Below are 72089 nucleotides of genomic sequence, written 5' to 3'. Positions count from 1 at the left end.
CAGCCCTGACCGGCTGTGATGAGGACACCGCACGCTTGAACAGTTGGATTTGGGGTACTGTTCACGCACTAACCCCCATTAAAAAGAAATCTCAATTTAGGTTATACCCGTCTGCTCCATGGTTCAATGATGAGCTTAGAGCATGCAAGAAAAACTGTAAACAGCTCAAAAGGGTATGGAGACGCAAGTTCCATCCAGAATATAAAGCTAAATATAAGATTGCACAGAGGAATTATCACGGGAAGCTGTCCCTAGCTAAAAAGACATTCTATGATATTAGGATCGAATAAGCTGATATTAAAGCAGAGGAAATCTTTAAAATTTGTTAACTCTTTTCTACGCTCTGTTGTCACTTCTAAACTATGAATATCACATTGTGCTACCAAACTAGCTTGGTTGCATCCCCTTGGGCACTCCTATGTTCCTATAAGTAGGATCCAATATACTCCACAACACTCAATTCCTTTAAAAAACAATGTTGTTCATTTATTCAAGTTACTAGTTCAATGCAATTATTTGTGTTTCAATTCATTCAGAAAGGCTTTTATATTTCTTCATATATCATTTCGCCTTTATCGCTCGTATGCATTTCGGGCTTCTCGCCCTTCTTCCGGGAGCATCACTACAAAAAGATCATGGCACATATAATTTTAAACTGATATCAACAAATATGAATACGTATCGACAAGTATGTCTTTACCTCTACCATTCATGTATTAATACAACAGCAGTGCATAATCATAAAGTGTTACACCAACAGTGTACTAACCATACAAAATCAGCATGCCTCTCACAACTTGTGTTTCAAATGAATGCTCTCTTCCTTCGTCCTATAGTCATAAAGCACCCGTGAATTTGGTGATTTTGTGCATTTATCATGTAACGTGATGTCAATTTAAGGTCATTGTCGGTGGTGTTAGAACGCTTTGTTCTGTTGTTGGTTGTGAGAGGCATTCTGCCTTTATATGGTTAGTACAGTGTTGGTCTAACACTTTATGATTATGCACTGCTGGTGTATTACTATATGAATGATAGAGGTAAAGACATACTTGTTGATATGTATTCACATTTATTGATATCAGTTTAAAATCATGTGTGCCATGATCTTTTTGTAGTGATGCTCCTGGAAGAAGGGGGAGTAGCCCGAAATGCATAGGAGCGATAAAGGCGAAATGATATATGAAGAAATATAAAAGCCTTTTTGAATGAATTGAAACGTGAATAATTGCATTGAACTAATAACTTGAATAAATGAACCAAATTTTTTTTTAAAGGAATTGAGTGTTGTCGAGTATATTGGAGTCCTACTTATAGGAACATAGGAGTGCCCAAGGGGATGCAACCAAGCTAGATTGGTAGCACGACGTGATATTTATGACATAGACGTCTCCAGGATGAAGATGCCACCCGAGGAGCACCCAGAAATTGGCGAAATAATTATAAAAATATTACAAAAGATTTTTCAGAATTGAAGAGGTAGTGCACTTACCACTGTTGTTTAACTTCTAGAGTATGCACACCAACGGCTGAGTGTTGTGATGAGCTAGACACTTTTTTCTATGAAAAAATCAAGACCATTTAGAACAGTTCCCAGAAAAGTGCTCAAATGTCCCAAATACAGGCCTGAAGCTAAAGGAAGGTGTTTCTCCTCTCACATCCCCTTCCCTAGACAAATTCACTCCCCTTTCTTAAGTTCAGTCACTCTCAGCATTAAAGGGCCTGAAATCCGGCTCTCCCCTCAACCCCTGCCCAACTACCAGGCTAACGACGGCGGCACAATCTATCAACTCCAAAGTGAACAACGTATGGAACACCTCGCTGGCAATGGGTGTGGTTCCACTGGCCTGGAAAAAGAGGAAAGTGCTCCAACTGCTGAAAAAACCAGCAGCTGATCCCAAGTAACTGGTAAATTATAGGCCCTTCTCCCTGCCTTCTGGAAGATTTTGGAAAAGGTAGTCAATTAGCAACTTTCCCACTACTTGGAAGACAATAAAATACTACACCCTAGCCAATCTGGCTTTCAACCCCATTTCAGCACGGAGACCGCGATTCTTGAAGTGGTCAAATGCGTAAAGAACACTCTAGACATGGGGGCAAAGCCATTCTGATACTCCTGGACCTTACGGCGGCTTTTGATACCGTGCCCCACTCCAAGCTGCTTGAGCGCCTTCAAGAGATAGGGATCAGACATTTGGCCTTAAATTGGCTATCATCATTTCTGGATAAACTTACTCAGGAAGTATGACTGCCTCCTCACACCTCACAAGCCAGATACCTGACTGGGCATACCGCAGGGCTCGGTTCTCAGTTCCACCATGTTTAATATATATCTGACGCCCTTGGCTGCACTTGCTGAGCGCCTGGGTGCAAAAGTAACCTCTTACGCAGATGACACGCAGCTTCTTTTTGCTTGCGAGAAGGAAAGTGACTTGGATGGGAAGCTTATCTCTCGGTGATTCACGGGGGTGTTTCATTGGCTGGACTTGCACCTTGTAAGGTGCAATCCGGATAAAACTGAGATCGCAACATTCAGAGATATCCCTCACAATTTAGTGGAAACCTGCTGGCCGAGTGATATGTCGCACCCTGGCTCACCCCAAAACTGTGTGAAGAACTTAGGGATTAAAATTGACAGTTCTCTCTCCCTTCAACTGCAGATTCAAGCCCTTGTGGGCTCCTGTTTCAGCATGGTCTGCATGCTAAAAAGAATTCAACCTCTTTTATCTGAGTCTGCAGTTAGCAAGGTGGTGCAGGCCCTGATTACGATGAGACTTGACTACGGGAATGCTCTTTAACTCGGCCTACCTGACTATCTTCTCGATAGACTGCAGGTGGTGCAGAACTCGGCAATGGTACTGCTCCTCTGACGCACACCCAGGTCTCACCTGTCCCCTCATTTGAGGTCCCTCCACTGGTTCTCTATAAAAAAAGGGTTGTCTTTAAGGCTATTGTTCTAATGCATAAGGCCATGCATGATACGGGTGCGGTCTATCTCGGAGAGAGGATCAGCAAAGACATAACAGCACACACCTTGCGCTCTTCCACTGCGCGCCTTGCAAGATTGCCCCGCATCAACCACCTTAGAATAGGCGGGAGATCCTTTCCCTGTTTGGGTCCACTCAACTGGAACAAACATCCATCCGACCTTCATTTAATATACAGACTGGACATCTTCAAGAGGAAACTAAAGAACTGGCTCTTTAAACAGTCAATCTAGGTGCTCTGCAATCTTCAAGAGGAAACTAAAGATCTGGTTTTTTAAACAGTCAATCTAGGTGCCATGCTTCAGTTGCCCATTGCCTGAGCACTGCAATACTCTGTTGTGTATCTGCGCTTAACATAACAGATTAACCTAACACAGGAACTGGTTATGATCTCGTAAGGAAACCCTTCCGACTGAATCAGTTTCGGAATCGTTTCTAAACTAATCAGGTTCTGTGAGTACGACCGACCGATTACAATGCATCTGTCTGCTTCCCGATACGATTGAGGCAGACTTGCATTGACTTCAATGGAAGCCTGTGTTGCAAATGAGAGCACAGGCTCCTATTGCAAAATTGAGTTGCTGGGGAAAATCATACACCAAGTGGTGGGTACCCATGGCTATTTGGAAGGCCTCGGGTGAAAGGGGGCATGCTAAGGGCCCTAAAAGACAGATTCCGACAGCCGTTTCAATTAGGTAAACTGAATCGGAACGGCTGTCTGAAATGATCATCGTAATCATTCACTCTGGAACCGTGTCCATAGAGTTGTACGATTGGGATCCGAAGGACTCAACCTGTCCAAATGCCTTTCGGAACTGAATCGGATAGCCTGAATGGTTTTCAGGTATCGTAATCGGTCGTTGGGAACTGTGTACCATTCGGTCGGAAACAAGGGTTCGGATTTGAATTCAGTAAATCAGAATCCGATTCAGAGCCCTTCAGAACAGCATTGTAATCGACCTCAAATTGTTATAGTTTCTATCACAATTGTGCAGTAGATGGTACCACATGAATCTGCACCACTAAACCTTAGCAAACAAATAACACCACAATTTCAACTATCAACTTACTTATTTATCCCAGTACTTTTAGTCTGATAACAACTTCAGCTGCTCAACATCTAAGCATAATTACAACTATTTTATCACTTTACCATAGCACAAAAACACAACTTTCACACAAAGACAGACTCTTAATCAGGCAATTGCGAGGCAAAGCCCTATTGATAGTCCCACCTCTACCACTGCAACTGCCTACGAAACCGCAAACGCCTTCAGTCTTCAAGTTCAGGCTTTGAACTTAAGAGACATAGGCAATTCTAAACTGGGTCAAATTATTTCACCTCCTTTCTCCTGTGACATAAACCGTCTTCTCACTATCGCTTGAGGGAACAGGGTTTTCTATATCTCAGTCTTCAGGTGTAATGATTAAATAAACCCCACCACTGGTCGTATGGCGCTTAGTTCATCAACAAGGAGAAGTAAGGTGCAATCATCTACATAGCAATAAATCATTAAAGATCTTTACTTCAGTCAATAAAAAGAATAAGTGTGAATTAAAGGGTTTTATTTTCAATTCTTTTAGTCTTTCATCTTTTTATTCATTTAGATAGTAATGTTTGGATTTCAGCATTAAACTTTAATATAATTCATCAATCTGTATTTGAATTGAAAATAGAACAAAATGCTTGTTACAATAAAAGTTAATATAATGATATTATGACAAGTGTGTCTCATAACTGAAAATTCCCCACTATTCTAAGTTAAGTTGGAATAATGGGAGAAAAAGGTGTTAGCTCAGAAACCCATTGAAGAGTTTTGAATGAGAGAATCAATGCCAAGTATAAAGACTTTTCCTAATGTGCTGGAAAATATTCTCAGCTCAAAGATACCAGCAAACAAGTCAGTAAAATCTAGGTGGTAATCTTTCATGAAGAAACAACATCAGAAACTCAAAGGCAAGTCTACCGTCAGAGAGTCGAGGAAAAAAAAATGTGAATCTATCTTCTACTCTAGGGGCACTAATATAAACACACAATGTTCTATGTTGCAACATTATTTCATTTGTCTTCTTCATCCCTTAATAGAATTTCAGTAAACACATGGGAATAGACAAACTTCCCATTTTCTCAAAGGTTCCCAATAGGCTTTCAGACATTGATCCTTGAAAAGTTTCATCCGTGATGTTTCTGTGGTCCAGATAGGTCTTCCCATAAATCATCCTTTCGGTCGCCTCCTCTCCTCCTGGTGAGAACTCACTATTAGTTACAAAACAAGTGTTACTTACTAGTTAGCAGAAGTCTTCTGGAAAAAATATGTTTTAGACACAGAAGCAAGCACTGTGTGCAAACAACTAATCAATATGAAAAATAGGCCTTTCAGTGTTAATTCATAATTTTTCAGTTAACATGACATCGACAGTTAGACTATCTTAAATCAGCACTTTTATTTATTTGCAGGTCTAGAACATTTTGGTATGATTACCTACTACACATTTGCATTTAGCATATTTGTTACTTTAACTTGAGCTTTGTACATTATTATTAATAGCATTTTCATTAGCAAATAAAATGTATGTCAACAATGATAAAGTTGTTTGGTTTGTCTATTGTTTGTTGATGGTTCTTTTCTAACAGTTGATGTGTTTACCTTTGAATTTGAAAAACAAATTGAGAAAGTCTTGTAAACATATGTACTTATTTAAAGGTTTTTTTCGGCTCTATTCTATTGCGACATTGAAAATGCTGACTGTTTTATGCGCATGTTTAAAAAATATATTTTTAAAATGTTTAATGTTGCTGAAAGGAAACCATAGTAGGTTAACTCCCTGTTAGGTTTTAAAAATAGGGTTATTGCATTGTTGCCTTGGATTTGTGTTAGTTACCTTTCAGATGAGACTTTTGCAGTTTGGAATCTTATGCTTTTTTGGCTTCGATTCATGATTAGGATTTGTTTACATGTGGTAGACAGTCAAAAACCCTAGACGATTACAGTAAGATATTGATAGTAATTTAATTTTTTATATTCATTATCTCTGTATTTGCTTATAATATGAGATAAATGTATTTTAACTTTTAATATTCCATGCACACTAACATTGCCCTACTCCTTCCCCATGTTAGTTCTGACTGGAGTAAGAAATATTAATTCTGCCCCCTTTAGTGACCACCATGTTCCCAAGTTGGCCCTGACTGGTGTTAGGAATAGTAAATTGTCTCTCTTTGGTGTCCAATATCTTCCCCGAGTTGACCTTGACTGAATAGTAAAACTGCCCCCTTTCAGTGCCCAGCAAACATATGATGGGCGGAATGCTGACAATGAAAACATTCTCCCCCAGTCAAAAGATCTGGATTAAATCTATTGTTCTTTTGCCCACTACGCCACCCCAGCTTGGACCTAGCCATTTGCAAATCAGTCTTGACCCTGTGCCCCATGGAAACAGTTCAGACCGAACTGCCAGGCCAGATCCTCCCTGGACCGGAAACAAGCATCCTGGACCGGTTTCAGGGTATGTCACCCTTCTTCAGTCGGGCTAGCTTGAATCCAGTGGCACAGTGAGCAAGGGACCCATGTCTGGGCATACCCATCCCACATAGGGCGAAACGTGTTACAGCAAACAAATGATGGACGAACTTCTGACAATGCAAACATTCTCCCCCAGTCAAAAGATCTGGGTTAAATCCATCGTTCTTCTGCCCACTATGCCATCCCAGTTTGGACCAAGCCATATGCAAATCAGTCTTGACCCTGTGCCCCATGGGAACAGTCCAGACCGAACTGCCAGGCCAGGTCCTCCACTTGGGAGGAGGGCGTACTGTCAGGATTTGACTACCAATGCGCCTTACTTATTATTAGAACGACTGGCAGAGAACTACATCTCCCAGAAGGCCATCCTGCTGGGAAGGATTTTACTTATTTAATTCACGTACTACGCATGGAGCGTTGTACGTGATTCTGTGCTAGCGTTGAATTCCTGGTGGCAGAGTGACAGCTCTGTTTCCCCCGGTTTCGTACCCTTGGTTCGCGCTCTCCGTCCGAGACGTGGAGGGAGATTTCTTTGTTTTTGATCATGGGCTCACTCGGAGTCGGAAGGTGCATTCCGCTTGGCTGAGCGTGAACGCCATTGATTTTCTGGATTTCCCTGCTCACGGCTGCGGAGAGAGTGCCTCTCTATGGTGCCTGCTTCTTCAGCCTGGGATCGTTCCTGTCTGAATTGTTATTCGCGGCTGCGGTTAGGAATCGGAACCACTGCAAGGTTGGAGTTTTTGGCGGGTGTCTTTATTTACCGAAGGGACTTCCTGGACTGTGGTTGTTCCCCCAGTGGTACAGGAGCGCAGGACCGGTAGAGGAGGCTCTTCTTTGTTCTATTTGTTTTTTGGGCTATTCTAACATTGGATATAAACTAACTATGTTCATGACCTCTGGATTACTTTTTTGAGTTTCTTACCGGTTGAAGTATTATCTAGACTATGCTAGGATTGGTGTTTTCCTGACATTGCCGTGTTTTTCTGGCAGAACTACATTTTTGTTCCCTAGTATCAAGATACTTTCCTGGTTCTGGAGTTGTTTTTTCTTTTATTTGGATACAAGGGTGTGTGGTAGTGGGTATGTATGTGGATTAGTCACTGCCATATATATAAGTATGGTCATGTTGTTTTTGCACTAATGGAATGCGTTTGACTCCTAGGTTGTTTTACTTTGCCTTCAGTGAGAGAGGTATCTTGCTAGACCGAGAGGAAGGTTCACACCAGGGAAGAACCTATCAAGGTATTGCTATGGCTCTAGTGAGAATTTAAGTAGTTAGACTTATGTACCATATTAATTGTATGCTTATTTTGTTTCAGGTTTCCCTTTTCCAACGCTGCACCTACCCTATCCCTATCCCTCGCTTGATCGGAGTTTGGTTGTCGTAACACAAACAAGGTGGCCCCCGATTACTCAGGAAACGCCATTTCGGGTGGTCCCTTAGGGAGACAGTTATCTAGAGCTACTGGGGAGGCTGAACAGAATGGAACACCTCAAAGCAAGAACCTTAAGGAGGACCATCATGATAATTCTAAAGTTTAGCAACAATATATTTCCTCCTGTCATGACAAATAGATAGTTTAGTATAGGAGAAAATGCAAACGAATACCCAGTAGAAACTGCACACAGAGACCTCCCCAAAGGTAGAAAAGCAACAAAAAACACTCTAAGGGAGAAGAAGAAACTACGGAATCAATAAAAAGGAACAAAAGAAATGAAAACAATATAGTCAGCATAGGAAACACAAGACCTCCCACAACTGAGAACCACCCAGCGACCTTAAATGCTGAAAATGAGAGCCAAGACAAAAAATGGACAAAACTGAATTGTACCACTTTTTCTCCCCGAAGGCAGTGGACAAGGCTAAGAGCAAAAGGAAAAATTCAGATGCAATCCCGATTTAGAACAAAGACCCATGGAAATCACTAGAAATCAGCACAGGGGAAGAGAAGGGGTGCATCTGTGGCAGAACCGCTAGTACAAACCACCAGTTAAAGGCCATGGATGTAGCTCCAACTACGGCAATAACAACGGAATCTGCACAGGATTTCCTGTTGGTGATCGAGCAACCGACACCAACTGAAAGGCAGCATCTCAGGAGCAACTAATGTCCCCCAAGATGAGCTACCACCATGGGGAAATCATTCAAATTGGCGCAGGTGCACCTACCAGCTACCGAACAGCAGGGGACCTAATTGGAAGACGGCAAGCCATGTAAACATTAGCGTTTCTCATGCCAAATCCAAGGCGGAACATATGGCCCATGAGGCTACGGTATACAACCTTTACAACGAAACTTTTACAACGCACTACCATTACAACGCAGTCATTACAACGCAAACCATTACAACGCATTGCGCTGGGGGGCGCTCTAGGATAGGGAATACGTTTAATTTACTATCCAACACCTTCCCTAGTGTCCACGGGGACTGGAGTTGGAATAGTAAATTAAACTTTTCACTATCCAGCACCCCAAAGCGCTATGCGTTGTAAAGGCATGCGTTGTACAAACCGCGTTGTTAAAGCATGCGTGGTAAAAGTATGCGTTGTAACGTCATACATCCGAGGCTACGCATGAAGATGTCCATCGAAACATCAGCCCCCACATTGTCCATTGAATAGGACACTTTTGTTCATCTCCCATAACAGGAACCTTAATATTTATTAACAAATATATCTCGCAGAGGGACGATGGCATATTGAACAGAACAAATATTCTACTCACATTGGAACAACTAATAACAGTGCAATTTAAAACATGCTCCTTGATCAGCCCTAGCAAATCAACAGAAACAGATTGGAGGGACATTGGTGACATAAAAAAATTATTAAAGGAAAGCAAGAACTTTGAGGCATGAGGTGTACTTATTAAAGAGCCAGTTTTAGAAAAGTACCCTCACGTGCTATCACAGACATCAAACGACAAGCCATAGTCTAGTAGAGGAAGAGGCATCCTGTGATGCACTAAACAGCCACTTATCCCCTCATTGGAGAGAAAAATGACAGTCCTCTTGGCAAATGAACTGGGAAACAACACTTCTGCCAATTGTGCAAAAGAGAACCTTCTATCGGATGAGCAATCTAACTGAGGATGGCTATCAGACACCTCAAAATCAAAGGATTTGGAAATGCCCCTATAACAAAAAAATTAAATAAAAATAGAGTCAGTAATAGTATTAGGGTGATCAGTTGGTATGTCACAGGACTACGAGCCTCCTAGAGCAAAAAGATGCTCTCAACTTTCTGAGCACAAGTGATGTTTTATGCTTACAGGAAACCTGGACCATAGTGGGCACTTCAATCCCAGGCTATTATGCATTCCATAAAACCGCCCAGAAGAAAAATCTCTTTGGAAGGCCTGCTTGTGGGGTTATCTACATTCATAAAACTTAATGTTCAACTTGAAGTTAAAGAGATAAGCTCCCCCAGTCACGATTTGAAAGCACTCAAACTCCATGGCTTAGATTTAGGGGGCCAATCTATTAACACAATAGTACTCAACATATATCTTAACCCCAAATGAAAGTTAAAAAAAAGATCATCATGGAAGTTTGTGGTCTAATACTGCTCAACACCCAGACCATGAGATCATCCTTGCAGGTGATATTAACACAGGAAAGCTAGGTCAATCAGAAGGTGACCAGATGTAAGTAAATCGTCACCTCCCAGAGGTTTGCATGAGGAACTTGACCTACACACAAGTGATCAACAGGACATCTCTAACAGCAAACAACAACCTAAGTATAGAAACACCTCATCCCTGCATTACATCTTTCAGAGTCGCTATCTGCAATGAGATGCGTCAAATACAAGATTGCGGTAAGAACAGAAAGTGATCACCACCCAGTGACAACAATGTCAATTGGTATGCGTGTCACCACTTACAACCTTTTCAAGTCTGCCTGCTTCCTGCTAAGACACGAGCTCAACCGTCTACAGAAAAGGATTAAGTGAAGACCAGTGAATAAACTCTTACACCAGACATGGAAGGCACAATATAATCTCCTCATATTTACTCAAAACGTATCCCAGGTGGAAAAAGCCTAGGGAGCCTGATTAGGGGCCTTAATGCCTCCTTAGCCACTGATAGCATAAGAATAAAAAACCGCCATCAGCAAGATCTACTCTGGCGGCAGGAAACAGCATCAAATGCAGCCACACAACGCAGCCCCCATGGCCTAACCACCGCTGCGTACAATTTGCCATCAACAAACCCAAGGCACCCAAACCAGCCTCACGCCCACCACGAAGGAACTGGAGCAAGGTTCCCGGCGAGCAACTCACCCAAGACAACCACACCTGGGCACCTGAAGCAAACGAAGCAGCCAGAGAACTCCACACCTGGATTTCCAACTGCGCAGACGAGCTCGCCTGTGACGCAACCCCGACAGACAAAGCCCCAGAAAAGCCGCCTGGTTCACCACTGCCCTCCAAGAAGCCATATGCACCTGCTGATGCCTGGAGAAGAACTGGAGAAACACCAAGACATCCGAAAATCACACCACCAAGAGGAACTTCATCCACAACAAAATCCTGGCCAAATCCACCAACTCCAAGGAACTTTTCAGTGTCATTCAAGAATTCACCAACTCCCGCTGCAAAGCCACAGACATTACCCCATCCCAAGACCTCTGCGAAATTCTTAAAACCTATTTCCACCTCATGATCAAAAACATCTACGACAACTTCATCGACCATCCACCAGGTGCCACAGACGGTCCCCGCCCAACAGAAACACCAGCCAGCCCACCATCTCCATCTGGACACCGATCACAGCCGAAGACACTGCCTCGATCATGAAAGACATCCAATCGGGGACCCCCACTGACCCCTTCCCCCCTCACATCTACCACAGAGCCACAGCCACCATCGCACCCGAACCACAACGCACCATCAACACCACCTTCAAAACAGGCACCTTCCCAGATAAATGGAAGCGTGCAGTAGTCATACCCCTGCTCAAGAAGCCCACAGCTGACCCCACAGATCTCAAGAACTATCGGCCCATCTCGCTCCTGCCCTTCGGAGCCAAAGTTGCAGAGCAAACAGTCAACAGGAAGCTGACACGATTCATTGAAGAGAACGCCATCCTCGACCTGTCCCAATCCGGATTCTAGAGCAACCACAGCACAGAAACCGCCCTACTCGCTGCCACAGATGACATCCGCATCCTCCTGGACCAAGGCCACTCTGCAGCCCTCTTCCTACTCAACCTATTAGCGCCCTTTGACACCGTTTCCCACCGCACACTAGTCACCAGGCTACACAATGCAGGCATACAAGGAACAGCCCTGGACTGGATCCCATCATTCCTCACCAGAAGAAGCCAAAGGATCAGACTCCCTCCCTTTGTCTCCGACCTCACGAAAATCATCTGAGGAGTCCCACAGGGTTCATCACTGAGCTCCACCTTCTTCAACATCTACATGGCTCCCCTCGCAGCCATTGTCTAACAACACGTCCTCAACATCGTATCCTATGCCGACGACATCCATCTCATCCTCTCCCTCACCAAAGACCCCACCACTGCCAAACTCAACTTTCAGAAAGGAATGCAAGACGTTGCGGTCTGGATGACCAACAGCTGCCTAAAGCTCAATGCCAAGAAGACAGAAGTCCTTGTCCTCGGTACCACCCCTTCTGAATGGGACAGCACCTGGTGGCCGACCACCCTCAGAAGCCCACCTACCCCCTCAGACCACGCCAAGAACCTCAGCTTCGTACTCGACTCATCACTCACCAGGAACCTACAGGTAAACTCTGTCACCTCCAGCTGCTTCAACACCCTCCGCATCCTCCGCAAGACCTTCAAGTGGATTCCCCTTGAGTCAAGGAAGACAGCCACCCACGCACTCATCACCAGCAGGCTGAACTATGGAAATGCACTCTACACCAGCATCAACAAGACCCTACTCCGCAAACTCCAGACAATACAGAACACCGCCGCAAGACTCGTTCTCGGCATCCCCTGACACGAACACTCAGCCAACACCTACAAAGTCTCCACTGGCTCCCCATGGAGAAAAGAGTCACTTTCAAAATCCTCACTCTTGCCTACAAATGCCTATACAACTTCAGATCCAAATAGCTCAACAACAGAATCAACTTCCACATACCCAAAAGAAACCTCCGATCTTCCAACCTCGCACTGGCTGAAACCCCATGCACCCACAGAGCGAGAGCAGGTGGAAGATCCTTCTCTCACATTGCAGCCAAGACCTGGAACGAGCTACCAGCAGACATCAGATGCGCCCCCTCCCTGAACACCTTCAGGAAGACACTTAAGACCTGGCTCTTCGGCTTAACAGACCTGCAGACACCCCCGCCCCAGCATCTTGAGAACCTCAAGGGTGAGTAACGAGCTTACAAATCCCTGATTGATTGATTGAAGGGCATTGAACTTAAACATAGTAAAAGACTATGTCAACTTTCTGAAAGAAAGTGCAAACACAAGAAAGGCGCAGTGGCACTAAGACAACTAAAATGTCCAAGGAGCATAAACAGAAAAATACCATGGGCCCCAAAACAAAAGAGTTTGGAGGAAGAGTGGCTTCATTTGTTCAATCTTCTCAAACTAGGCAAACACGCCAATTCTGGACCCACGTAAATGGCCTGCTAAATAAAGACATGTGAAAAGACAGTGCTGTTTCTGCAGAGAACTGGATAGCCCAGGCACCCCGTCTATTTGTTGACACCAAGATACCAGCAGGGTCCCTGCGTGAATCCCTTGATGGCCTGAGTGAGGCCCCTACAGATGATCAAATAGAGGTAACAGAGGTGGAAACTGCTAAAATTCTTAACACCATAAGCAGGGATGGGGCTCCTGGGCCAAATGGCCTGCCTGGCAGTGTGTGTAGTTAAGATGCAGAATATTGGGCACCCTGTATGCATATTCTTTTCAATACTTGACTGATGACATCCGAAATTACAGATTCATGGAGGGTTTCCATCCTATATTACATCCATAAAAAGGGCGAAAATAGCGCACCCAATAACTACAGCCTAATCGCCTTGTTGGACGTAGATGGGAAAGCATTTGCCAAACTGCTTCTGCTTGCATTAGATGTCTGGGTCACCCCCAACAATATAATACCATATTACTAAATGGACTTCGGCCCAAAGACTTCTATGACCGACAATGTTATCGCCCTTTCATATCTGATGAATCAAGCAATTAAAAAAGCATCAAGCCCGCTATATGTGTGCTTTATAGACTGTAGCATGGCTTTTGGCACTATTGATCGAAGAACATTATGGGCTGAACTTGCTGCATGGGGGATCCCTAAGCTGCTATTGGGCACAAGAATGGACCTATACTCAGACACCTGGGTTCAAGTTAAACTAACTCAATCCCATGCCACTACAAAGATCTAAACTGACAAGAGTTTGAAGAAGGGGTGCGTTATTGCACCCATGTTATTCAATCTGTACACTGTTGACTTGGGTCGGGCACTAATGAGGGGGAATATGTATCCCCCCAGGCTTGGATCACTCAAGCTTCCCATCATACATTATGCCGATGACTTGGTAATTCTAGACCACACTCATGTCAGATTGAGGAGGGCATTGCACATCCTCCATAATTAGAACACCACAAACTCATTAATGATCAAAGCTACAAAACCCAAAGTTTTTAGATTTGGCCAACACACTAAAAAACTGCAGCTGACATGGAACATGGCCACATGAATATGGCCACGATGAATAAATATTACTACCTAGGGATTTGGTGGTCAGCCTCAGGTAAAGCCTCGCTTCATGCAAAGGCAATAGAGGTCAAGTCGGCCCAAACCACTTTCTCCCTAGCTATAGTATGTGAAACATTTCAATGTCCAACAGTGGATGGGATTTGTACAGTAATTCAAGCCAAAGTCTTGCCCACAATGAGCTACAGCCACCTCGCTCATCCTGAAAAACTTGCAGACATTCTGGAACACTGTCATTTAGCAGCCTTCAGGAACCTCATTGGGCTTCCAAAACCTACAAGGCACACATTGTTACAGCTAGAATTCAGCCTGACAAACAAATATACGAATGTAAAAAAGACATTATAAAGTACTATCATCAAGTAATCAGGGCTGATGCTGGATCAGTAAAAGACGCACTTAACATTATTTTTAATGGCGGATGCAGTCCCTGGGCTCATTACTTCTACAGTGCTGTAACACCATTAATTCTTGTTGTGGAAAGCACAACTCTCAAAAATTATAGTGCTTGCGCACAACCTTGGTTGAATAAAGTTTTCCAATTTTAATTCATCAAACTAATGTTGTTTTGGTGTGCTCCTGGGGTAACGTTCTCCGGTTTAGGAACGTGAGGTAATCATTTGATAGTTGCGTACCCTTGTGTGGGGTGCATCCCCCTGGGCACTATCTATCCCCTTATTGTAAATGTAAATATATAGGCATTTATATAGCGCACTACTTACCCGTAGGGTCCCAAGGCGCTTCGACCGCTGCGAAACCCTGAGAGATGGTCCCTTAATGGGTATCTCCAGGGTGAGACCAGGCATCCCCGGCGGTCTGGTGGGGCCGTTAGTGAAGATGAGGCAAGCTAATGCCCAGAGTTGCCGAGTGTGATCGCTGATCAGAGTGGGCACCGAGGCGAGAGAATTATCGAGTCCGCTGACCCTGGTCCAGAAACCTGCCGCGCCGGGAATCGAACCCTGGTCCCGGGCCGTCCTCTGCTCTCGGGTCTGCCGCCTCTAACCAGTGAGCCACACTACTTCACATTTGGGGTTATTACGTTGAGCAATGTTTGTAAAACGAATTATTAATACACAATTTGTATCAATTAATTGAGTGTAATGTGTTGTCCACAATCCATGAATTTCCATTCTTCAATCCATGATGTTTCAATGTGTATTCACACACAATTATGCATTTTACGTTCCAAAACAAGTTTTTGGTTCAATGTAAGTTCCAATGCCTTTTGGGTGGATTGCCCTTCATCAGTGAACAACTCTGTAACGTAAAACAGGGTGTAAAATACAATGAGGAAACCTTTCCAAAGTTCAATATATGAGATGCTGTTAGTCTTATTTAAAGAAAAATAAAAAAATGCGGTGCCATTATTTTGGTGTTCATCATGAACCAGAACGAGCAGGTTTGTTTGTGACTGTTATGACTATGAATGTCACTGGGTTGGACTGCGACATAAGTGATATTAGCCTTGCTGATCTCTAATGATAATGATTCTTTATGATGAAGAACCCGTTCAGGAATAAATTTGAGGAGGATCACATTTTATCAAACTGCATTTGGAAAACACACAGCAAAATTTTTTTAAGGTACATAGATGAGATCTTCATCTTATGGAACGGCTCTCACTCAGATTTGACCTAAGCATTATTGGACCCCAATAACATCAATGAAAGAATACAATCCACCTTTGGGGTATCACATGATCGTATCACCTTTTTAGATGTAGAAGTCATCAAAACTGAACATGGCTTTGAAACCGACGTCTATAAAAAAACAGAGTCAAAAGACTAGTGTCTAATCTCGAAATCGCAATAACATGGATTGAAGAGATGGAACAAAGGTCCGCACAATGAGGTTACTTCAAGTTCATCTTGGAACAAGCCAAACTCCGATGTCACAGGGAATTACTCATGAAAACAACTAAAAAAGAAAATAACCGTACGGTTATGGTATCAAAATTTTCTGACAAGAGCAGAGCCTTCAAAAGAATGATCAAACAACACTGGTCAATACAAACACTAGAACCTAACTTCAAACAGTTGTTCACAGAAGCGCCAATATTTGCTTACCAAAGAGGCAAAAATATGGGAGAAATTCCATTACACCACTACGAAAGTACGAATAACAGACAAGGGAACTACACCATGTTATAATTGCAACAACTGCAATAACATCATAAAGGGCTCTAGTATCACACATTCACGCATAGGCAGCAACATCAAGCTTAACGTGACAGCCACATGTGATACTATGACTGTCCTCTACATGTTAAAATGTTGGTGTGGAAAAATATATGTGGGCAAGACTGAGCGAAAAATAAAAACGAGAATAGATGAACACAAAAGCAACATACGTGCCAAGAACTTAAAATCCGTTGTAACAAGCCATTTCATCGAACACAGCCATAATATAAGTCAACTAAAATTCTTGGTACTGGATGTCATAATCAAGATCGAGGGAAGAGACAATAACAAGCATTTACTGAAAAGAGAAAACGTCTGGATAAAACACCTCGAGGCCTTGAAACCACACGGGATGAATGATCGTGTGGAATTCTCACGCTAGATATAATCGCTCCTTGATTGGATATTCTAAAACTTAGATGTCTGTACTCTCAACCTTTTTGTTCACTGAATTCCTTTAGTTAAGTTACATAATGGTATGTTTAAATTTGTGCACACTTAGGGGGTCATTTGCATAGTGGGCGGATCGCCATCGTATGGTGGTGGCAATCCACCCGCTGAAAACCTCCGCCCGCTAAGGATTTCCCCCCGCCACATTACCATGGCAGGGGGACCCCGGCGGATGGAAAGACCGGCCGCCGGTTTTCCGCCCGGTCGCAGAGTCGACCGGGCGGAAAAGCTGCTAACATGTTGACGGTGTCTGGGTGACAATAAGGGGATAGATAGTGCCCAGGTGGATGCACCCCACACCAGGGTACGCAACTGTCGAAAGCACAACTCTGCAAGTCCTTTCCCTGCCAATTTTAAAGAGTATATTAAAGAAGCAAAGAATGGTTCTTTCGAAGAAGCAAGACCTTTCTGTGACTTTGCAGATCCTGGGGCACCTTGGGACCCGGATAGGGCCTGCCAGCCATACTTGATAGCGGCCCTGGGGAGGCAAGCCCTTAGGAGCATTTTGAATACCACGGTCCTGACCTTGCCAATTTGTGAATTTGGACCACAATGGAAAATGCGTTTTCTAGGCCCACAGCAGTGCAGACTGTGTACCAAGGCCATGGAGTCAACGATCCATCTACTGTGTTGTTGCCCTGAATTATTGCCACAGTGTCGCCTCCTATTATGGCCAATATTTCTGCATTAAGGAATTTGCTCATATAAGGAGGCTGTGTACTATATGTCTATACATGCATGATTCCTATAGACATAGCAATAATCTCCAAGTTCGACCCCATAATAAGAAAGAAACTTAGGCCTCACTGTATATAATCTCTAATAAATCCATCCAAGAAGACAGGCAAAAGAGGATGCAGTCAAGAATGCCTGTAGCACGATTTAGGACAATAAGCTAGACGTACTAAAAACCCTCACTAACAAGATCAGACACACTATTTTTATTCCTCTGAACACTTTATAGCCTGCATGATCCCATGAGCTAAATAATGTTAAATTGTACCTGTGATGTTAGGCCTAAGATGATGCTGCTAAAATTTGTCAATATTACAATTGCATATATAGCCTTTACTTTCTTGAACGCACTTTAGCCTTTAAGGCTTCAATGAGTCGAATAATGTTCAACTATAACTGTGACACCAGGCTTAAGACAATCAAGCTAAACCCGGCTCTATTACGATTGCACATAAAGCCTTTCTCTCTTCAAATGCACTTTAGTTTTTAAGGATTTAATGAGTAGTAATTATGCCAAATCGCATTTGCATGTTTGTTCCTGGCAGGATTGCAACCATAGCCCAAATCCCCATGAATGCATTTCCATTTGAATACTTCCTTTATTAAGTCTTACTGCATTGAGATACCCAGTGAGCTCAGTCCATGGATGATATAGCTAAGATCCTCTGTAGCATGAGGGTAGACAAAAAGACGATGTTGTCACAAGCTTTCATCATCATGTTCCCACACACTTGTTTCAAATATATTTTGAAGATTTTAAATAATCAGAAAATAAACTTTAAACTTAGATTAGTTGCCACTAATGCAACACTGTGTGAACTGTCTAGTCCAATTGTCAAAGGATAGGATTCAAAGGTCTGTGGAAATATGGAGTGCAAGAAGTATTGGTAAGTACTATATGAGCTGCCCTTACTGCAAGGCTTGGTGGATCCAAATTAATCTCACTTGAGGCGGTTCGAAATTTATTGGATAATTTGGCTCGTCAAGGTCATCTGGGAATCAGTAAAACCAAGGAGAGACTGAGAATGTACTTCTGGTGGCCTGGACTGGATAGTCAGTTGGAGAGGTTAGTCTGAGATTGCTTAGCGTGTGTTCAATGTCATAAGACATACAAAACAAGAGCTCAACCTATGGTAGTTAGATGATTGCTAACTAAAGCATAAGAAGATATAGCTTTTGATATAGTACAGCAGTATGTGATAGTTCTCTTGGGTATGTTTTCCTGCTGGCCTGAACAGCATTTCTGAAAGAAGTTTTTGGCAGGGAGGTTTTCCGGACTACACATTAAACAATAATGGCACCCAAATGGTGTCCTCTGGGATGGAAAAATGTTTGTCTCAAAGTTGGATTAGACGCAAATCTCTATCACATAGAAAGTAACGCTAAGGTGGAGAGATTCACCAAGTTTTCAAAGAAGCTATCAACATTGCCAGACTGCGCGGCAGGGATTGGAGGAAGGAATTCATTTTGATGGTAGAAGTATATACATTGACTCCTCCCTCAGGTTAAGGAAGAGTCCCTTTTGAATTGTTCAGAGGAGGAAACCCCAATTCATTAATCAGTCCAGCATGGATGAACAATTAGAAAACAACTGCATCAGGAACAAAGGAAGTGTTGTGATTTTTTAACCCAAAGTGGAGACTGAGTTAAGAAATCATGATGGAATCGTGTTCAATAAAAATTATGTCAGTAATGATACTCAGGAAAAAAGCAGTAGATGTATGAAGTTGCTCAAACATCTAAGTGATAATATAAATGTGATCTCTAATGACTAATGAGTAACATATGTATTCATGCATATGCACAAGTGTTCTGCTGTGTGTATTTAGACTACAAGATTTTTTGTAAGTGTTATTGTTGCTGCTTATCTTAATCTTTTTTGTAATAGGAAGGAGTTGTGCAGTATTCTTAATGTTGTATGTAGTGATGCAGTGCCAGGAATGTTAGTGTGGTCATGTAGGACCATTCAGTGAGTAGTTGTGCTGGGAGAAGCAGAGTGCTTGCTGGTGGCTGAGGCATTGCACTCTTCGAACCTTCAATAAAGATATTAAGTAGAGGTGGGCAATAAACTCTGTTCTGCTGGCGGAGTTCGCAATATTTTGCCCACTCCCCATTACACTTGCAACACAGAGTCCTGGCAAAACTCTACCAACCAATGGATGGCAGAGGTTTTTCTCGCTCGCAGCTCGCCAAAGTTAAGTTGGTGACTGCGAGCGAGAATTTGCATCCCCTAGCCTGGTTTATGGGAACTAGAATGCCACCCGATTAAATTCTTTCAAAGCAGCCATTCATCACAGGTCGCAACCGCTTGCGTTGAGAAAGCTGCTGCTCGAGTGGAAAATCTACTCGAGCGGCAGAAAGAAGCAGCACCCTCTGGAATGCTGCATGGTTTTGTTTGAGCCGATTTTACTGCATGGAATAAGCTCCCAGGGCTATAAATCAGCAAGAACAGTACAGTGTGATGAATTTCGCCCGCTCGTGGAACTCTGCAGAATCTCGTGTAGTTTTCATGTAACTCCGCGGAATTCCATGGAGTGAAACTCTGCGAGTTCTGCCCACAGGGGCGGATTGGCAATGCGGGCATTCGGGCATCGGCCGAAGGGCCGGTATCTCCGTGCCCTCTGTGGGCCGTTTTTTTTCTCCCCTTTCCCAGCCGCACAGTGAAGCTGCATTAATTTCTCTGTCTCTGTCTCCGTGATCTCTGCGGACTAGGAAAGGGGAGAAAAAAAACGGGCCACAGAGGGCATGGAGACAGAGACAGAGAAATGAATGCAGCTTCACTGTGCAGTGATTATCCGCTGTGGCCTCTCCTTCACCCCCTGCCCAGCAAAGCAATCAGGCTGAGGGTGGCTGGGGAGGGGGTGATTGTTTGCAAAAATCGGCCTCCCTAGGGGCCAGGTGTTGCTCAGGCCTTTGGGCCATTTTCACCTCGGCCCCCCTGGGGCCCACGCAGCACATAAACAGTGTTAGTTTTTTTTTTGTTTTTAATTTAATGCGATTTTATATAGAGCGAACTTTACCAGAAGGTCTCAGTGCGCTTTACATAAGAATCAGTTGCGAAACATAAGGACTTAGGATTACATGTGTTACATAAAAGATACAAGCAGAAAAAATTGCAAATGTACAAGATGTAAAGTCACACAAGGAAGAGATACAAACAGAAAGAAAAATTGCAAATGTACAAGTGGTAAAGTCACTCAAGGAAGAGAAACAAATGGATATATTCTAAGAGTCACATAGGAATGGTAGAGAGTACAAAGGTCTACTGCATATACTAGTGATTAGAGTTATCTCTAAATATCTAAGGAAGGGATACGAATGGATATACTCTAATAGTCACATAGGAATGGTAGATAGTACAAAGGTCTACTTCATATACTAGTGATTAGAGTTCTCTATATACATATATATACACACATAGTAGATTTTCTCAGGCAGAGTTCCATTAAGTGGGGTAGGAGGGGGGATGCAGTTACAGCACCAAGGGATGGTGGGAGGGATACAATGGTGTGGAGGAAAGGCAAAACAGAAAAGGGAAGAAACATTTGAGGATCGTCAAGGGGGAAACGAGGGAGAAGGGTACAAGACAAGGGAATGGACAAGATGGCGGGTCGGGGTCCAGAGAAAAACGGCCGAGAGAATAGTGGGCGAGGAAGAATGGGTCTCGCTGTGGGGGCCAGGTGATCTTTGCAACTTGCTACATCTTCACCTCAGCCTCCCCCTGGCTACCATGGATGACCCAGCAGGTGTGTTTTGTGCTCCCCTGCCAGGACATTGCCCTGAGGCCTGGAGGGCTGGGGAGGGCTGATTAATTTACTAATTGCAGGGGCCTCACTGCTGTTCATGTGCTCTTGAGCTGAAGGTCTAAGGAGGGCTGAGTAGGTTAGTAATAGCAGGGGCTTCGCTGCTTATTAGGTGCTCCTTCCCTGAAGGGCTCAAATAATTTTGTGACAGAAAGGGGCCTTGCTGTTTTTTTAGTTGCTCAGCATGGCGCCATTGTCACCTTTCCCCCGTGTCTCCTGTGCAAGAACAGTATCCTCTCACTTTAATTCATTTCTGTGCCAAACATCTTAAGGATTTTGGGAGTCCTGGGCTAAACATATTTTTGGGCCCCTGTTCTGAACAGATTTGAATTTATAATCCAATTTCTGATCTTTGATGCCCTCTTTCAGCTGGTCACTGGACAGTGCACTACCATACTTGTCCAAATTCCTAATGTATTTACATCTAATATTCAAGGACATTGACGTGTGTAACCAAATGGTGTTTCATGAAAGGGCACGCCCCTTGAATGTGGGCCATGCCCCTCGAATGTGGGCCACGCCCCTTAATTGTGGGCCACGCCCCTTGAATGTGGGCCACTTTTTTCATCAGTGCCCGGGCCAAATTGTGTTCCCAATCTGACCCTGTCTGCCCACCTCTAATATTAAGAAGACATCTTTCAACTGTCATGTCTGTCTACCTGCCTGAAAAGAGGTTTACTGCAAAGCTCTTAATACACTACTTAACATTGAACAAAACAATACAACACAATGCATTTCTTAAAGCGCATAGCTAGCTCGAAGAGGTGTCCTAAGCGCTAACAGAAAGATCACCCACAACTTCGTAAGAAAGAACCCAGGGATAGGATATATGTATACAGGAATCAAAAAAAGTGTTTTAAAAAAAATTCTAAATACAATTTCAGAGGGGCTACTTTTCAGTGAAATCGTATTTCACAGCTTGAGTGACAGGTAGGAGAAGTATTTCCCTCCTCTTCCTATAGTTGCGCGGAATCTGAAACACTTTAAGTTTGTTCGACCGCAATGAATGCCCATGAGAGGAGAGCTTAAAACAGTGCCCAAGGTGGAGAGGGTTCTTTTAATTAGACATTCTAAAGGCAAGGGTAAGGGCCTTAAACTGGATCCTACTATTAAGAGGAAGTCAGTGGAGCCGGCATAAATAGCTTCACACCGAGACCCAGGGAGGGTTTTTAAAAATCAGTTGAGCAGTGGCGTTTTCAATGGTCTGGAGACATTGGATGAGAAACCCTGGAAGCCCTAAGTACAAACTACTAGAGTAGTCCACTTTAGAAGTAATTATGGCATACACTATTGATTTACGATATTCCACCGGACTGAGGTTCTCCTTAAAGACCTCAGGTCAGGTGTAAAATGTAAATGTATTGCGATTTATATACCGCACGTATCACCCGAAGGCATCAAGGCGCTTGCTTAGGGAACCCGTCCTGGTATTCCCTTGTGAGATACCCCGGCAGGGTATCCGCAAGGTGAAAGCCAGGCATCCCGCCGCGAGGGGCCGTTGTGGAGATTAAGCAAGCTATTGCCCAGAGTTGCAGAGTGTGAACCCGTGAATCGAGTAGGCACCGGAGCGAGAATTGTCGAGTCCATGGACATTTAAGGACTCAAGACCCCGCCGAGCCGGGAATTGAACCCTGGTCCAGGTCTGCCTCCTCTAACCAGTGAGCCACACTTCTCCACAGGTGGTGCGTTAAGAACTTAATATGGATTGCAAAATCAGTCTCCGTGTTCTTCCTTTCTCTTATCTTATCCATATTCTGCTGCTCAGGTTTGATCTGCTTTCTATAGTTCTCTTCAAACCATGTAGCCATGTCCTGGAATGACTTATGTAGAAGTGAACATCACTTTGGTTGCCTAGGCAACCAGTTCTGTCTGATCGCTGTCGGTTAAAAAATCACCTTCGAATTGCCAGTAAAGGTAGCAACAATACATCAAGTACCAGTTATTAATGTAACCAACCGTGCCCTCAGTTGTCCAAACGTGCCAATCTTCCCTGAACTCTGAGCTAGTCGCGTTATCTCCAATTAAAAAAAAGAGTGCTCTGCTCGTCCGTCAGGAGGTCGGCGTTGTGCAGTCAGCAAATCTGCCCTTTGCATTTATTAGCCTAATCAGGACTTTTGTTGGGCATCTCCTTACCGTTCTCAGACCCGTAATTAAACACTCACTTCGCAGCAGCGTACCTACTGGGTCCTATATGCATGCCGTTCATTTTACAGGCAAAACCCTGCCTGACTCGACAATAACTGTAAAAAAAAACCCTGAAATAATTCTTGTCTGTAGCGCAGCCCCTGTTAATGTCTCACACTTTGCATTGCGTCTGCCTTTTTCCCAGATGTTGTTTTCTGTTGTGTTTTTCATGCTGCATAGGACCCTTTTATAGTGCATACTAAGTAACTGAGTAGTCTCAAGGTGTTTGGTTGAGTTCAAGTTGTGGTTAGTGTTCATGATAGGGCATGATTGACGGCTATGCTGTTTTTTTCCCAGTGCCTGTCAGTCAGTCATAAAGAGGTTCGAGCTACATGCTCTCCCAATTGTATTCTATTGCATTTTATCATTTATATAGGGGATACCACTCCTATGTGGGGCACTGAAGCGCTTGTCTACAAGAGTAGCAAGCTACACCGTGCAGCATGTTTGGTTGGAAATGTGCTGTCTTTGTTTTGATCCTGTGTAGGAAGTTTTTCGATATTGTTCATGAGGACCACCGAGGTGTGGTTATGGGACGCTGTGCTTAGCAGTGTGATAGGTGAAGAAGTGTGAGAGAGAAGCGCGCAGTGCACGGGTTTCAATAGGCTGGCAGCTTTGAGCAGCTCTGCGGGCCATTTTCTGGTATTTCTTATGTTCATAGTCCACTTAACTGGTTACTGTACTGGGTTGTCCATTCTGGTATATTTTGTTTAAACTTTGTGACCCTGAGCATGCATAGTTTAGAGGGAGAAGTGGTGGAGAGATCTGCTGGGATGGACTTTGTTAATACTGTCCCAAATCTGATTGTCACTGTGAGATGCCAAGAAGTGGCCATGGACTGTTGCCCCCTTGGACCTGCAGGGTTGGACTAAATTAGATTTCTCCGTTAGCCAGCGGTATGTGTCCGATCTCTTCGGTTAGTCAGTGCCCGTTCAATTGGTGATGGGTGGTTTATTTCTGTGTACTGGTTTAGTCATGGTTGGTGGATTGGACCCTAAGCAGTTTTGTCATATGTGGGGGTAGGAGCATCAAGCAGTAAAAGAGAATTATTAAGCTGCCTATATTAACTAGAATCACCTGTTACTCTCTGACTCCTGAGTGCTATTGCTTTTAGTTTTACTGTGGGTTATATATTGTATTGAAATTGCATTAAGGAGCACTTACTACCCATGACAAGCTCCCGGTCCCAGGGTTGTTGTTTTTTATTCTTTCGGTAATTGTTGTTGGTTATTGGGATTAGCGCTGTGCTCTACAGGAACCATTCGGTGCCTTTTCTCCCGTTTCTATCTGGTATATTACATTAGTAGGAATTAGGTGTGAACTTTAGTGGCAGAGAGCGATTTGAGAATTTCATGCATTGGTTGGCGAATTAGAGATTTGGTATTGTTGGGTTGCTGGGCACTGACTTTTAAGTTAGAGGTTGGGATGTTTGAACTAAACTGTGGGCACATTGCAGAGATTAAGGCAAACATGCATGAGAGTAGGCTGTACATTAGAGAGTGGAGGCATGCAGAGGATGCAAAGGAAGGAGAGACATTTAAAGTCAAGACGTGAAAGTTTTTGGTCAAAGTCAGTCTTCATGCAGGGTTTCTAGGAATATGGTGGATACTTTTTGAGACAGCATGCAAACTTCAGGCATGTAAACCCCTGGCCTTTCTGCAGAGCACACAAAGTGATGGTCACATATGTCTCAATTGTATATAACATTTTCTGTGAAAGTGAGTAAAGGAGGTATACAACGATTTTGAATTAGTGACACCACCAAAGGAAAAGATGTTTCTGTGTTCGCAGATGAAGATAGTGGGAGAGTAGGTGTGAGAGAGACAAAGAGCCATGATGAAGGGAGGTGGCATAAGGAAGTACATGCTGAATTCAGAGTTAAAAGGCAGGGATGTAGAGGAAGGAGAGAACCTGTGAGCAATGCAAATGGAGGATTTTAAAAGATGTGAAGAGAAAAGGCGTAAGTGGCTAAAAGAGTAAGAGACTGCAGAGAATAGTAGTGTGAAGAGGAGAATGGGAGTGACTGGGAAGTTTCAAAGAGCATTACCTCTCCCACAGATCATATTAATGTTTACTTCACAGTCACATATGGGTCTGACTTGTTTTAGGCATATGTTGTTATTGTTGAATATGTCTGGATACAATAACATTCATTCATAAATTCTTTATTTCGGCTATTTTTGCCATAAAATATTACAGAATTAAAACATTCAGTTAAAAGAAGATTATACATAGAATTTATTTGAATAAATGTCATACCTAGTATAATGTACATACTTAAAACACAACAATCTTGTGGGTATTAAGTGCTTAGCATTCATTAGCGGTTAAATACAGTCCCTTAATCCACATAGCTAACAAATACTTAGAAAGTGCAAATACAATATGTCCAGAGGTATCAGTTTTTAGAATTCTAAAGGCAATTCTGTATGCAATGTAAAATCCCAAGTACTAGCCAGGACTTCCTGGATTTTCAATAGACTGGACAGAAGAAAAGTACATGCAATTCATCCTCTACGTCACAGCTGCATCCTGGGCAAGACTTATCAGTAGAGGCTGTCCATTTGCTTGTGAAAGCTCTTAGGGGTAAAGTGCCATATCTCCATTGTATAAAAAGTTTCCTAGCTAAAATCGGAAAAACAACATTCATGAAATCTTCAAAGAAGTAAGAAACCTTAAATGCTAGTAAAGATTTAATCAAGGTGCCAGCATGGGAGTCATACAAAACAGAGTTGATTTTTTTATCCATAAAGATCCTAGTAAGGGACTTACGCGAAACTTCGCGACAGGCCCTTTCCGGATCATACCATAGAGCAGGTAATCCTAATCTTACAAATTCATGTTTTAAGAACACAAACCAGGGAATTTTTGCTGCACTATTATAACTTAGTATTTGCTTAAGCTCTAGCCTATAGTTCAGCAGCTCTGGCGTTATCCAGAGCCTACACCAGAACCTAAGAGGTTTTATTGCAAGTTCATCTTCTATGGGTCTCAAGCCCAAATCTAACCTTAGTGGAAGAAACGGGGTGCTTTGCGGGAGCATCAGTAGCTGTCTGATAAATTTAGTTTCCGTTTTAGGGATTTCAGGCCTGCATGAGTGCCCCCATAGCTCCCCACCATAGAGAACCGCAACCCTTGCTTGAGTCTTGTAAATCTCCAGTGCGGGGCTCACTGGCTTAAATGACGATGTATGCTCTCCAGAACCTGTACTAATCAATGACCAGAATCTGCGTGCATCGCTCGAGTCTAAAGCGGTGGTTAGATTAGACCACCTTTCCAGATCCCACTCCTTCTTTGCATGTCCCATTACCTCTTGATAGTACAGTCTCAGCTCGAGGATTCTGGGTTTATTACTCCCCATCTTGAGAGCTTTAACCAGCTCCGTCTAAGCCGTTCTACATAATGAGTTGTACCAGGAAGAAACAGGTGACTTTTCCCTCCTTTTGGGCACCTGGGAATTAAAAACCTCGGCTAGACTGGAAACCAAGTCCGAATGCACGGACCCTAGTTTTTCATTGTAATCTAAAGACAAAGGTTGCGTGATTAGGACATCAACCTCCAGAAACATAGGAAGAATGGTATTATATAGTTTAGGCAATGAATCCGGGGATTCCAATATTTTCCCCCACCTAACCCTGCGTCTATCGTTTGTTAGTGTCGCCCTATCACCTTGGTCTGCCACATCTGCAGTTGCAGTTACCATAGGCCCTGGAAAAACCATCTCCAGACTTAAAGCATGATGGTCACTATTAACCCTAGCGATTACCTTAAAATCAATAACCTTAGACTACATCCGTGTTTCAACCATGATGTAGTCAAGGCGAGATTCTTGACCCCTCTTATTGAAAGTACACATCGATGGGGTGTCGGACGGTGTACGTCCGTTACAGGCCCTTAAAGAATTGTTTAGAGTTAGGGCCATAATCTGGATCGCTAAGGGGGACCATGACTTAGAACAAGGGGATTGACAAGAGGGAATGGCCCAATAGTCATCCTCTCCCATAAGGGCACCTTCACTTATCCCCCGAAGGGGCTCATATTGACAATTCAAATCCCCAGCCATAATCAGATGGGAATCTCTAGAAAGAGTACTCAAAAAGTGCGATAACTCATCAATGGTGGTGGATTCAGTGGCTAGGTTTACCGGACGTGAATACACATTCACAATAGCAAGTTTAAAGGAATTTGCCCACTTCAAAACTATACACTGAACATCATCCGAATGTGTAACCAAAGTCTCAGCCATGCAGCCCAAACGCAAACCGACCCAAATGGTCGTCCCTTCCCTCCCCACCGGGCAAGTACATGGAATGTAGCAAATCCCACTCTGTGTTGTTTATCCCTGGCCCACATCTCTTGAAAGAGACAGATATCGTTCTTATCCATCAGGGAACCCCACTCTGGGCAATTTAACTTATTCGTTAGACCTGCCACATTCCATGACAATATAGTCAAACACTTCAATTTGGTAACATTGGGGCCACTGGTATCACACCCCAATAGAGCTCCTTCACTAGGGGCTACATGGAGGGACTCCATTGTATGGGGCAACACTGTAATCCTCATCCCAAGATCACCAATCCCCCTTACAGTCCCCTTGGTATAGGGGCGAAGATCAGAAGAATCAATAAAGAGTTGGCTACTAGATGATTCCACAGTACCAGCAGGTTTGACATTACTCCTAACAGGGGCACTACTCCTAACAGGGGCACTGCCCGATGTTTCAGCCTTGGTATGCTGTAGTCAATCAACCATTTCCAGGCTACTGAACCTATTTTGGGTGACTATATAGCTCTGCCCAGTTGGTCGCCCATGCCAACCCTTCTCCACCCTGCACCCTTCATGGTGCGTTACCAGGGACCAATCACCTCCTCTATCAAATACGTTGTTTGGAGGATAAAAATATGATAGTGGGCGGGGTTCAATAGTTGTCTCAACACTGTTGTAGCTCCAATTGCAAATTTACTCCGCAGTATGGGGTTCCTTGAAATTTACCAATACACAATCACCTGAAATGGTTTTGGGGCTGTTGCCCACCCAGGAGAGCCTACGTACCATCAATATTTCACTAGTAATGCGAAAGGGTAGTGGTTTATTATTGTTGAGCCAGTAAGTGACTTTGTTTTTTAGGGACATGTACGATTCCTGGCTGGGATTGCTTATTTAAGGAAATCCTGTCAATACTACCAAATATGGGCTCACTTCAGGGGGCAGATCAATTCTACAATCCCCCTGGGAAGCCACTACAGGTAAAACCCCACCACTCTCTTTTGTTTTTGCTTTAGTTGCTATAGTGCCCCTTCTAGAGAGGGGTTTTACCAATGGTACAATAGGAATATCTAAGCTAGATGGCGCAACAGAGGAGGGGGGTTTGTGTATTGTAGATTCATCAAGTACAGTATTTAACTGAGCATTACCCAAATGGAACACATTTGACTTTGTACTGTCCATGATACCCCGTGTAGCTTGTTCAAGCTGGGAGAGCAGCTGCTCGATGCACAAAAGGATCTTAACAAAACACCCAATTTTAGAAGCAGGGGATCCTCTTCCGCCTTTGTTCCGCTGGTGATCTTAACAACACCTACAGGAACTGGTCCTGGGTTCATTACAGTCAATGGCGGTGAGACATATCTGTTCGTATCATTCAAAGCATTGGACCCCTTGTGCTTAGATGTAATGTCACTGTTACCCGAACCTTTAGCAAGTTTAGGCTTCTTGCCTCCAACAGCATTGGTGGCGGCCCATTTCCTCTTTGGTATTGCGCCCTCGCGTCTCTCCCGCAGCTGTCGGGTATTTAATCTTTCAGGAGAACTAACCATTGTTGGAACCACACCAGTCTCTATGGCCTCTGATGTTTGTAAAAGCACAACTGGGGAAATAAAGTCCTGATCCTGAGAGATGGGTGGGCTGTGTATAATCACAGGGACATCAAATGTATTAACTCGTCTATCAGACTCAGGTGTGCGGGCGTTTGCAAAATGGCCCAGTGGAGGATCTTTTAGCCATGGCTAGATCTTGCGAAACCCGACGCTCCATTAAAATTATCCCCTGGTCAATGACAGAATTGGCTCTAATTATAAAATTATCCAATTTTCCTGTTAAGTGAGCATTTGCAGTCATGGTCTTACTCCTACTTTCACGTGCAGACATACTACTGTGCGAATCTTCGCCCACAGAGTACTTACAACTGATCCAGGTGATGGGCGTGTATTCTGCAGCAGATGAAAGGGGGATGGCCCAGTCCGGTCTCCTCCAGTCTAGAACAGGCTAAAACAGGCGCGCCCTTGGCCCGGGCTTCGCCCAGCACGCGCCTGTGTGCGTTCCGCGAGGCGGGATGAGTAATCTAATAAATAGTCACAGGCAGTAGGCGGGAGCAATGCGGAAAGAGGACACAGCTGTGGCTCAAACAGGCTGCTGCTCCTCGCAGTCCCTAACGCCAATCACCTCCAATGTCCAGGAAAGAGCAGACTGCTGCGAGCGAATAATAACAGAAAATTCACAGAAAGACCCCTAAATATGGTTAGGTGGAGCACTGTGTGAAGTACAGGATTTTGGTTCACATGCTCTAAGGCACACCTGTCATTAAAAATACCACACCTCTTGGAGAGAATTCCTGGCTACCTTCCTTGACCAAACCCCTTTAAAAAAAAGTCCCCCACAGGATTCATATTTACCTTCCTACACCACATCCCTTTTAGAAACTACCCCTCCAAAAGATTACTAGTTGCCCTTCTTGACCACACCCCTTTGAGACAACCCCCGCCACACACACACCTTTTTCCCCCTATCCAAAGCATCAGGCTTAGTTCATTGTTTTGTCAACACACCTATCAGGATATATTTTATGATTAAATCCCTGCGTGTATAATGTGACTCATCTCTGTTTACAAAGAGTGTTTTATCCACTGCAACTACCTAGTGGCAATATTGCATGTTAACTTGTTTATTCTTGTTTTTTGAGTACTACAGGACACATCCGGTGACCGGATTCTGACGCCTTTCACTGCATGCTAATTATGCTCAAGTGCTGGCATAACATAGAATGAACAATACTAGGGCAATGTCTACAACTGGAAACAGCAGAGACTTCACAATTTAAAAATAAGGTAGATCCAAGAGCCAGTGCTTTAAATGGAAATATCAAAGTGCAGGTACTCGCTATTTCGAGTACCTGTTTCTTCCTGAGACATGCCAGTACTCTCCTATTGAATGTATTGCAGCACTCCAAATTCCACAGTTAATATACAATATCAATCCAAGTCACAAGTAAATGTCCAGGTAATCCAAATCAAGCAAATTGTATCTAAATCATGTTCATTTAGACAAAGAGTCACTCCAACTGAGACACCAAGAATCATCGTTGATCACAGTGTAGATCCGATGTTATTATACACTTCTCCCAATCAATAAAGGGTTGCAGCAGCCAACACGTGTTTCGTCAGGCATTCATATCATGCCATACCGACTTCTTCAGGGAAAAATAAGTTATTAGGTATTTTATTTCGTAGAATCTTACAGATTACTGTAACAGGCAAGGGGTTTGACGCTAGCCACCCACTCTGACAAAACCTGGAGAGTTTTACTGTGATTACTCTTGTCAGGCTTTGTTGAGCTGGCTTGTTTTTTTTCGTTTTGCAAGCTGTATTGCTCTACATGTTTGTAATTTTATAACTGTATGCATGTCGATTGCCAGTTTATGTGCACTTGAACTTGCCGATGTTGTGTAAAATGTAAAGCCTATGTTAAACGGTAAAGCTTTCATCAGTTTATCGATAAAACATGGCAGATTTCATACATTTGATCTATTTATAATGAAACACTATGACAAAGTCAGGAGGCCTAACCTATTTACTCTGAAAAGCATTTGTTAAAGACAATAGGCTTGTAGGAATGGATTGTAATTACACTGTGTTAAAGCCTGTAGGCAGGTACTTTGTTATATGAAATTTCGCAGATTATTGTAATAGGCGAGGGTGTTGGTGATCTACCTGCCCAGACTGTGGGGATTGAAGATATGCACTACAATAACCCTCATTAGGCTCTCTTGAAAGAGAAAGTATTTTGCTTACTCAACTGTATTTTGCATACATTTGTACTTTTATGACTGTATTCTGTATGGGTGCCTTGTGGAAATCTAACTCTCAGTATAATAGGCTCAAACTGGTTATGGTGACAAGCACTTGATAAAGCTGTATCTCATATTGTTTATTATGAAAAGTTATGAAAAACGTTTCGGCCTGACATATTGATTGTGAAAAGACAGTAAATTCAATAGACATTTAAGGGTAGATTGTTATTATGCTAAATTGAAGCCTACAGATATTTGTTTGTTTCAAACAGTCTCATAGATTACCTTAGTAGGCAAGGATTTTGGAGTTGCTTACCCCCTTGGACAAACAAAGTTTTGCACTATGAAAATCCTTATTAAACTCTGTTAGGATATGTGAATCCTTATTACGCTCTTTTAGGAGAGAATCTATTTTGCTTTGCCAACTGCAATTTTGTATAAACTTTGATTTTATGATTGTATGCCTAATAGTTGCCTTGTGGGAAAGCTCATGCTCAGTACAGTAAGCCAAGCCCGAGTTAGTTATGGTGACAAGCCAATAATAACAGCAGTTGGCCTGCTCAGTGTACAGGGAAATGTTATGCCCAATGCCGTAGGCTTGACCTGTTGATTATGAAAAGTAATTACAAAGGCAGTAGGCCTGGTTTATATATTGTGAAAAGCATATGGTAAAGCCTGTAAGCCTCTAAATGTGAATTATTGTCATATTATGTTACAAAAAGGTATTTAGTTGTACATAATCACACAGATTACTAACGTAGACAAAGGTAATGTTTTTTTCACCCAGTCTGACAAACCCTGGGACTAGATTTTGACTGTAATGATTCTTGTAAGGCCCTATTCAGAGGGTCTGTATATTGTCATGCAAACTGTAGTTTTATACACATTTGTAATTATATAAATGTATTCCTGTTGGCTCCCTGCTTGGAGCTTCTGGAGGCCTAGATTGTAGATTATGTCAAATGATTAGTAAAGGGTAGATGCATTATCAGTTCACTCGGAAACTTTATGTCATATTCTTTAGGTGTAATCTGTTTATAATTAAAAGTTATGCCAAAGCAAGGGCTTTATTTATGTATTGCAAAAAGTATGTTGTGAATGCAAACAACTTTTAGGGGTGGATTGCTACAACTCTTTGTTTTTACGTGGAATCTCACAGATTACATTCTGAGGGAATGATTTTGGTGTTGGTTATTCCCTCTGACAAAACCTAGTGGGTTAAGATTTGCACTGTAATAATTCTTGCTTGAATCTCTTTTTAGATCTCTGCCATAATTTTGTAATAAGAAAAACATTAAAGATTACACCCAATCATTTATATAAATATATATCCGTATAGATACATAGAGGGCCTTTGGGTCCACTCTGTTCTGCCATTTATTTGTGTCATTTACACTCTACTTCCATCCATGACACCGAACTGCATCAGGTAATGGTTCGGTCTGCATCAATGATTAGCTCTTTTGCCCTGTGAATGATATCATTTTCTGATCACATGTGTACATGCACCTGAAAATCAGTGTGCTTCAGTATCAGTGCTGGTTGTCCAGTCCTTTAGCTTTGAATCTTCCTTTATTATAGTTCCCATTTCATTTATATGCTTCTCCTCTTTTTATTTTAGGGCTTCCTAAGAGGGTGCTAGAGCTTTCCGGGCAGTGCTAATGGGTTGCTTGCTTACTGCTCCTTTCATCTGCAGTGTGCTGCATTCTACTAAACCACTGCCTCTAAACCAAGAGATCATTATGGAATGCTGCTGTTTTTAGTGTGTAATTGTTTTACCATTCCATGATGGCCACCACGTTGGTTTTATAAGTGGCAATCATTCTTGAACTTTAAAACTAGAATATATTATTTACAGTGCCTTTGCAAGACGGACAGCCACTGCTATGTTTTATTTCATTACTGCAAATATATGCCCTCTGTGTTTAGAAGGCAGCATGTTTTTTTTCCTACTTGTTTTCTTTAAATTTAGCTTGAATATCTTGCTGAGTTTGTGTGAATTTTATTGTGGCTGTGTTAGAGGGTGATTGGAAAGATGCGTCAGAGAATTAATAAATGGATGCATGAGTGCATAGATGAGTGACAGAGTGCATATATGATGACTTATAGGAATTAGGGGAACTGGGGCTATCAAAGCATGGGACCTGGTTCATCTCATTGGAGTAGACAATCAACAACCAGCCGGATGATATTTTTGTAAGCAATAGTTAGGTCACAATGTTTATGTCAGACAATATTTCAGAGTACGATCTTCTGATATGGAACCATAACTGCAGTTTAAATACCAATAGTGGCGGTAGACAGGTTGACCCCACGAGCAACTTGACACATAGGTTAAAAAAATACAATATTACAAAACCATGACACACAGTTTAAAAAAGACAATATTACAAAACCATGACAAATATAAAAAGTAAAACATAGTCATGTTGAATGTGGTCATAAAGAAGAACAGGAGAGAGCGTGCTGTGACATAAAGAGAAAAATCTGTGTCGTGCGAGTGGGAAGAGGAGTAACACAGGATGTTCTGAAAAAGTGTTTTTAAACTGTTTGTCATGGTTTTGTAATATTGTCTTTTTTAAACTGTGTCAAGTTGCTCATTATGTGTATGTATATGTATTTGTATATACATTTATATATTTGTAAAGTTTATGTGTGTAGTCTGTGTATATGGTATATGTATTCATTTAACTTATAGCACTGATGAAGTCCATTGTCTATTGGCTGAAACGTGTTGGCTGGTTTTTATGAGCATTTATATGAAGCACTAATAAATGAAGAATACCACTAGACTGCTCGAGAATTATTGTTATTAGCTACGAAACATTAAGTAAAGGTACCCACTAGCTGTGTATTTGGAATTGACGTTGTTACCGAAATACAGTGTTTCTCTATTGTTGTTGCCCTAAGAACGGCAGGTTATCCGACACTGCAGCTACTTGTATTCACCTAATTCAAAATTGTATTTGTTGTTCTCCCTTACTTTTGTTACAATTTTTTATGATGAATTTATTGAAGCCTTCTTCATTGTTTTTGTAAATGACTATTATTATTTTTTTTGAATGGTAAAATGACAAGAGAATTTTTGAATAATTAAAAGGTCAGAATAATAAATCAATTCTGCAGCCAATACTCATTCTTTGGCTTTTGTACACTAATGCCTCTAAAAAGTAATGAGATTTATACAATCCTTAATATGATGAAATGATGAAATCATATCAGGTGAGTTCTTCCGCCAGAGGTGACAAATAGAAAGTTGGCCTCGCGTGAAATGTCTTTTCATTTGTCCTGCTAGAGCTTCTTTTTCTGTTCACAATCAACATCACACAGTGTAATCTTAATTCCTCTTCTGTTCCCCTCAGTGCTTTAAAGTAGCCTTAGAGTTGCATAAGTGCTGTTACAAGCATCCAGTTGAACATCATAAGGTACGCTGCAGGCACACTGGGTAACAAACCGTAATGCCCTCTTCAAGTTTCAAGTAAAGTCTTCCTTCCACTTTGATCCGCCTTGAGATAATAGTTGCTGACATACATTTCGATTAATGCCCATTCCAGGCCAGGCCAGGCCTTATGCTCGGGGGCTGAAATATTGTGTATTTGTACCTTTTGCTGGCTCTATTTGATGCATCTTTGTATTATGTATGTACCCACATGTTGACTTTGCAAGCACTATGTGATTTTCCTTTTAAGATTTGTGTATTGTCCCTAAACATCATCATTGTGCTCATTTGTGTATTGGAAGATTTCTTGTACTGTCTTTTCCTTTGTTTTATTGCTTCAATAAAAACGATTTGGGAAAAAAAAAAGTTTCAGGTAAAGAGTGTTAAGCGTGTTAAGCGAAAGTATACAAAGAATTTTTGCTAAGTGTACCAGGTGACTCAATTTCATCAAGGGCGCAAGGGCGCAGTTCTCCAATCAGAAGTGTAACAAAACGAATGGGCCCCCCTATTAAAGGTACATTTATGGGGTCCCCTGGCATTGGTAACCTTTTCCTATTGCAACATCTAATCATATAATGTCTTAAGCCTTCATTAAGAGTGTCATCTGAATACTGATTTGGATGCAAACTGGCGTGTGTGCTCAAACTTGTGTTACCGGTAACACAGTAATGTTGTGTGTAGTATTACCTCATACATACTTGCCCTCGATTTTTCTGGGACCGAATTTCTTGATCAGGAATAGAGGAATTAGTTCATGGAAAATGTCCCAGACTTTGGGAATGGTATACCGAAATAGGCGCGGAAATACCAATTTTCAATGTTGTTCCCCAGATGCACTGTGAGAGCTCTGCAGGTGCCTCATTATTTGGACAGTGGTGCAAGATGAAGCTTGGAACAGAGATTCACTGTGAGAGCTAGATAGGTGTCTTATTACTGGAATAGCATTGCAGGGAGTGGACTAGGATAGAGATGTGAAATGTGGTCTGTGGAGTGTCCTAGTTCCACACATATGGGGTAGGTCTGTGGACAGAAGTTGAGCAGCTCAATACCCAGGCATGGTCTGTGGAGAATGGTAGCTCCAACCATAGAGAGGTCTGTGGACAGTGGTAGTTCTACACATCTTAGTGGGATGTGGGTGGTGTGTTGACTGTACTACTCCCACATATAACAGAGGTCTGTCGATTGTGCTAGGCCCACACAAAGGGGGCTGTGGATAGTGCCAACTGTACTTTACACAAAAATGTGGTGTGCAGAAAGGTGTTAATCTGCTCCGTACCAAAGCATGGTCTGCAGAGAGCAGTAGCTCCACACAGGAGAAGATCTACGAACAGGGATAGATCAGCTAAACAATCACACGTGGCCTGTGGACTATGTTAGTTTAACACAAATAGGGGGTTTGTAGGGTTTGATCGCTCCCACATAGGGGCGGTGGTCTCTGAATACTGCCTGCTTCGCTCTACACACCAAGGTGACATGTATATGGGTAGACCAGCTCCAGACAATGAAGGGGTCTGTGGACAGTTGTAGCTCTGTGCTTGGGGGAGGGTCTGTTGACAGGGGTAGTTCAGCTATTCACCCAGGGGTTGGCTGTGGACGGTGGTAGCTCCACACACATTGGGGAGGTCTGTGAACGGGGTAGATCATCTCTACACCCAGAGGTGGTCTGCGGACTATACTAGTTCCACAGATAACCTTAACATAAAACACAGCACAACGTGTATTTGTAAAGCACACATTCACCCCCAGAGTGGCATCATGGCGATGAATAACGGATGTTTATTAGGGAGGTCTTTAGACTGTGGTAGCTCCACGTGTGGTGGGTGGTCGGTGGATAGCTCCAGCTGTGCTTTACATTTAGAGTTGGGCTATGGACAGGTGTAGATCAGCTCCACAAACAGGTGGCCTGTGCGAGTGGTAGCACTACACTCAGTACGTGGCTTTTGATTGTTCCACACACAGGGGGGCTCTGTAGAAAGTGATAGGTATACACACGGGGGTGAGGAGTAGTGGACAGAGGTAGATCAACCTCACTCATCACAGGTGATGCACATTTTATCAAAGTATGACTTCGAATAAGGTCTGCTGTGCTCCTGAGCTCTCTGTGCACAGTTCCTCCACAGTTCCTCAGTCTGAACTTGGTCTGTCAGGCTACTGAAAGCTCTTTTAAACAGATATCTGGCAGGTGCGTGAGGTGGCCACTCCAGGACACGAAAGGCAGGATCCCATCCGAACTACAGGGCTGTGGGGCTCTGTGTTACGCCACTCCCTCTCCCAAGCTGTCTCTTTTAATCAACTTTCTTACACACACACACATACACACACACACATGCCCTTGCACACACACCCACATACCCAAACCAGTTGCTCTGTAAAATCTCTCTTTCCCTCCTCACCTGTCTATCATAATGCTCTCGACTCTGCTGTATTCATAAATCTAGACTCCACTTTCTCTCTCACACAGAATTAGCTGTTTTCATAGCTTCTCTACCAGAAACCTTGGTCAGTTTGTGCTGTCCTCTTAATACTCCCTTGCTGTTTTTTCTTCTACTGCCTCATTTCTGGTTTCTCGCCTCTGCTCTCTCACTTTTCTCCTCTCACAGCTTCTTTTCTCACCTCTTCATTTATAACATTTACCTTTCTCTTGTGACACTTTTTGTCTCACTTTGGTGATCTTTATCCAAACTCTCTTTTTCACTGGACTGTCTCTTACTTACCTGACTATTGCCCCTCTCTCTCTCTCTCTCTCTCTCTCTCTCTCTCTCTCTCTTTCTCTCTCTTTCTTGCACTCTATCTCTCTCTCTCTCTCTCTCAGTGCTGTCAGCATCTTTGCATTGTTCTATATCACATCTCTTTCTTTGCTTGTTTCATTTTCTTTCCCCCTCCCCCATCTGCTCAGGGACAGAGAAAGAGTCTCAAGTCCATCTTTTTATACAGCCTCTCTATATTGCAACACTTCACCAAAATTGTTGCAACATTTTAGCTTTTTGCTTTCCATAAAGCAGGCTGCAGCCAGGTGGCAGTAATCACTGTTCTTTGTTTGACCCAATGGACTGCTTCTGCATAGGCAAAGGAGGTGCCCACTACATGGTGTAGAAGCATGGGGTCCCCAGCACTGACGGCCTCTGGGCCCTATGTTCCACACCTTGGGGTGTTGCGTGTCCTCTGGTTTGGCGGATCATGGTCACTCACAACATGTGGATGCCCAGAGCAGGTGGACTCGGTAAGAGACGGCAGGTGGCAACCACTGCCAGCCTGCATGTCAAACACATAAGGTACCCTGTGCTGTCAAGCCAGACCTAACAAGCACTGGCAATGCCAATAAGTCTAACTTGTAAATGAAGGTGTCTCATTAGTCATTGATGGGTTTAGGCACTCTGTAAGTTATTACACATTCACTTTCTCACTCTTCCTTTCATTCATGTAACCATTAATCCACCCCTGACTCACTCTTTCATTAACCCACTTACACAACCATAATGAAATACACACACACACTCTCCAACATATGCATGGCGCGCTATGCTTGCAACAACAAATACATTTAAATATAGAAATGGGTGATAGTCTTGCAATGGTATTGTGCACAGTATATCCTTGTTTTAAAGTTCCAGCTTGTCTGTCACGTTTAGAACCAATATGATGGCCATCTTGGAATTGTAAGGCAATGCTACGCGGTATTCAGTCAAAATATCAAGTTTGAAATGTCGACTTACACTAATATCGAGTTTGAAATATCGTGACACAGAAATAGTGACAGCAAGAATATCTTGGGCAAATGTACCAACTTTAAGGTAAGAAATATCGATTTAAAAAATATAGAAGTCATGAATATCGCTTGTAAAAATATAGTTGTTTAAAATATCGGTTTTTAAATTAGTGTTATGTATTTTAGTATATATTTTAAATGCATGTGATGTCTTTTTTCCTATAAGTATTGTTTACAATTTTTAAAATATATGCTTGAAATTTTTAGTAGTTATTAATTTTATTTTAATTAAATGTTGCGTTTTTTTAGTTCCGCAGCAGGCTATAGATTTATAGGGGAATAGGGTGTGAAGTAAGTAATTTTAATAAACTAATAAATATATTTATTTATTAATTTTTTATTGAGATTTTATAATGTTTTTATTTTATTTTAGTATATTTTAGGTGTGGGTTGTGGGGTTTATAGGAGTAAAGGGTGGTAAGTAATTTATTTGAAATGAATTAATAATTAGTTCTTAATTAATATTAATGAATTAATTGACAATTAATTATGAAAATTGTGTGATTAATTGTAGGTGCAGGTTGTGAGGTTTATGGGATATAGGGTGGCAAGTAATTTATTTTTCATTAAATAATTATTAGTTGTTGATTGATATTAATTAATTGACAATTATGGTATTGTGTAATTAGTTTTAGGTGCAGGTTGTGGGATTTATAGGTGTAAAGGGTTAGAAGTAATTTATTTTTAATGAATTAATATTTAGTTGTTAATGTTAATTTAATCATTGACAATTAATTATGGTTATTATGCACTTAATTTTTGGTGTGGGTTGTGGGGTTGAAAGGGGTAAATGGTGGGAAGTAATTTATTTTAAATTATTAATAATTAGCTGTTAATTAATATTAATTAAGTAATTGACAAATAATTATGGTAATTGTGTAATTAATTATAGCTGTGAGTTGTGGGGTTTTGGGGGGTAAAGGGTGGGAAATCATGTATTTTTAATTAATTAATGATTAGTTGATAATTAACATGAATTAAATAATTGATAATTAATTAGTGTAATTGTTGAATTATTTTTTTGTGTGTGGGTTTTGGGTTTAGAGGGGTGAAGTGTTGGGAGTAAATTAAATTTATTTACTTTATAATTAGTTGTTAAATACTATTAGTTATTTAATTGAAAAAGTGTTTTAATTGTGTATTTAATTTTTGACAGTTTAATTTTAGGTGTCGGTTGTGGGGATTATAGATGTAAAGGGTGGGAAGTTGATTACATTTTTAGTGTTTTAATTTGTTTTTTAACTAATATTATTTGTTTAATTAAGAATTAATTCTGTTAATTATGAAAAGACATTTTGTTTTTATTTTCGATGTGGGTTGTGAGTTGTGTGGTGTTATAGGATAGGACGTAAATAGACTAGATTTATGTAATAATTAATGTTTTTGTTAATAAATAATTTCTAATTAAAAATATTAATGTGTTTGTATATTATTTTATTTATTATAATATTTGTTGGTATTTGTGATATGTATTTAACATTATATTATTTTTATATGAAATATATTTGTATTTTTATTTTTAACATATTTATATATTTTTTAATTTACTTAAAAAAATATTTTTATTTTCTTGATGATATTTAGTTTGTTTTTAATTTTGAACTGACTGGAGGGAGACTAGTACATTTTACCTCTCCGCTATCCAACACTTTTCCTATTTATGCACTGACTGCGGGGGGAATAGTAAATTTTGTCCCTCGGCTATCCAACACTTTTCCTATTGATGCACTGACTGGAGTGGGAATAGTACATTTTATTCCTCCTCTATCCAACACTTTCCCTACTGTTGCACTCACTTGAGTGGGAATAGGAATTTTTACCCCTCTGCTATCCAACACTTTCCCTACTGTTGCACTGACTGTAGTGGGGATAGTAATGTTCACTCCCCCCGATATCCAACACTTTCCCTACTGTTGCACTCATTGGAGTGGGAATAGTCATTTTACTCCTCTGCTATCCAACACTTTTCCTACTGTTGCACTCACTAAAGTGGGAATAGTATATTTTATCCGTCCACTATCCAACACTTTCCCTACTGTTGCACTCACTGGAGTGGGAATAGTCATTTTTACCCCCCGCTATCCAACACTTTCCGTACTGTTGCAGTCATTGGAGTGGGAATAGCAATTTTTACCCATCCGCTATCCAACACTTTCCCTACTGTTGCACTCACTGGAGTGGGAATAGTAATTTTTACCCCTCCGCTATCCAACACTTTCCCTACTGTTGCACTCACTGGAATGGGAATAGTCATTTTTACCACTCCTTTATCCAACACTTTCCCTCCTGTTGCACTCACTGTAGTGGGAATAGTAATTTTACTCCTCCGCTATCCAACTCTTTCCCTACTGTTGCACTCACTGGAGTGGAAATAGTAATTGTTACTCTTCCGCTGACCAATACTTTCCCTACTGTTGCACTCATTGAAGTGGGAATAGTAATTTTTCCCCTCTGCTGTCCAATACTTTACCTACTGTTGCACTCATTGGAGTGGGAATAGTAATTGTTTCCCCTCTGCTATCCAACACTTTCCCTACTGTTGCACTCACTGTAGCGGGAATAGTAAATTGTATCCTTCTGCTATCCAACACTTTTCCTACTGTTGCACTCACTGTAGTGGGAATAGTAATTTTACTCCTCTGCTATCCAACTCTTTCCCTACTGTTGCACTCACTGGAGTGGAAATAGTAATTGTTACTCTTCCGCTGACCAATACTTTCCCTACTGTTGCACTCATTGAAGTGGGAATAGTATTTTTTCCCCTCTGCTGTCCAATACTTTACCTACTGTTGCACTCATTGGAGTGGGAATAGTAATTTTTACCCCTCCGCTATTTAACACTTTCCCTACTGTTGCACTCACTGGAGAGGTAAATTTCTGTTTAAATATTGTTAAATAGTTTAATTTTATAGAAGTTTTTTTTAAATATATTTATGTTATTGGTATATATACATATATATACCAATAACATAAAGGTAGGTAGTTATAGTTAGGATTTTTTTTCAATGTTAAATCTCAAAATTCTATTTGGAATAACTTTGGCGCCGGTTGACGAATCTGCCTGAAAATTTCCTCAAAATGGCCTTGCGGCGCCCCGGTCCTTCCCTGAAAGTTTGGGGGGGAATTGTCAAGCGGGGGCCGAGATAAAAGGGGGCCCCAAAACGCATTTTCCCCATGTTAATTTCCATAGGGCGGTTGACCTCACTTTTATCCCGAACGGCTGAATGGATTTCCACCAAACTTGGCAAAATTGTAGGGACTGGTAGCCCGATGTGCCTTTGCTATGTCTCAAGATATGTGCTCCAGTGGATTTTGAGTAATTTAGGTTCAAAAAAATATATATATCTATAGCAGCGCCCCGGTACGCGCACCGGGGCGCGCACCGGGCGCGCCACGCGACTTGCGCACGGAAAGCTGATTGGCTGTCGGGTGTCTGTAAACATTCTAAACAGTCCGGAGCGGCCGCCATCTTGTGTCTCGGTAGGATCGAGACACAAGATGTGGTCAAAACAAAGGGGGAATTGACCATAAGGGGGCAGAGTAGACCCTCCCTGACCCCCTAGGTTTGATGTGGGGGCTTTAAAAGGGCCCCTCGGGGCAAAAAAAAAGTAATTTTTTTTCGATTTTTGCGGGGAAAGCGCCCGGTACGCGTGCCGGGGAGCGGACCGGGGTGCGTACTATGGGGAAAAAAGAACGACAGACTTTTAAAAATTGTATGTTTATTAATTGTTGTTTTTGTTGTTTTTTTTTATTTAAGTACCAACATGTAGGTACCAATGCAGAGTCTAAAATTTAATATACACCGTCTCCTTTGTAGATATCTTGCATGTTGTTACAGAAGTTATTGTGGTATATGGAATTCATACCATAGTCTGTCAGGAAAGCAGAAACAACATGGAGGCAGGAGATGATAAAGAGATGTTAAATACACATTGGAGATAATATAGTGGGAGAAAGGAAGTAACTATGAGCAAACTTACTATGTAACACAAAAAAGTTGCATAGTATATTTTAAGTCTCACTTTATATTATATCTATTTTGGTACTATTTCATAATTTACATATAAAAAAGAATAATGTCTCAAACAATTTTTAATTTTTAAATAAAAATGTATTGTTGTGATTTTTCAAAATCTAAAAGAATTTGCAACATTAATTCATCAGGTATGTCCTGCTTTTCATTCCATGATTCAATTTCTTCTACACAATTAATTAAGTCTTGGTCCAGAGAGTGATCCAAAAAGTCTATTTCATCTTTGTCTTCCTTAGGATTGTTTTCCATATTATTTCAAATGAAATATTAATTTCATTTTGTTGTCCTTCCATTTTCTTGCTGTAAATTGCATAAAAAATAAATATATCAGTAGAGATAGGGCACTGTTGGGTTTACGTTCAGACAGGTACTTGTGAGTTTTTAACAGTGAAGTTATCTTTGGGCAGTGTATGGTTTCAGGCAGGAAGTAGAACTATTAAAAAGTGCCTGTGTTGAAGCCTAAGTAAATTCATAATTATACCAGAGAAGCCTAACTAAATCCATAATTATAATAGACAAGCCTATCTCAATGTCTAACTCTTACAGAGGGACAGTATATAACTATCTGAAAATGGTTTCCCAAATTAACTTAAAGTGCATAACATAGTTCTCCTTTCAAATTAACAACTTACCTTCTTCAAAGTAGTTGAAGTTTTCTGTCAAAATTTTTTCCAAATGTACCTTAGGTAGTGTTAGTCAAAATGGCTGTGTTTCCCTCTCATTTTTCATATATATTCATGTACTTAACCAATCAAATGTCAGCACATAAAAGTACAAAATGTAAGTAACATTTTAATTGGTTGAAAATTTAAACAGTTTCATATGTGTTTTTGTCATGTAATTTACCTCAGGATATTTAGACAGGGCTACAGCCCAAATGGCTCAATGGAATACCACCAAATTTGGGTAAATGGTAGGGACTGCTATCAATCAATCAATCAATCAATCAATCAATCAAAGCATTTATATAGCGCACTACTCACCCAGAGGGTCTCAAGGCGCTAGGGGAGGGGGGTCCGCTACTGCTCGAACAGCCAGGTCTTGAGTTGCTTCCTGAAGGCGAGGTGGTCCTGGGTCAGGCAGAGGTGAGTCGGGAGGGAGTTCCATGTCTTGGCGGCGAGGTAGGAGAAGGACCGTCCCCCTGTGGTGGCTCTTCGGATGCGGGGGACGGTGGCGAGGGCGTGGCCGGTCGATCGAAGCTGGCGTTTGGGAGCGTAGAAGTTGAGGCGGCTGTTGAGGTATCCTGGTCCTTGGTTGTGTAGGGCTTTGTGTGCGTGGGTGAGGAGTCAGAAGGTGATTCTCTTGGTGACCGGGAGCCAGTGCAGGTCTCTCAGGTGTCCAGAGATGTGGCTGCGGTGGGGGATGTCCAGGATGAGTCGTGCTGAGGCGTTCTGGATCAGCTGAAGACTTTTCTGGAGTTTGGCGGTGGTGCCGGCATAGAGGGAGTTGCCGTAGTCCAGACAGCTGGTGAGGAGGGCCTGGGTGACCGTCTTCCTGGTCTCGGTGGGGATCCACCGGAAGATCTTTCGTAGCATGCGCAGGATGTTGAAGCACGACGAGGAGACGGCGTTGACTTGTCTGGTCATCGAGAGGGTGGAGTCCAGGATGAAGCCCAGGTTGCGTGCTTGGTCTGTTGGTTTGGGTGCGCTGCCCAGGGCGGGGGGCCACCAGGAGTCGTCCCAGGCGGAGGGTGAGGATCCCAGGATGAGGACTTCCGTCTTGTCCGAGTTCAGTTTCAGGCGGCTGTTCTTCATCCATTCGGCTACCTCTTTCATCCCTTCGTGGAGGTTGGCTCTGGCGGGGTCGTCGGTGAGGGAAAGAATCAGCTGGGTGTCGTCGGCGTAGGAGATGATGTTGAGGTTGTGCTGGCGTGCGATGTCTGCGAGGGGGCTCATGTACACGTTGAAGAGGGTTGGGCTGAGCGAGGAGCCTTGAGGAACGCCGCAGATGACTTCGGTGGCTTCAGATCTGAACGGGGGAGGCGGACTCTCTGTGTCCTACCGGCGAGGAAGGAGATAATCCACTCCAGTGCCTTCTCCTGGATTCCGACGTGTAGTAGGGCGTATTCTATATTTGGTGTAAGTGTCTCCAGTGGTTTTTCTGTAAATTACTTTCCCACCTTTTTTGGGGGAGCGCTTACCGGTGCGCGCCCCGGTACGCGCACCGGCAGCGTTACCGGAGTCCTCCATTTTGTGTTTCGGTACAATCGAGACACAAGATGGAGGACAAACAACGTTGGGAATGGGTAGAAGGGGGCACGGTAGACACTTCCTGATCCTCTAGGTTTTCTGACGGGGGTTTAGAAGGCTCATTTATGTCCCCCCCATAACAAATTTTTACATTTTTTGCTGGGGAAGCGCCCGGTACGCGCACCGGGAAGCGTTCTGGGGAGCGTACCGGGGAGCGTACTTTGGTGAAAAATAGTGAAAAAAGTTAGAAAAACAAAATCATTATGAGTGATCAGAGGTAGGGTAGCCCTGAAAAGAGCTTTTGGGTTCTGTGGCTGATTTAAGTACCTACAAGTAGGTTCCAATGCACAGTCTAAAATTCAGGAGGAATATTCTATTCCCCTCATCTGAGAAGTGCACACCATCTCCTCTGTAGATGTCTTGCATGTTGTAACGCAAGTTGTTGTTGTATATTGAACCCATTTCATAGTCTCTCATGTAAGCAGAAACTGATTTATTCACATGTTTCCGTGTTTTCTCAAATTGTGGACAAAAATGGTTGGACCAGCTCCATTTCTGTCTTTGGCATATATTGGAATATACCAAGGCAGTTTGTGGAAAAAGTGTCATCAATTGATCAAAGATGTCCTTTAAAAGCATTTCCAGACCAACCCCAGTCATAGTGCCCAAATCATTTCCACCACAGTGCACTATTAAGAGGTCAGGGTTTGGCAGATGCACAAAGGTTTTCACCAATGGTATCAATTGGTGACATCTCAATCCTCTCTGGCCAATCCACTTGATTTCCACATTTGATAAATTAAGATTGTGATAATTTCTGCTTGCTGCATACCTTTGAGCCCAGTGGATGTAGCTATGTCCAATAATCCATACAGAATACATGATGTGAGAAGGTTCTGGTGCAGTCAGATGAAGTGTGGGAATGAAATGGCAGTTGGAACAGTAGGAGTTTACAAAAAAAAATGTGGAGTTTCCCTGCTGTTGAATCACAAGCAATGATTGGTGGATTCAGATAGTAGAAAACTGAAAGTTAGGGTGCATGGTTGTGTTGTGTGAAAGAAGCAATTTGAATGGTTAAGAAAAAGTCATTAAAAGCAAAAATGCCATGGATAAGCTGGTGTATTGAAAGGTCAAACATCCTTCCTGACTTAATTTGCAACATTGTAGAATAAACTTTTGAACCTGAGAGTTCAGGTAGGAGGGAGTTGCTATGGTAACAGATAGAAAGGTCTGAGAGGGGGAAGGGTGTTGGTTTGAAAATAGTGAGGGAGAGATTTTCTATGCCAGTCTTGGTTTCAGTGTATTGAGTGCACACCTTTTGCTCTGCTAAAGAAAAATTGGTGTGTGTGTCTGACACTGTTCTCAATCTCCCAAAGCATTTGTAAAGGTAAGTAATGATTCATTTAATTTAAATAGAGACTTGTTTGCTCTATGGAGAATATTTGGAAGCAGATAGTGAAGTTTCAGTAGTGAAATTGATTGCTTGTACATAGGACTTGTGCTGTGTTTGTAAAAAGTTATTTAAAAAACGATTTTGGGGTAAAAGAATGGCTTTTATATTTTTGAGAAGTAATTAATAGTGTTTGCCTCATTAAATAAATATATTTGAATCTTTTAGAATGATGTCACTTGCGTTACCTCAGATTTGGAAGCAGATTGAGATTCTTTTTTATTGGTTTGTGGCATGTTTTTGAGAAATGCTTGCTATGAACATTTGCAAGATAGGGGATTTGTATTTTGTGAAACAGTGAGGTTTCAGTAGTGAAATTGAATGCTTGTACATAGGTCCTGTGTTGTGTTTCTAAAATGTTATTCAAAAAATGATTTTGGGGGCAAATCAATGGTATTTACATTTGGGCTTCATTTATGATTGCTTTGTGCTGCCAGTGCATCACTTTAAACATGGGAAAAAAGGCCCTGAGTTTCTTTGCTGTTGGTTTGTATTTTGCTTTTTGATAATGCTTGCTATGAACATTTGCAAGATAGAGGATTTGTATTTTGGGAAACAGTGAGGTTTCAAAAGTGATATTGAGTGATTGTACGTAGGTTCTGCGGAGTATTTCTTAAATGTTTCAAAAAACGATTTTGGGGGCAAATCAATGGTATTTACATTTGGCCCTAATTTATGATTGCCTTGTGGTGCCGGTACGTCACTTTTAACATGGGAAGAAAGTGACGCACTGGTGGCGCAAGGCCTTCATAAATAAGGCCCTGAGTTTTTTTGTTGTTGGTTTGTGTCTTGCTTTTTGATAATGCTTGATATCAACATTTGCAAGATAGAGGATTCGTATTTTGTGAAATAGTGAGGGTTCAGTAGTGAAATTGAGTGCTTGTACATAGGATCTTCGCTGTGTTTCTAAAATGATATTCGAAAAACGATTTTGGGGGCAAATCAATGCTATTTTCATTTGGCCTTTATTTATGATTGCCTTGTGGCACCGGTGCGTCTCTTTAAACTTCGGAAATAAGTGACGCTCTGGTGGCGCAAGGCCTTCATAAATAAGGCCCTGAGTTTGTTTGCTGTTGGTTTGTTTTTTGCTTTTTGATAATGCTTGCTATGAACATTTGCAAGATAGAGGATTTGTATTTTGGGAAACAGTGAGGTTTCAAAAGTGATATTGAGTGGTTGTACATAGGTTATGCGCAGTGTTTCTTAAATGTTATTCAAAAAACGATTTTGGGGGCAAATCAATGGTATTTACATTTGGCCTTTATTTATGATTGCCTTGTGGCACGGTGCGTCTCTTTTAACATGGGACGCACTGGTGGCGCAAGGCCTTCATAAATAAGGCCCTGAGTTGCTGTGGTATAAACTTTAATATGTTGCAAAATAGTGTTTATATCGTTTGCTTTTTGTCATTACTTTGTTGTTTGCTAATAGTGGTCTTTAATGTGTTATTTTTTTCAGAACCACAGATTGAAATCAACATTTTAAAATCAAGCAAAAATGCCGTCTAGGCAAAGGAGTAGAAAAAATACCATACGTAAAAGAACAAAATCATCAAAGGAATTAAAGGAATCCTCTACAACAAGTACTTCAAAAAACACCAGAAAAGCTCCTGGTAAGACAATTAAGTCTTTTCTTTGCAATTTATGTAGATTAAAAAGAAATGTTAACGGTAAAGTGAAGATCCAGAAGCAGAGAACAAATCTAAAAAGGAAGGAGAGGCCCTCAAAAAATGTCTCTATTGGAGCAGGAGAGAAGAGTATGATAGCAATAGAAGGTTAAATCAATTTAGGGACATTCGTAGACGAATGTTTCGCAATAGGGTAGTTTTAAATTTGCTAAAAAATGAAAAGAAAGGTAAACAGAGAGCTGCTTTTTACAAGAAAAAGAAAAGTGTAGAGAAGATTGTTGATCTGGCTTTTGAAGTTAAGAAAAAATTATTTATTTAAGTAATCAATAGAATTAGGATACTTAATAAGGCAATTGATGTTTTCAAATCGAACAGTAGATGGAAAAGAATTATTAATCGGACTAATTTTTGTGAAGTATTTTCTGAGAATGGATGCATAGTTCAAGTTCTGAGCCAGTGGTCGAGCATATGAGGTAAAAGATGGTTGTGTGATGGAAAAAGAGAAACTTATGTCTAGAGATGCAGAAGAGGTGTTAAGTGATGAAGTTTTAGGGAGACGTACTAAGGGTCCAGTGTACACATGGAAGTGCAGTAGTATTTGTAGTGTGCGACAGGATTCAATCGATTTGCCTCGAAATTTCTTACGTACATATAGTAAGAAAAGTCTAAAACAAAAAATGAAGATCTTGCAAGAGTTAGATCCTTGCAGAGTGAGAGAAAACACAGGTTTGCATGGGCATTCACTGGCATGTCTTTCTAGAAAAGTATGTCAGAGTGTTTTTCATCATTTTAGGATGTTAGCAGTGCATCATAATAAGGTGAGGAAATTAGTGAGAAGGTTGTATTATGCAAAAAGTCCAGCACTTAAGCTTAAACAGTTAAACAGTGCTCTTTTGCATGGATCTGAAGTAGATGTGAAGACTATTTGTGAAGAAATTGAGTTTTGTTATTTTGGGAACAAAGAGGACAGTGTAGAAATGGATATAGTAATGGATGGTAATGTGGAAGACAATGTACAGATTTCAAGTACAGAAAAGTTTGACGAGGAAATTACCAAGTTTAAGGTATTTGTAATTATTGTTTGAAAAAAATTAAATGAAAATAGAATGCCTGCTAGAGCTGCTCATAATAATCTTCAGTTGATAGATATTCCTTCTGAATTGATGGATTTAAATACTTATGAATCAATTTTGATTCAATGTGTCCATCCTTTTCAAGCTATTGTTCGCATGGAGCCTAAAATAGGGAAATTACCTCCTACAGATTTACAAAGAGGATTAAAGGGAAGAGTTGTTTATTTGCCTCTAGATGTCAAGAAAAATATTGATACAATTGGTGTAGAAAGAGTAGAAAAGGTTCCTCTGGTTATTCTAGTTAATGGGGTTCTGACAAAGAGTAAGAAAATCTGGCAAGATTTAGTGGATGTTAGGAAAGTCAAAAAGGCAACGTTGTATTTGGTCAAAAACAATGAGTACTATGAAGATGTAAGTGTTGGAGCAGAGGAAACAGCTACAGAAGAAGACAGTGATTGTTCAGTTGGCCAAATTGAAAAAGTTGATGTGTCTAGAAGTGAAGAAATATATGAACATTATACTGTTCATCCTTTGCATTCCAAAGAAGTAATGGGGAATGCAATCGACTTGTTTCAAATGAAAGCAGCAAAAGGAAGTCCTATTAGTGTATGGGAAGAAAGTTTGGAAGCTCGTTGTTTTCCACAGTTATTTCCAACAAGTCAAGGTGGATGATATCACGATCGACCAGTTCAAATTCCTGCAGCTGAATACCGGACTTTAAGATTATACGCTGAAGATCCAAGGTTTCGTCAATGCATTCCGTATTTGTTTCATCTACTGTATGAAAGTGATTTGTCTGGCCTTTCTTATGCAGTTAATCATATATTGAAAAGTGGAGCTCATCTGCAAAATGTTTCAGCAAGGGACTTTATGGAGAAAGCCAATCTGCAAGACAGTATTTTGGAATCTCAGCTAATCAATCTCATGGCATGTCAGCGTGGAACAAACGAGTATTGGTTTCGTGGTCATGGGGAATTGAAATGTATGCTAAGAAACTTAGGAACTCCTACATGGTTCCTCACTCTTAGCTGTGCTGAGTATGCATGGGACGACTTACTTCAATTTCTACGAGAGGCAAATTGAAACATACAAAATATAGAATTGAAAACACCTGGAGAACTGTGTTCTTTGGATCCAGTGAATGTTTGCAAATATTTTAATCATAGATTTGAAGCTATGATGTCTTTTATTACCAACAAAATAAATCCTCCCCTTGGAGAGGTTTTGGATTTCTTTTGGAGGAAGGAATATCAAGCGAGAGGTGCTCCTCATATATATATGTTGTTATGGATTAAAGATGCACCCAAATTTGGATCAGATTCGGATGAAACAGTGATGAGTTTCATTGAAGAGTATTCAACATGTGCTGTTCCGAAAACTACTGAAGAAAACAGTTCAAGGCATCAGGTTTTACGTTTTCAATCTCATCGTTGTGGAAAGTACTGTCGTCGAAAATTCAAAAACAAGGAAAAGTACTACGAAATGTCGTTTTGCGTTTCCACGACCAGTGATTTCTAAGGAAAGAGTAAATAATTTGATGTCATCTCTACGACATACTGTGACGAGGAAATCACCCAAAAATACATATAATGTAAAAAGAAATGAAGAGTCCAAGTACATCAACTACTACAACCCAGTGATTTTGTCCATGTGGAATGCTAACATGGATATTCAGTTCGTTGCTGACAACTCTATTGCTGTGGCTCGATATGTGACATCTTACATCACAAAAAAAGAAAAGACAGAACTGAAGGAAATGTGGGAGGACATTTCACATGAAAAGAGTCTAAGCAAGAAATTATACAGTTTCAGTCTAAAGATGTTATTGCATCGAGAAATTGGAGCATATGAATGTTCTGATCGGTTATCATCAGCAAGTCTCTATGCCAAATCAAGAACAATCATTTGGGTGAGTCTAGGTCTTGCTGCAACACGAAACCGAGTTTTGAAATCTGTACAAGAAATTGAATATTTGGCGGAGAAAGAACCAAACAGTACAGATATTTTGAAGACAAATATGTTGGATACATACTATCCAAATAGAAGTACTCACCTTGAGAACAGTTGTTTGTATGAAGTTCTGCAAAACTACAGTTATATGAGGAACATCACAGAAGATATCAATAATGGAAAATATGCTGTCATTGGGTATGAAGGATGTCTAGTGAAGCAGAGAAAAGGCCATTTGATTAATCATCGAAAATTGAGTTGCGAAGCTCCAGACAAAAGAGAATTTTACTATTTAGTTCTTTTGCAACTCTTTAAGCCATGGCATACAGAAGATGAACTACTTGGAGATTTTCTCTGTTATGAAGACTCTTTTAATGCAACTAAGGATACCATAGAATGTCCTGTTTTTCCAAATTATCTGCAAATGTTGAACGAAGAAATAGAGCAAGAAACCACAATTGCTGAAAAGATTGCTAGAGACAGTTCTCAAGACAGTCCGAGTTCTACTTCATTGAGTCAGGATCCACTAGGAGGACCAATTATCCAAAATGAAGCTGCAACTGCCATGGATGAGGTGGAAAGAGCTATGGAACAAGCTCTAGAGGATGGAGTTAACGTAGAAGATTTGGTAAAGCAACCAAACGTTGAGCAGAAAAAGATATATGACGAAGTTACAGAACAGATTGAACATGGATTCAGACATGAGAAAAAAGTGTGCTCATGTACATCATTTAAGCCTGTTCGACTGTACGTAAGTGGAGAAGCGAGAACAGGAAAAAGTTTTCTGATTAAAGCCATTGCAACTTATTTGCAGAAAAGGACTGAATCACCGCTGTCTTGTGTTGTAACCGCTCCAACTGGACTGGCAGCACATAACATTAAAGGGATTACTCTACATCATTTACTGATGCTGCCAGTTGAGCATGATAATAAATTGCATTACAACAAGCTATCTGGAGATGCGTGTTCTGAAGTTTCCAGAGTCTTGAAGAAAATGAAACTTCTTATCATTGATGAAGTAAGCATGGTCTCAAATCTAATGCTTGCTTTTGTGCATTTGAGAATGCAAGAAATTCTTAGAACAGAGTATGATGTGTTATTTGGAGGAAAACACATTATTGTTTTTGGAGATCTACTGCAGTTGACTCCAGTAAAAGGACAACCAGTGTTTAAAATGCTTACGCATCAAGATACCAGGAAGTCCCTTGGAAGTATTGGAAACGTTAATATATGGTTACATTTTAAATATGCTGAACTGCTTCAAAATATGCGACAGGAAAAGGATGAAGATTATAAAAATATTCTACAAGATGTAAGAATCAGAAAAGTAAGTGAGCTTGGAAAAGAAGCTTTACATGCTCGATTAATTTCAAATTTGTATCCAAATGAAAACATTCTTCAAGAGAATATTTTTTTTAAAATGACTGAGAAGAAATCTGGGATATATTTGATGCCAACTCTGCAAGAATGTTCCATCTTCAACAACAAAATGTTAAAGTTAGAAAATGAAGAGATTGTGAAACTGGAAGCAATAGATAAAATAGAGCATATGGGTGCAACAATTGTTTTGTCAGAAAATTTGAAAACAAAATTGGATTCATTAGAGAAAAGTATTTCTAAAACAGCTGGTTTTGAAAAGACTCTGAATGTGTGTTTAAATTGTCGTATCATTTTGAGAAGGAATTTAAATGTTGAAAGAGGTCTGGTAAATGGAGCAATGGGTTATGTTGTTGATTTTGTGAATTATAGAAATAGAGATGGAATTGAATTTTTAAAAATAAAATTTGATGGCGTTGAGCAAGTACAACAAATCAGTCGTTGTTCTGCTAGATTTTTGCTTGTAAAAGACTTATATGTTCGCCGAAAACAGTTTCCTGTTTGTTTGGCATATGCGGTGACAATTCATAAATCTCAAGGTTTAAGTGTAGATAGTGCTTTGGTGAACATTGGAAGATCTGTGTTTAAAGAGGGTATGGCATATGTGGCATTATCACGAGTCAGAACTTTATCAGGATTGTACTTGATTGAGTGTGATGAGACAAAGATTTGTGCAGATCTAGATTGTGTTAAAGAATACAATAGGTTAAGAAGAGAGTATGCTCCACATTTGCCTCAATATCCTCTGTTTGAAAAACGTGTGGTAGGCCGAAAAAGAAGAAATTAGGATAATTGCAGTGAGGTAGTAGCAAAAAGACAAAAAGTAGATGAAACTGTAATTCAAAACAGAAAGAAAAAGGATTCTGATGAAAATGTTGTTGGATTTCAGTTTGAAAACAGTTCTGGTGTCAACTGCTATGCTAATGTAGTGGTTAATGTTGTTTTTTTTCTTCAAACTTTACAAGAACAGATTGTTGAAAATCGGGATCAAAGATTGTGTGGTTTATTGAATTCTGTGTTTGAGAAATGTAGCAGTGATAGAGCAAAAATAGAAAGTGTAACAGAAATTCGAAATATTTTAGATATGTGTTCTGGTCAAGATAAATTTTCACAGAACATTCAGCAGGATTGTCAGGAATTTTTAATGTATATGTTTGGTGTTTTGGAAGATGAAGGTGTAGATGTAGATAATCTTTTTAGCTTTTCTTATCAATGGCAGCATGACTGCCACAAGTGTAGTTCATCAAGTACTACTAGAATAGACACTGAAAGATTTATATATTTGACTTTACCAGACTGTAAATCAGTGTCATTTAAAAATCTAATTAAAGCAGCAGATCATAATATGGTGTGTACCCAATGTAAGTGTCCAATGCTATCCACAGTATTTGTACAAAGTTATGGTCAGTATATCATTTTAGTTTTCCAACGATGTAGACCTGATGGAACTAAATTGACAACTTCTATCAAAAATGTTGTGGCTTCTCAGTTATCAATTTCAGGAAGAACCTTTACAACTGTAGCTATTATTTATCATGACGGTTCTTCGACAACATCAGGACATTATACATGCTATTTAAAATGTCAAAAAGGTTGGAGTTACTGCAATGATTCTCATTTGACTTATAAACAACGTTTGCCTTATGGCTTTAAAAATTCTTACCTAGTGTTTTTAAAACCAAAGTTTTAGTAAAGGTAATTGGCCTTTGAAGACGGGAATAGTTAATAAAAGTTAGTTAGTTAGTTAGTCTAATGTTTAAAATTATTTATCTCATATAGGTACTGTAAGTGGATCTCATAGTAAAAAATACTCATATATCTGACACGATTTGGCCGTAAGGTATGATGTTCTTAGATCTTTTTTCAAAGGAAGTCGATGAAATGGAAGTTATAGAGAACAGCAGACTTTTTTTCCACCAACAGGACCTTCACTATCTTCTATTTGGCCTCAAGGAAAAGTAAGTGAATCAAAGATTAGTGTACATATATGAGTGTAAGTTTTTATGTTTTTTTTAAAACACAATCTTTTAGATTGTGTTTTTTTTCCCGCTGTTATATGATGAAGAGTTTGAACTCACTAATTTAAGTGAAATTCAATATATTCTGAGAACAGCAAAAATAAACAATGTAACATATTGTATAAGTCATTCTATAGTTTATATTGTGTAATTTATATTGCATTCCCATTGTCTCACACTCATTTTCCTTTTTCCACCCTTATTTAGCTCTCTTTACTCACTTGCACTGCCTTTTTTTCACTTTGTTTCATCGCTGTTCCTTTACTCCACTTCATTCACAACTCCTCAATCCAATTTCAACTGTCTGCATTTCCTCTCCCCCTTCCACCACTTTTCATCTTTCTCACATTCTCTCAGTACCACTGCTTTAGTTCTCTTCCCCTTTCTTTCCTTCTTTTGCTCCTTTACTCTTTTTCCTTTCTCACTCATTGTACTGCAGTTCACTCAGTCCTTCCCTTTGTCTTTCTGTGTACTTACTCTCTCACTCCTTTTTCCTCTATCGTTCTATATTAACCTCATTCCTTTCATCCCTTCACTCTGTGACTCCCCTTCACTCACTCTCAGTCATCTTCCATTCCACTTTCTTATTAATAGTTCCTCATTTAGACTCCTCTTCTTTTCACTCATTTTCCTTTTACTTTCTTTTCTTTCCTGATTTCGTTTTGGTATCTCGCATTCTTTTAGTATCTTACTTATCTTCAGTAATTTGTTCTCTTTCTATTTCTTTTTCCCTCTTTTTTCTCTTTCTACATTACTTTCTTTCTGTTTTTTGTATCCTTCACTATTGCTTTATTTCTTAGTACACTTTTTTGATTTTTTACCTCTTGACCTGTTTCTTCTATTTTAAAATATAAATTTTACTAATTATAACTTGTTTTTTCTTTTGTCTTTCACAGATACAAAGTGTAGTTTAAAGATGCAAGTAAGTTTTCATTAATTATATGGTAAGTGTGACTACAAAATGTAGTTTATCATCACCCTTTGTTTTAATCTCACTACTTTTCTTTTACCCTACCTCACCTATGTTTTCTTACTCTGCTTCCCTCACTTATTCCTATCCTCCATATTTAGTTCTCTTTTCCTTACTTTTCTACCATATTCAACTTCTTTCAGTGACCCTGCTCACCCACACTCCCTCTCTTTATTTTTTTTCTGCTTTACTTAGTCCCTTTCTGACACTCCTTCCATTACTCTCTCTGTTCTTTCTCTCTGTCTCTCCCCATGTCTTACCCTTATTCACTTTTATCCACCCTCTTTCACTCCTCTTTACTTACACTCACTGCTATTTTCTTTCCCTCCGTCACCACTGTTCCTTTTCCCTGGTTCCGTCACTACCTTTCATTCCTCATCCTTTACTCTCCTTCCTTTTACTCTCATCACCCATTCACATTCTCCCAGAACATCTGCTTTAGTTTTCTTCCTCTTTCTTCTCTTCTTTTGCTCCCTTATTCATTTTCCTTTTCTCAGTTACTTCCTCTTATACCTTTTCTCTGTTTTACTATCTATTACACAGTCCCTCTGTGTTTCTCCCTCTAGCTCTCTTTCTCTTTACACCACTCTCTTTGTCCCCATTCCTCATGCTCACTCCTTCATTATTTTTTTTTTCTTTTTTTTTGTTGGTGCGCTGACGGGACGCGCTCCGGTACGCGCACCCGGGCGCTCACCGGTACGTGCACCGGGAGCGCTCCAGAGTGAAATATAAAAAAAAAGAATATACTTTTAAAAAACAAAATATTATATTAATATACAATATAAGATTCATTTTTAGAAAAACATACCTTTTTAAGCTATAGATATTTGCGAAAAAATAACCTTAGAAATTCACTAAAAAACACATAGGTATGAGGCCCTATAAAAAGTTAGGAATTAGCAGTTAAAAAACCTATAAAATTCACTGAAAAAACCATAGGTTTCACACCAGTTATAGTTAGGAATTAGCATTTAAAAAACCTATGAAATTCACTGAAAAAACCATAGGTTTCATACCAGTTATAGTTAGGAATTAGCATTTAAAAAACCTATTAAATTCACTGAAAAAACCATAGGTTTCACACCAGTTATAGTTAACTGGAAATTTTACTGACATAAAACCAATGAAATTCCCACGTTATAGTTAGTTGGACTCACTATAACCTGCGCGTGTAATGCACTGCTGATGACATCATATATTACATCACTCATGACATGGTCAGTGGCATCACTCATGACATCACTGATGACACCTTCCTTGTGACAGAGTGACTGACCTCCTTTCACTGTAAAGTAACCCTTGAAACATATACTCAAAAATAGAAACTAACATTTACAAAAAAGTGGAGATACCTATACCAGTTACAACAACAAATTCAGTAATTCCACTATTTATATACACATCCACTCATTCACCAACAGTTCTATATAGTCATTCATACATATACTCACTTATCATATGTAGTGAGACACCTTTACATCCGTTAACACACTGACAGTCTTCCAAAAGTTGCTCACACACATACTCACACATGCAAATAAACTATTGAACATCCATTTTTTTGCATATACAGCTATACACACACTACCACCTTACTTCTAAGGAAACTTACACATACTTACTCTCTTAAACAATCACTTATAGAAACACATACTTATTAAAACAAGAACTCTTTCAATCTCTCACTCTCACATATACTCACTTATATACATCAATACTCACATATACTAGATTAAAATATATGTAGTTACTGATAAAGACACTAGTGAGACAGTCATTCACTTACTAACACATACATATACACACTCATTTACCCATACAGTCTGGCACATATGCTGTCTTCAAAACACATACAAACAGTGAGTCAGTCATTGATGCATCTATGTGCTAAGTAACACCCCACCAAATCAAACAGACAATTATAAAGATACTAAAAAAAATCTAATAACCCGTATACACATACATGTAGCTACTCACCAACCCATGCAGCCACTTATACACAAAGTGAAACACTGATACAAACATTTAAATATTTAAACAATACTCGCTAAGATATGTTTATCAATCTCCCGGCTTTGCAAACTAATGTGGACGGTGCAATGAGCCCGCCATTGATTGAAAAGGCAAGCTCAAGAAACTGGAAAAATTACTGAGAACAGAAACAACCACATGGTGGGAGAAACGCTCTTTGGAAAAGTACAAAGAAGTAGGGCGTGTACCTAAAGGTCTGCGGGTGCTCATAGCGCCATTCTTCGAGAACCCAAACCCCGAAATGCTAAAGGAGTGGGCCTCCAACAACTTGGAGGCATCCATGAATATGATATGCATCCTAATCAAGTACGCTGAAATTGATCGCAACAAAATCTTAAATGAGATAGAGCTATTAAACAAGGAATTGGATTTGGATGACAATAAGGAGTTTATAAAGACATACAGAGATGAAATAGATGGACGACTGGCAAAACATCAGGAAACTATTAGCACGAGAAAGCAATTCAAATTTGCACGCAACAAAATAGATTATGAGACAGGGAGGATTTTTACGTTCACACACAAATTTGACACGTGAAACGTCAAGCATTACTGCCTAAAATGACTAAAACCACGCCAAGCAAGATAGTTAATGTAGAAACCTCAGAAGACAAACTGAGTTCTAGAGCAAGTAGTGTGGACTCTGAGGATGGGATAAACAACACGGCACCAGTACCCACCAATTACTCACCCTCTGAGGAACTGGGTTTTTTCATAGAAGACAGGTTCAAGACACTGCGACCGCAGACCCGACAACAACGAAAAATAAACGAAGGGTTGCTGACAACAAAAGACGCAGGGCAAGGAGGAAACGCAAGAGGCAGAGGTTACGTGAAGAAGGGCAGGGGAAAGAAATGGTAAATGACACCCCAACAATGTGGGAAGGTGCTGAAGAAACACTTGTACTTACAAACATCATACAAGAGGATAATACTGTTGTCAATTTATCAGATGTCGTTTTATCAAAGGCAGAAACGCATCTACTATCTTTGGGTTTGTCATTCTGCCCAAATAATTTGTTTAACTATGTCCAGACCCGGATAGACGTGTTCAAATTTATTCGAAAACTGAAGCTCAAAAAACATTTCAAACTTAATAGTGCTCAGGATCGGGCCACAAAGATTATCAGTAGGTCTCAACCTTCAGGAAATATACAAGTCTCTGATGCTGGCCCATTAAAAGTTGCTATTCAATTGGAGGAGGAGGATGAACAAAGGTCAACACAGGATGTCCTAAGGGGAGCAGGAATTGTGCTCAATGAACCAAGTGCCACCCAGTTTAGACCTCCCTCAACCTTTTGTCCACTTATGCCAAAAGATAACATTGATGCGTTCAGTGATATTGTGATTGAGGACTTGAAAGGTTTGCAACTTAGACTTTTGAGGAAAACTAAGCGCATTAAATACAAGCAGAAACAATACAACAATCTTATGAAAAAACTGCGCAGTAACTGCAATCTGATAATCAACCAAGCAGACAAGGGGGGCAATATGGTCATCTGGCCTCGTGAATTATATATGGAAGAAGCACAGCAACATTTGAAAGATCCATTGTGCTACAAAAAAGGCTCTTTCAACGATATCAGGAACATGAAGGAATTAATCCACAAAGAACTGAATCAATGGAAGAGAAAGGGTCTTGTGAGTAAACAGGAACACACCTTTTTAAAGATTGACTATCCGGTAACACCTACTCTTTAACTTATACCCAAAATCCACAAACAGCTCACACCTGTACCAGGGCGGCTGATTATTTTGGCCGAAGGCAGCTACTTGAAGCCATTTCCAAGTACGTGGATCATTTTCTACACGAGTTTGTGGAATCCTTACCGTCATTTATTAAAGACACTGTGCATTTCCTCTCTAAGCTCAAAGACATTGAATGGCAAACTGATTATGTACTCATTGCTCTAGACATCAGCACCTTGTACACTAGCATACAGCATGCAGATGAGCTCAATGCCATAAAATACTATCTGGACAAATGCAGCATTATGTATAGGCACCACAACATTATGCTACTGAGAATGATAGAACTATGCCTCAATAATAATTACTTTCTTTTCAATAAGGAGGTGTACCAGCAATTGAGAGGGGTAGCGATGGGGGCATGCTTCTCCCCTACCTATGCATGTTTACATGTAGGGTGGTGGGAGGAGCATCTCAGGGGGTCTCTTGGTCCCCAGTTTTCAGATAATATAGTCCACTTTTGGCATTTTATTGATGACATCTGCATGGTATGGAAAGGGACCCAGGAGCAAGCAAGTGAATTTGTCAACACCATTAACAAGAACAAGTTGAATCTACATTTCACTTCACAAATTAGTGACAGCAAGATCCAGTTTTTGGATGTTGAAATTTACATCAGTAATAATAAAATCCAGACACGTCTACACAGGAAATCTACAGCTGGCAATTCGATCCTGCATGCCAGCAGCTCGCACCCAGCCCATCTAGTAAGAAGTATCCCCTACGGAGAGTATTTGCGGATGCGTAGAATATGTAGTACAGATCTGGATTTAGAAACCTGCCAAAATGAAGCGGCTAAAAGATTCTTGGCTCGAGGGTACTGCCCCAATCTGAGACAAGATGCCAGAGATAAAGCTAATAGCTTGAGCAGGGAGGAGTGTCTAATTGTTGGGAAGAACAGTAAGGACCGGGATCCTAACTCTGGTGAGGAAAGAATCAGTCTGATCACCACTTTCAATTCGGAGGAGAGGAAAGTCAGGGGGATTCTAAAAAAGCATTGGCCATTGCTCAAAACCGATATTACTTTAGCCTCAATGTTACCAGAGGAGCCATCTATTACCTACAGGAAGGCCCCTTCTATGAGGGACGCCTTGGTAAGAAGCAGTCCTGAGGTATCTGGCACCAAAAATTGGTTCTCAAACAAAGTAGGCTTTCGGAAATGTGCTTCTTGCCGAGCCTGCAAATTTGGGATAAAAACCTCTCAATATTTTTCTGCATTCAATGAAAGACCTATCCAAATTAAAGAACTGTACACATGCCGCACCGAGTATGCAGTATATGTTGTAGAATGCAAATGCACATGTGGGCTCAAGTATATCGGGAGCACGAAGTTACAGGCCTTCAATCGCATCCTCCAACATCCAAGGGCGATTGTAAACTCTGATGATAGTTATCCAGTGGCACGCCTCTTTGGTCTGGTCCACAATAAAAACTTAAATGATTTAAAATATTTCATCATCGATGCAGTACCCAAAAACATCAGGGGGGGGTGACAGGGAACGGCAGCTAAGGCAGCTAGAGAGCAAATATATACTACTATTAGACACCCGAATCCCAAGAGGGATGAACATAGGGGAGGATTTATATTGTTTTCTTTAGTGGTCCTACAACCGGGGTAGTCATCATCTCTAATTCTTATTTAGCTGTCAGAGATATGAATTAAATATGACATAAATCTAACCATGTACAGTATATTTGTCTCTACTAAAGTGTACGCCTCCATTGAAAAAAAACCCACCCCTCAGGCCATGTTCACCATTCCGCCTTTTTTGTCAAACATCGAATCACCACCTTTTATGATGTCTGCTTATGATTACACAGTCAGGCATCAATCAGGGAAGTCAGCATGTGCTGCCACATGCCTTAAGATCATCTAAGACTTTGTTGGCAATTATTGCACTTTAATGATAGGTCAGTCCGTAACATTTACTTTTCTACTGTGGAAATATGAATTCAATTACAATATGAATGTCGTTTTTTACGATTTTAGCTATTTATGTAAAGTTGTCACATGGGGAACATGGAAATCATCCTAATTTTGATCTGCAACATGGGGTCCCCTAGTGCTTCCATTGAAAATCAGCCTGTAACCAGGACTGAGGGAAATGCATAATTTTAATATCCCTACTTCGGATTTTTAGCATTTTTGCACTATGCACTAATTTGCACAGTTTTTTAATTTATGTGTGTTCTTGCACTAGCACTTTAAACGATCATTGGCAGGGATTGTCTTTGACATAAGGAGAGCAGTTATTTAGGAATGTACATTGAGCTGCGTATCATGAATCTTTTTAGATGCAGCGATCACCATGTATTATTAATAAAATATATTTTATATCTGTATATAAGGCATTGGTAATCTGTTAATTATTTAGGACTCATTATTGAACATTTACATTCAATTATTGTTAATGTTTTATGCCTATCTAGAACATGTACTGCACTGTCACTTTAAGAATAACTTCTATGTCTATGCATTATGTTATCCCGCCATTTGCATTGCACTCACTATATAAACACAATCATTGGTTCCTAATGTCATGTGAACAAGGCTACAGTGACGTAGCCAAAACGCGTCATGCTGGAGGCGATGAAATAATTAAACGACCTTGAGAACTTTCAACGCGCATTCTGTGTGGTCTGTACCTGTTCGTCGATAACTGGGGCGAGTTACAGGATTCAAAAGCGATATCAAGGTCCAGGTGGGACCGAAACGCGTCACGGCATCTTTGATGCAGGGTGTTTTGAAATAAACGGCACGAAGACTTTGGGTCCGCGTGTTCATCCTTTTTATAACTGCATGAGAAAGGTCTGGGTGGAGAACAACAATATATATATATATATATACTAGCAACCCGTCCAGACCTTGTCCAGGAGCAATCAGGCTTCCCCGCCCCCCGCCCGCCCCGACATTGTCCAGAAGCCCGGGCCCCCGCCCGGCCCGTCCCCCACCTGCCCCGACCCCCGCCTGCCCCGACATTGTCTGTGGGTCCCCTTACCTCAGCCGCCGCTCCTCCCCCGCGCTCCTCAGTTTACCGCTCCACTGCTCCTCGCTCCTCACCGCTGCTGGTCACCGCTCCTCCCGCCTGTCCGCTGCTCGTCACCTCACCGCTCCTCCTGCCTGTCCGCTGCTTGTCACCTCTCCGCCGCTGGTCACCGCTCTTCCGGCCTGTCCGCTGCTCTTCACATCACCGCTCCTCCCCTGCGCCATGTCCGCCGCTCCTCGTCACGCTCCTGGACGCCGCTCTTCCCCGCGCTCCTGACGTGAGCACGCATGTCGCGGCCGGCGCTACTTCGGAGGGACTACTTTTTTTATGTACATTTTTTAAATAACTTTTTTTTTAATTTATATAGCCTATAACCATCTGCACACCCTGACGATTACAACGGTGTATCGGGTGAGTGGATTGGCGCTGTGGTTCCCGAGTTTACCCGCCTCAAAGCCTCAAAGTTCTTCCTTTATTAAAGTAGTATAGATATATATATATATATATATATATATATATATATATATATATATATATATAAAGCGATATTTTGTACAAATATATTCATGACATTGATTTTTTAAAATCTTTTGTTCTTACCATTATAATTATATGATGTAGATATTTTTTACATCTATATTTAGTACACCATATTTTTGTATGAGGATATTCTGGGTGTACTATTCCATGGTTTAGAGGCAATTGCATTGCACTGCAGACAGTGGCAGCTACTCTAATTTTGTGGTGGTACCGCAATGAAATGTGGGGTGGGATTGAAGGGAAAATAAAAAATAAAGACACTTACCTGCCCCTGCTGCCGTCTCCTCAGAGCACCTCTCCCGAAGCTGGTCTCAGGAGGCAATCACGGCACTGCTGTCCTGCTGCTAATACTATTTACCAGCATGAGAACAGCACTGTGGTTGGTCTTTGCGGGTGGACTTGACGCTCGCTTAGGCACAGGGAGCCTGTGCCTTTTCTTCAACCCAGCTGTGCAACACAGCTGGATTGGAGCAACATAAGTGCACATGTCTGTTTGGCTGGCCTAAGACGGCCGGCAAAACTGAGATACTCACTTACAAGTGCCCCACACTCCTCCCTACTGTGACGTGAGGTTCGCCTGGATGTCCCCGCCCTAACCGCTGCTGGCAATAAGAAAAATAAAATGGACATAAACATAAGATTAAACTGTAGACAGACAAATATAAATTTGATTTACTCATTATTAGTGAAACCTGGATACAAGAAGCAGCCGGTCCAAACTTAGTTGATTACAAACCTAACGGTTATAATATTATACATAAAGACAGGAACAAATGTGTAGGTGGCAGATTTACTATAGCCTTATAGCCCACCATAGCAGGCTATACCGGCTATTAAAGACCCGCTGCAGCGTTAAAGGCCCGAGCGGAAGGCGAGGGACTTTAACATCGCAGAGGAACTTTAAAAGCCGATATAGCCCTGCTACCTAGGGCTATAAGGCTATTAGAACATTCTACCACTAGAGGGCAGAATGTTCAGACAAATAAAAGAAAGGCTTCAGGGAGCGCGAGGGGATTGATATCCCCTCAGGCTTCCTAAAGAAATATTGGAATGTTGGAGCTCCGGGCTTATACCAGCCATTATAAGCCCAGAGCACTCCTTTGTTTTCAATGGAGCTACCAACATTCCAATGTTTTAATACAGAGCAATCTTTTGATGTGCTTGCCAGCAAATCAATCTTGGATGAGCGGTAAAATGTCATCACCATATTGTGAGTAAAAATAGAAATCTCAGAATTCCTGGACGGTGACCATCTTGGGCAGGTGCCCACTATAGATGAAACACATCCATGATGTGCTGCTCACTACTCAGCAGGATAAAGGGGTTGATATCAAGGAATCTTCAGTTCCAGGTGGAAACACAGATGAAGGTCTTGGGATTATTGAAACTGGACGGGTTTTGGGGTAAGGGCTCACCTGTGTCATCTGATGATCACCTTAAAGGGATTTTGTTTGTTTTATGGAGAATGAATTTGAAGAGACACAAAAGGGTCTATACAGAGGTAAATAGCCCCATTGTTCTCAACTGGCAACAGATGTGCACTTATTGATTTAAGGTGGACTGTGAATTCATGCTATTACTCCGTAGTATAATCCTTCTCAATGTGATAGAGGCTCTCTAGACAGTTGAGAGAGAAGGTTGATTTTTGTTACAAACTGTTGGATCTTCCCTTATGGTCAAAAAGGAAAATAACATTTGCATTGTTTTACTTTGAAACAATTTTGAATTGCAAAAGAAAAAGATGGCTAGAACACATGTTTGAATCGTTTGTTATAGATTATAATCAGCAAAAAATTATTTCTGTTTCCTTCATAGCAGGGTGCAGTGAGTACTATCAAAATAAGACAGAACACTTCTGTGAAACTGCTTTTGGAGGAACTTTCCTGTATGTTAGTTGTGATTTGAGAATGGTTTGCAAAGTCAATGGCTGATGGTATTAAGTGAAGAACATGAAAAACTGAGGATATGTCATGATATGTCATGATTGTATGCAATCAGTATCTCCTAAAAAGAAATGCAAATCTCACAAAACCAATCCCCTTGATAGGTGAGGCCAAGACTATCAGGAAGTTAATGAAGAGTAGTGGAGGGACCACCAATAACAGCGTTTGGATTCTATTTTCAGATCTCACTCCCTATCCCCAACCCTTTTCCTCGCCTGATCAAACTAGTATTCTGTGCTATCATAGCAATTAGTATTGGAGTTCTCGGGAGGTTGACCATTTTGAGCACAGTGCTGACCTTAAGGATCAATGACCAGTTGAAACCAAAATCAATGACCTACTTTTCCAATTATAGCTTTACAGTTTCTCTGGTTTCATTAGCACTAAGATACCTTTCCTGGGTGGAAGTTAAGCACATAAATACCTGTTTCATTCATTGACATAGTGCAAATTTTCTATCCCGACAGTGGGTTTGAGTGATTCACCAACCCCAAAACCCCTGCCTGCTATGGTAATCTGTGAGATTCTATGTAACACAATACTTGTCTAGAGGCTTTAGAAGTATGTAATATCAATCCATAATTAAAACCCAAACTCCCTTTAGCACATGTTTTTTACAATAAGCAAGTCAAATCTACTGGTTTTGTGATACCTTTTCTTAATAAAAAAATCAAGCATATGGAATCACAATGAGACAGGTGCAGCAAGAGCTGGGGAGGCGAGGAAACATGGCGGCCGCTTGAGACGCGGTCGCTGAGGCTCCCGAATTGATGGACCGCTGTGACTGATTTTGCCCAAATGAGTGGAAAGGCAAAACGGAGATTGTAAGGAAATGTTGGTGGGAGCACCGGTTTGAAGTAGCAGAGTTTCGCAGTAAAAGAAACTGCTTCGTGCCAGATAGCAACGTGATTTTCTGGCTGCTCCAGGACTTCAGGGCGTGGCCGGCTGGCGGTGAGATGGCTGGCGGTGAAAAAGCTTGGCGGGCGACCAGCTTCACAGAAACCCTCGGGGTTCTCTGGCCGGGACTCCTGTTGGATACGTGCGGCCAGAGAGATTGGCAGAGGATGGAAGGCAGTAGCACAGAGCCCCATCTAGGGCAGTTTAGACAGAGGCAGAACAAGAGCAATAGGGAGCTCCCTACAACAAGAAAGCAGTCAAAACGCACTGTAGGAGCCCTTGGATATTGTGGCTTAGAAGTCTTTGGTGATCCTAGGAACAAGCATTACGGCAGGACACACAGCACCAGAACCAGGTCAGTGGCACACTAAACTAGGTGGTACAACCGATAAATTGAGGATAATAACTGTGGGGGGAAGGAAAGGAGGCATACACAGTTGCAAAAAAAAAAGTGGTAGAGTATTCCTTGGACCGATAGAAAGACACCAAATTAATAAAGTGTCATCTTGAATTCTTAATAGGGTGGAGGAGGAGCCAGAAAGGTGCACTCACCAGAACGGGTATCAGCTGAGAAGCCGCGGGTGAAAGATCCTATGAGGAAAACACTAACATAAATCCAAGGACACACTACGGCAACTAAGGCTGTAGAGGTTGCAAAGGCTACTGCCTCAAAACAACACAGCATAATAGAAAGTGACTGGGAGAGCCCTAAAAGAAGGAAGCTATGAGAAAAAAAAACAAGAGATTCCGACGACAAATTTGAAGATCACACCATCATTAAGAACCTTCTTTAGAGTAGTGCCAAAGATCTTGGTATTAAAAAACCCAGCTCTAGAGCGCCCACAGGGAGAGGATAGAGATATAATAAGTCCAAATAGATTTCAGGTGTTGGCAAGTCTCCCAGAGGAGCCCAGATCTTCACAGGACGAGGAAAGAGTATATCCCCCCTTAGGATTATGGAGCCTATTACTCTGCTCACAGATGAAACGCAGCAAGAGTTAGAGAGGGTACCCTCGGAAGTACCTCTATTATCTCTTGAAATTCAGGAGGGGGTTAAACAGGCCAAGCATAATCCAGTAATACTAGCAACGTCCCTTCCCCAACTACAATCTCAACCTCAGTCTCAATCAGTTATAGATTTAATCCGGATGTTACCAACCGAAGTGAGAAATAGATTTGAAGTTTGGGAATTAAATCAAAGAAAGATTAGATCAACTTGTGATAGCCTAGAGAGAAAAATGGATGACCTTGCCAGTAGGACCACTCAGTTGGAAACCTTAGTGAAGGATCTTACACTTCAAACAGAAGCCAACACTAAGGAGATTAAGGGGCCTATTAGGATGGCGGGTGGACTTGCGTCCGCCCCCCCAGTGGTGCTGCGGTCCCACACTGGCAAGTAGGATGCCACCGCCACAGTGGCAGTGGCATCCCCCATCCACATCATTGTGGCGGGCGGTGCACACAGCACCACCCGCCACAATGCTGTGGCTGCACACTGTGCATTTGCATGCACAACGTGGCAGGCACCGCGCCATTCCTGCCACGTTGTGCATGCATGGTACCCCCCATGTGCACCCCCCAACATCCTGGGGCCAGCAACAGGCCCCCAACTGCGCACACTGCGTGCCTTTCCGTGGCGGCGTTGAAGGCTACTTCCCACCTGCATAGTAATGTGGATGGCGGTATCTTGCAGACACCGCTACCATATTCAACCCTCAGTCTTCCCGTCCGCTGCGGTACCCCTGCTATCAAATTATGGCGGGGGAAATGGGAGGCGGGTAGGCGATAATTTTGGGCAGATCGACACCGCCATGCGGGCGGTGGCGATCCGCCCGACATTATAATGGACCCCTAAGTTATAAAAGGGGAATGAGGTGATTTGAAAGGAAATTATGAAATTGTTAGAGAACAACATGAGAAGAAATAACCTCACATACTAAAAATCCCGGAAGGATCAGCGAGCGAAGATTTGAAGGCCTTTGTTGCAAAACTTTTAAAATCAAGTGCACAGATTGAGTGTACACAAGATGACTTGATGGATGACATACAGAGAGTTCATAGGGACCCCTTTAAGGTGTCCCTGAACAAGACAAAAGCAAGGAAAATTCTTGTTAAACATATAAATTAAAGAAAGAAATTCTTATAAAAGCCCTTAAACAGAAAACCTTAACAGTTGATGGCATGATTTTTTAAATAAGACCTGACATTTCCCAGTTTACGACTAATAAGCAGTGGGAATAGGGTAATATGATTGAGCCTTTTTAAAAATGGGGGTGACGGCCCAGTTGAGATTTTTGGCTAGTCTTTGGGTGATGCATAACAACAAACTGCAGAACTTTAGAAAGGTAGAAGACGCTGCAGAATTTCTTAAATCGTTAGATACAGGGCGGAGGAAAGAAGTGCATGTTTTTTTCAGCACTCTTCTACAACTAGTATGCAGTTAGTATGTACCACCTCACTCTCCTGGATATTTGCTTTGATTTTCTTTGATAGTTATTGTGTATCAGCGGTACGATTATTATTTGTTTTGCATTTTCTTTTTAGGGGGCCTCCTCAGGCTCAGGCCATCAAGAAGGAAGAGGAGGGCTTCCCAAGGAGGGAGGGAGGGAGGGATAGGGAGTCATGGAGATCAATTAGTGCACGTGTGAGGGAGCAATGGGTAAAAAAAGACAAAAAAAGTGGCCCTCATTGGAAATGATATAATCTAGCCTCTAATAAAATAATTACTCTAAGAAATATAAGATGACAGCCAGCCAGAAAACACAGATAGAACTCATATCATGGACCATTAATGGGCTAAGAATGAAATATAGAAGGGAGAAGTTGTTGCAATATTTAAAAGACGCCCCAGCCCAGATCATAATTTTGCAAGAGACCCATCTAATGAATGAAGAGATGAAAGAGGTTATTAAGTCAAGGAAATGGATACAGAAAGCAGTATTTACTGATCAACAGCTTACCATTAGAGGGGTAGCGATTCTGGTGAAAACTAATCCCCATATAATAATAGAGTATAGTAAAGTAGATAAGGCAGGTAGGTGGGCGATAGCCAAAATAAGATGCTATAATCAGGCCTGTACAGTGGTTGGCTATTACGGCCCCAATGTAGATGACCCTACTCCTTTTGGTAACTTGCTCACAGAATCTTTGGATTTCCCTGACCCTGTTATTTTGGCAGGGGATTTCAATGTAGTTCTGGATATTAATCTAGATTGTTCCACCAAAAGCAGAGCAATGACAAACAATAAGACTCGCTCCCTGATAAAAAAAAACTCTATAAACGATCAAGGTTGGTGTGACATTTGGAGAGAGAGAGGAAGGGATCCCTTAAGAGTTATACCTTTAATAATAAAAAATATGGGCACCAATCTAGAATTGATTTATTTTTATTCAGTCAAAATATAAAAGATCAAGTTGGTGCGGTGAACCACATGGGATCACACATGTCAGATCACTCGGCCATCACTTTATCTTTGGTCCCCTCAAACAGTGTAGTACAGAAGAGGTGATCTATGGATAGTACTGTACTATTTGATTATGAGATAGAAGGTAAATTCGGGAAGGAACCACGAGTATTTCGAAAAAATGTAGATACAGCCCCATTAGGGATAGTTTGGAATGCCTATAACACCTTTTAAGGGGGAAAATAATATCCATTTAACCCCACAAAAACATGTAACAAAGGGAAGTGATAGCAAGTATAGAGAGAAAGATTTGGCTTTTAGAACAGCAGCTGTCGGAAAAAGGGATAGTACAAGGACCCTTGCAAATTTCTATCCAGGCTTTAAAAAACGATCTAGCAGGAGCGGTGGAAAGCATATTATAAGAAAGGTGGCAAGCAATTAAACTTTCCAATTTTAATTATGGAGAAGGATGTGGCAAACTGCTTGCTTAGAAGACCAAAAATGACCAGGCAAAATACTTTATTGAAGAACTAAAGCAAAAAGGTTCAGGGAATCTAATAGAGGCAAGAGAAGGTATAGAGTAGACTTTTCTGAACCATTTTGGAGAAGTATATTTGGAAAATCTAACCACGAGGGAGGGGGAGGTGGAAGAATGGTTGGGTCAAGATGCTCCATAAAAGATTCCTGATGCCCAGAGAAAAGCGATTATTATCCCAATAACTGTAGAGGAAATAAAAAACTCCATTAGAGCAGGGAAATCAAATAAAGCAGCAGGTCCAGACGGTCTCCCTATCCAGCTTTATAAAAAGTTAGGGGAATGTTTAGCCCCGATTATAGCCAAACTGTGATCAGCTATCTTTGAAAATGGTAGGGAGATTCCACCGTCTTGGGATGATGCCATTGTGATGTTGATACAAAACCTGACAAACCACCAAATTGTTTTGATTCCTACAGGCATATCTCGCTACTGAATTCAGATTTTAAAATCTTTTTGAAAAACTTGGCAGATAGGCTCAGTGGGGTAGTGGGTAATCTCCTCCATGAAGATCAGAAGGGTTTTGTACGAGGAAGGGGAATTAAAGACCTTACATATAGTTTAATCGGCACCATAAATATAGCCACCACGTATAAAGTACCACTGGTGGTGATTACAGTGGACGCAACCAAGGCCTTTGATAGGGTAAACTGGTGCTATCTACAGAAGATTTTAAAGTTGTCTAATCTTGGAGACAATTTTTGCAGGGCAATAGACCTACTATATGGAAGGCCTACTGCTAGAATTGTAGTGAATGGGAATCTGTCAAAATCATTTAACATATTTAGGGGGACAAGGCAAGGGTGCCCTTTATCCCCCTTCTATTTATCATATCTATTGAGCACTTAGCGGAAAAGATAAGAAACCATGAGAGTATTTCCTCTTTTAAATTCTGAGGATGGGAGAAAAAAGTTGGGTTATATGCCGACGACCTGGTGGTTTATTCTTCAGAAGCTGACTCCTCACTTCCTGTGGTCTACAAAATAGCATTGCAGTTCAGAGCTATCTCAGGATATGAGATAATTGATAATACAACAGTAGTGATGACTTGGAATATTAACTCACAGTTGAACTGTATTCAGGAGGAGATGAGATATTTGGCCATTAAGATAGTTTCGAAAGTAGAACTAATCCCAGAATCCAACTTTTATAAGATTAAGAAAGAAGTGGGAAAATTGCTACTAAATTGGGCCCATCTTCCTTTTGACATTATATGGGAGATTCAACCTTGTAAAAATGTCCATTCTTCCTATGTACACCTTCTTGTTTCAGAATATTCCCATGGTGTTTAAAGAAGACTGGCTCAATGAGGCTCAATCCTTTAGTAAATCTTTATTGTTTGATTATTTAAAATCTTACAATTTTACAATTATTAAAATATATACTTTTAGTATCTAAAACCAAAAAAAGCAATTTCTTCATAAAATTCCTTAAAGTTCATTAAGTTACTTCATTTAAGACTTGGTTTCCTAATTTTGTTTTTACTATTTGTAGGAACTTTACAAAGGTAGCGTTCATACCTATGTCATTCGATTGGAGACAACATTTCAAGGCTTGCCAACATGACCGTATTCCACGTACGTTAAAAGGGAGTTTAAGTAAAGATTTCCTTTCATTTTGGAGTCCAGGACAAATACATAGCAGGTGTACAATGTTCTCCTTTCCACTTTTACATAGTCTACATAGAGTACACCTTTCAGTGGTTTTCCACGGGGGAGGTGGCAATTTCCCGGGAGTATTCCAAATCTTGCTTTGAGAAGGATTTGTTGTTTTTTTCTGACCACGGGGTTTCCAAGTAGTCTTGTACCTTCTTTTTTTTGTATCCATTTATTATTGTCCAGGCATGTTTTCTTTTTGTCAAACTATCTTTGTCATTTATGAGTGATAGATGGTTTGCAGTTCTAGTGATTTTTTTTGAACGATACATTACTTATAGTGTTGTTCCAAATTGAGGTAACCGCAAACTCTTCTATCGCTTCTTTAAAATAGTTCCATGTTGTTGACTTTGCATTATTATTTATCTCTTTCCATAATAACTGCGATATCTGGTTATCATGATCATTTTTAATCCGATTCCAGGTTTTAATAAAATGTCCCTTCCTCGCATAATATTGGTTGGTTAAACCGAACTCCAGTCTAATTTGCGCTGGTGTGTCATTAATTGGAAGGTTAAATAGTGATTTATAAGTTTTAGATTCAGCATTATTTATTGTTTCAGTATACTTTCCCATTAGTGATTCACTGCCATATGTAATTGTTGGTAGCAGTCTTGCCCCTATAATCTTTAAGAGAGGCCCATATATAACGTTGCTCAATGATTTCTGCAAGATTCTAAATGCTGCAGTCAAAGAGTTGGTCTTCCTTTGAATATCTCTTTTTTGCGGTTGATAATTACCCTTCTCATCAAACAGTAGACCCAAATACTTATATACTTCAACTTGCTCTAGTTGAGTGTTCTCCATGTACCATTTATGTTTT

This window comes from Lissotriton vulgaris, chromosome 1_1 (assembly GCF_964263255.1).
Source record: "Lissotriton vulgaris chromosome 1_1, aLisVul1.2, whole genome shotgun sequence".
NCBI classification, from domain to species: Eukaryota; Metazoa; Chordata; class Amphibia; order Caudata; family Salamandridae; genus Lissotriton; species Lissotriton vulgaris.
This window is presented reverse-complemented; position numbering follows the sequence as displayed.